At 39.5% G+C, this 72,089-nt stretch overlaps 2 pseudogenes; both read left to right on the forward strand.

Annotated features, from left to right (window-relative positions):
- The first annotated feature begins 21,858 nt into the window (after positions 1 to 21,858).
- LOC149259495 ((1S)-1,7-diacetoxy-luvungin A aldo-keto reductase-like) lies at positions 21,859 to 22,998 on the forward strand (annotated as a pseudogene).
- A 14,802-nt stretch (positions 22,999 to 37,800) lies between these two features.
- On the forward strand, positions 37,801 to 39,057 carry LOC149259496 (non-functional NADPH-dependent codeinone reductase 2-like; annotated as a pseudogene).
- The last annotated feature ends 33,032 nt before the right edge of the window (positions 39,058 to 72,089 follow it).

Consider the following 72,089-nt stretch of genomic DNA (forward strand, 5'->3'; position numbering starts at 1 on the left):
CCGCCTCGGTGGTCTCTAAAAAATTTTGGTGCAAGCCAAATTACACTTCACGGGATTCAAACCAAGAACCTCATACCAACTAATCTTCGCTCTTACCAATACACTATGTGTAGGCCTTGTTAAAAGGACCCACATAATATTTAATTAAACTAAAGTTTTTGGTGGAGGTTTGGTAAGGGGCCAAGGGCTAACCCAAGCCCTGGTCAACGCGCCCAAAAGGACCAGTGGCGGAACCAGGGGCCAGGGCTTAGCACCAACGGCACCCCCCCCCCACCCCAACCTTATTTTAAATGCCATGCGACCATAAGCCAGGACCAAGGGCGGATTCAGAGGGAGATAGATTGTGAGGGCCTGCCCCACGTCACATGGAAATCCATGTGACCAAGAGGCATGAACAGGAGTTAATGGAAAATTTAATCATCCCACAAATTGCGCCAATTTGTTGCTCCGTTAGTGAAAAATGAGGTGAAATTGTAGGATTGTTAGCTGGACTTGGCGAATTTGTAGGTCGACTAGCAACAAAACTTGGGGAGCTCATAACTTCTTCAGTTTTGATCCAATTGAGGAGCAGGAAGAGGCTAGACAAGCATTTTTGGGTCTTCTGAAGCCAATGGAATAGGTTTTAGAGCCATTGGAGCAAACTTGAAGAGACTTTTTGCAAGTTTAAGTCTATGGGTGCTAGGATCAACCAGGGGGTTGAATCAGTTTTTGAAGGCTTTTGAGAATGGAGAGGACCTTGTAGGGGTTTTCTAGCCTTCATATGTTTTCTGCAACAACTGAGACATCTATGGTGTAGCTCATGTTTCTCTTTTCTCATTATGTCTTTGAGGAAAGTTCTCTTTTAGTACTTCAAGTGAATTGTTGTACTTGTTATGCTCATTGTCAAATGGAGTATGGGATCTTTATTTGAGAACTCTTTTTTTGCTAATTGTTTCATGACTAACTGTAGGTTGTCATGTTTTTAGAGTGAGATTTCTTTGCATAAGAATGTTTCCTTGAAGGGGAAACTAGTCACTCTTTTGGTTAGCACACTTTATGTACTCTTTATCACTGAAGTATTTTGAGCATAATGAGATTGGGTCAAGCCATTGCGAGTTGGACCAAGGAGACGTAGCCTAGGAGGGGTGAACTCCTTTATCAATTGCTGAGTGTATTATTGTTATGTTTTTGTTCAGTGTTATTTCATGTTTTAAGCTCATGAATTACATATAAAGACATAAAAACTCATGAAAAACTTGCAATTTACCTCATAATCCTCAAGCACTTTGTTTACTATTTTGAATTGGAATTTAGCACAGCAAACACTAACTTTCCCATTTAGATCAAGTTGGTATCAAAGCTATTGGTTTTCTTTGTGCAAGGAGGACTTAACTGTTTGTAAGTGAATGTGAAGCTTACAAGTTTGAAGCTCAAGAGAGGAGAAGGTTTGGGCAGGAGAGCAAGATTGCCACAATCTCCACCACCAGTTCTACCTCAAATTGCAGTTGAAGCTTCAGTAAGCATGGGCATGAGTTCAAAGCATGATAGTCTCCAAGATTCGGAGGACATTATTGCATTTCTCCAACAAGAGAACATGGAGCTCAAAAGACTACTTGAAGTTGCTGAGGAAGAGAAGCAAAAGATGCACCTCATGTTGCAGAATGTTGTGGAGGAACAGATTGATGAATGTTGTTCTACCAAAGCAGCAAAGAGTCCCTCCAATACTAAGCAAGCTTGTGGACATGGCAAGAATGCAACCTATGGCTCTTGTCAAATGGAGGACGCCTCCTATGTACCAGGGACACAAGGAGGTTTCCTTGAAGCATCCTCCACCACTTCATCTAGGGCAGAGAAGAAGGAGGAGTTGTTGGATGAGTACCCACAAGAGGCTAGTGCAAGAAGGCCCTTAGAGAAGGAAGATGGCCAAGTCTGCACCTTTTGTCTGCATGATGATGAGGACGAGGTTCTATCAGCGCCAAAGTTTAGGGAGATGAATTAAGAAAGGCCAAGAGTCCAAGAAGACACCTCAAGAATTAGGAAAGAGTTTAAGAGTATATTTGTCCCTCAGTCGAAAGATGAGGAAAATGGTAAGCATTTACATGCAGTTTCTTTACATGAAAATGTTGATTTAAGCTCTTTTGCAGCCTTTGAGAAGCATAGCAAAGGCATATGAACAAAGCTCTTGTCCAAGATGGGTTACAAGGGAGGAGGCCTTGGAGTGAAAAATCAGGGCATTATCCATCCAATTGAGGCAAAGGAGAGACCTCGATATGAAGGTTTGGGCTATGTTGAAAAGGGAGAATGGTCTTCCAGCGATAACTCTTGGGTATCTTGTTCTTTTTGTCATAAGAGAGGACACGACGAGGCAAATTGTTGGGATTTTCATCCAAAATTGGTACCAGCTTAGTTTCTAAATAAAAAAGAAGACATGAAATGCAAGACCTCTCCAAAGAGAGATGAGAAAGTTGAAGAAGAGACTAAGATAAGTTCTTCTCGCCATTCAAGTTCCTCACGTAAGAAGCATGGTTCAAAGGATAACAAGGGAAGGTATAAGCCTCACTCAAATAGTTTCTTTGATTTTGAGCCACATGATCAATTGAATAAAATTTTATGGAATATGGTTTCATGCACTTTCTGTCATTCACCTAACCATAGTGTGAAGAAGTGTCAGCAAAGGAAAGAGTTGCTTGAATGTGGGAATGAAACAGGGAAGAAAGACTCTCTTCTAAGTTTGAAGACAATGTCATCAAGCAACAAGCACAAAAATTTATGCACCCATTGTAATATCAGTGGGCATTGGGTCAAGAAGTGCTGGAAATTGCATCCGCAACTTCATCCTAAGAAGGGAAAGCAAGACATGCAAGCACCTGAAGAGGAAGCGACAAAGGAAAAAGTGGTGCAAGTTGCGACCATCCATGAAGCGACTCAAGAAGAAGAACAAGTTCAAGTAGAGGGTTCATTCACCTGGTTGGGTAAGAAATGGATGGACTACTTGTCCAGTTGAATATTATAAATATCTTTGTAAAGCACATGTCATTTTCCCCACAGTTGGGCATTTTGTAAAGTGATGCATGTATAAATCACTATTTTGCGACATAGTGTTTCTTTTGACTGTAGATAAGTCAAATAAAGTTTGGGTAATTTCTGTAATGAGTCTGAATTCTGTCTATAAGACTTTTGGAGACCAAAATTCCTTTTTGTGGGGAGGCATGATCCAAATGGATCCTAAAAGGCTCAAAATTTTATTGTCTCAAAATTCATTTTTGATAGCACCATTGCATAGTGCTTGTCACCACAATTCCAACGGCGCAAATGGCGTGTCAAACAGACATCGTATGAAAAATTTATTGCATTCTGATCGTTTCGGGAAACAGGCAAAATTTTGTACACGTGGCATGCTGACTGGGCCTGTTGATTTGGAAAAATAAATGTTCTTCAAAAAGGGCCAATCATATCTTGCCACTTGTTAGAATCTGATAGGTTGTGAGTTGGCATTTTCTAATTGGTTGATGGGGTATGGTTACCTGGACCATCCGAAGGCTGCCACGTGGCCCAGCAAAAGGCTGCCACGTGGCCCAGCGAAAAGTTGCCATGTGGCCTAGCGAGAGGCTGCCACGTGGCATCTCGGTGGCCACTAAATTTTTTGATGCAAGCCGAATTACACTCCACAAGAATTGAACCAAGAACCTCATACCAACTAATCTTCGCTCTCACTAATACGCTATGCGTAGGCCTTGTTAAAAGGACCCACATAATATTTATTTAAACTAAAGTTTTGGGCGGAGGTTTGGTAAGGGACCCAGGGCTAGCCCCAGCCCTAGTCACCATGCCCAAAAGGACCAGGGGCAGGACTACGGGATAGGGCTTAGCCCCCGCCCCCCCAACCTTAGTTTAAATGACATCCGACCATAAGCCAGGACCAAGGGTGGATTCAGAAGGAGCTAGACTGCGGGGGCCAGCCCCAGGTCATGTGGGAATCCATGTGACCAGGAGGGCGCGTATACGAGTTAGTGGAAAGTTTAATCATCCCACAAATTGCACCAGAATTGCACCAAGTCATTGCTCCATTAGCAAAAAATGGGGCAAAATTGTAGGACCATTAACCAGACTTGGCGAATTTGTAGGTCGACTAGCAGCAAAACTTGGGGAGCTCATAACTTCTTCAGTTTTGATCCAATTGAGGAGCAGGAAGAGGCTAGACAAACATTTTTGGGTCTTATGAAGTCAATGGAATAGTTTTTAGAGCCATCGTAGCACACTTGAAGAGACTTTTTGTAGTTTTAAGTCTATGGGTGCTAGGATCAACCAGGAGGTTGAATCAGCTTTTGAAGGCTTTTGAGAATGGAGAGGACCTTGTAGGGGTTTTCTAGCCTTCATATGTTTTCTACAGCAACTGAGACATCTATGGTGTATCTCATGTTTCTCTTTTCTCATTATGTCTTTGAGGAAAGTTCTCTTTTAGTACTTCAAGTGAATTGTTGTACTTGTTATGCTCATTGTCAAATGTAGTATGGGATCTTTATTTGAGAACTCTTTTCTTGTTGATTGTTTCATGACTAACTATAGTTTGTCGTGTTTTTAGAGTGAGAGTTATTTTCAGAAGAATGTTTCCTTGAAGGGGAAACTAGCCACTCTTTTGTTTAGCACACTTTATGTACTCTTTATCACTGAAGTATTTTGAGCATAATGAGATTGGCTCAAGCCATTGGAAGTTGCATTGGTCACGTGCTCAAGTTTATGCTCAAAAATAAAAGTGTCAGAATTTTGTCAGACTCAGTTTCATGTCGAAGAGCTCGTCATTCTGAATCCAATGGTGTGAACGACACTCAAATTTGAGCTCATATGCAGAAGTTAGGGCAAGTCAAAGTTCAGGTTTGACTTGGTCACGTGGCAGGATTGGATGACATGGCAAAGGTCCCAGTGAATGGGGAAGCACCAAGTGGCAAGTTGCCACTGGGTCCTGCATGTCGCATATCAGGGAAAAACAAAGGACACAGTTTAAGAATCAGCCTCGGCGCAGACAGGTTGTGATGAGATCTTATTGCAATCACATATCACAGGTGGAAGGTATTACGGAAATCGGCCCCCCGTAGGTTGGGTTATGATTTGCGATAATCGCAGTTGCATATCGCACCAAAACCCTGCTAATATTTATGTCACCCCCGGTAATCCGCCAATTGCTAGAGGTCCCCGGACACGATATTTTATGGACTAGGTTTGATAATCCTGGTGGGTCCATAAAGGTATGGAATTTGATATCCGCCAATGGAAAGTGTCGATTGCGATTTGCAATTGGGTTCCTGGATGCGATAATTTATATGTTAAGTTTAATACTCCTGGTGGATCCACCTTATCGCAATCGCATATCACTTGCCTAGTTCACAGTCCATAAGACCACGAGACTCCACCGATTGCGATTTGCAATATGGCCCGCGGCGCAGCCAAATTCTCACTCAGTTAGTGGATTTTGGAGCGAATTTGTGGGATTATGTCGGTTTTGGAGCAATTTGTGGAACAAATAGTGGGAGAACTAGGAGAAGTCATAACTTCTTCAGTTCTTATCCAAATTGGATGAAAAAAGAGGCTAGATAGCCATTTTTGAGTATTTTGAACTCATGGAGACAGGTTTCAGAGGCATCTGAGCATTGTAAACACATTTTTGTTGTAATTTGAGCATAATAAAGAGGCCCAAGCCATTGGAAGCTAGACCAAGGAGACGTAGCCCAGGAGGGGTGAACTCCTTTATCATGTGCTTGTTGTGTGTTGTATTTTGATGTTCTTTGATGTTATTTTGTTGTTGTTCAGCATATGTTTTATGTTAAATTATTTCTAACATTTACATAAGAAACTCTCATGGGAATCAGTTAATTAAGCCAAAAAATTGAATCCTTAAGCACTTGATAAGAAAATGATAGAATTTTGGGTTTTATTCTGAATGGGGAATTAGCATAACATTACTAATCTGCTCTATTTTAGATCAAGTTGGTATCGGAGCACTGGTTTTTGCTTACTAGATTTGCTTTGTGAAAGAAGGATTTAATTGTTTGCAATTTTGTGTCATGCTAACAAGGTTAAAACTCAAAAGAGGAGAAGGAAAGCTGGTTGGAAGCCTTGAAGTTTGGTCAAGTGGAAGAAGAGCAAGGTTGCCAAAGTCTTCTACACTAGTACATCTTCAAGTTGCAAAAGTTGTAGTTGATTCTTCAGATACCATGTCTCATAAAGGAGAACCTATCATGACATAAGATGAGAAGACCTTCGGAAAGGCTTTCTTTGATATGACAGAGATGGTGAAGGTCCTCTATGAAGAGAGGAATAACATATTCCAAGGAGAAAGTTCCAAACCTCCCAAAGGAGAAGGCTCTTCAGGAGGAGGTAATGGAAAAGGAGGTAATGGGAATGGAGACAAGCCTCCACCCTCTCCACCATCTTCTTCATATTCTACTTCATAAGCATTTTCATAATCATCATCATTCTGCAAAAGGAACTGGGAAATCACCTTTTCTAAAGCTTGATGTTAAATTCAAGTTGCCTATGTACAATGGAGAATTTAATGCAGAAAAGATGGATAATTGGATTCGTCAGTTGGAGGTGTATTGTAGAATTTAGAACCTTCAAGAGGATGATATCAAAATTCAGTTGCCTTCGTTGAGAATGGAGGGTGCAACACTTGTATGGTAGGAATCAAGGGCTCAAGACGAGATCAAAAAACATGGTAAGATATTTATTACTTGGTATGATTTCATTCCTGTTATAAAAAGACAATTCTACCCTTTAGCCCATATGCAAAAAGTTATAATGAATTGGAAAAAATTTAGACATTTAAAAGGTCAAAATGTGCAAGAGTATACTCAAGAGTTTAGGAGAAGAGCTCTTATGCTATGAGTAGACTTATAGTCACAAGATACTTTGCTAAAATATATAGGAGGTTTGCATAGCTATCTTCGACATGCCATTCTTATGTTTAATCCCATGAATCTTGATGAGGTTTGTGTTCAAGCTACACACCTCGAAGCAAGAGGGAAAAATGTACAAGAAGAAGGTAAGAAGAAGCCATTCCAAAGTGGTGCAAAAGGAAATACTTTCAAAGGAAAGTAGAATAAAAATGCATATGTTAAGAAAGAAGGGGAGAAACCTGTGTGCAAGAATTGTTCCAAAGAGGGCCATGATGAAGCGCATTACTGGATGCTTCATTCAGATTTAAGACCGAAGAAATCAACAATAAGGGCAAACAGAAGACAAACATTGTTGTACAACAAGACTTGGGTTCTGACTCAGGTGATGAATCAAAGATTGCAGCCACAGTGACTAAGGGAAAAGTCATGTCAAAATCAAGTAAAGGGGAAGTTGTGGCAAGTACCAGTGCAACAAATAACTCCAATAACTCTTCAAATGAGGAAAACATAATTGAGTTGTTCCATATCCGAGTTATTTCCAAACACACCAAGATTGATACGTTGTTTGACAGTGGATCTCAGGCAAATTTAATTTCTACAGATTTGGTCAAGAAATTGAATCTGGAAATTGTGCCTCATCATAAACTGTATCTATTGGGTTGGATAACCAAGGATGCAAATCTTTAGGTCACAAGAAAATGTGTTTTCAGGTTTTTTATTACTGCCAATTTCGTTGATGAAGTCGAATTAGATGTAGTGTCGCTGGATATTTCTGGAATTGTGTTGGGAAGCCCGTATATGTATGACAGGAAAGCTGTTTTCCATAGATTTGAGAACAAATATCATTTGTTCAAAGACAAAGTGGAGTATATTGTGAGAGCCCATCATAGGAAGCTTAATATGTCTTTGGCAAGGCAATGAAACGACTGGTCAATTCCAACAAGAGTCTCGTGCTCCTTATGATCAAGCAGAAGAATGACACGGAGCATGAATCCTTTGCAGGCTGTGACGTGAAGCTGAAAGCTGAATTGGTTGATGTGGTCAATCAATATGGAGATATGTTTCAAGAACCAAAGGGATTGCCACCAAAAAGGGGAATTCAGCATGAAATTCAGCTACAGCAAGACTTTCCACTCCCAAACATTGGTATGTATCGAATGTCAATTCTGGAAAGTTTAGAAATTATGAAACAAGTCTAGGAATTGTTAGGTAAAGGTGTAAATCGTCCCTCTACTTCGCCATGTTGTTCACCAATTGTTTTGGTACCCAAGAAAGATGAAACCTGGTGCATGTGTGTAGATTATCGAGCTTTGAATAAAATTACCATAAAGAATTGATACGCACTGCCCAGAATGGATGATTTTCTAGATGAGTTGAAGAATGCAAAATATTTCACTAAATTGGACTTGAGAAGCGGATATCATCAAGTTAGAATAGTTGAGGATGATATTTGGAAGACTTCTTTTAAAACCAAACAGGGATTGTTTGAGTGGCTGGTTATGCCTTTCGGTCTTTGCAACGTTCCAGCTACATTCATGAGAGTTATGAATGATGTTTTAAGATCCTTTCTTGATGATTTTGTAATTGTCTATTTAGATGATTTTTTGATATTTAGCAAATCACGAGAAGAGCATGTCAAGAATGTGAGGAAAGTGTTGGATGTCTTGAGAAAAGAACAGTTATTTCTGAAGATGTCTAAATGTGAATTCGAGAAAAATTCCTTAGTGTATTTGGGCCACATAGTTGGAGGAGGTGAGCTGAAGATTGACCCCTCTAAAGTTTCGATCATTGTGAATTGGCCAATACCCAAATCAATCACAAAAGTAAGGAGTTTTCTGGGAGCAGCACAGTACTGGAGGAAGTTCATTACCAATTTCTCTTCCATCGCAGCTCCACTGCATGCTTTGACTATCATGAAGGTTGTCTTCGAGTGGGGAGGCAAACAACAAAAAGCATTTGATGTTTTTAAACAAAATATCAATTCAGCCCCAGTTTTAGCATTGCCAGATTTGAAACAACCATTTGAAATACAAACAGATGCAAGTGACTACGCCATGGGTGCGGTTATTTTACAACATGGTAAGCCCATTTCATTTCATTCTAAGGTTTTTAATGGTGTTTTTATTAACTATCCTACATATGATAAAGAGCTTTACGCATTGGTGTAAAGTGTGAAGAAATGGAAGCATTACTTGATGGGTAAAGAAACCATTATTCACACCGATCATCAACCTTTGCAATATCTGCAATCTCAAACAAAATTGCAGCAATCAAGGCACTTTTGTTGGATGGGATTTTTACAGCAATTCCACTTGGTAATTAGGTATAAGAAAGGTATTTATAACAGAGTTGTTGATATGCTTTCTAGACCGGTTGTTAATGTAGCAATTTTACTCAAGAATAATTATGTTTTTCCTGAAAGTTATGTTGAAAAATACGCACATGATGCTGACTTTCAAGAGGTATATTCAAACTTGAGTCAAGGCCACCAAGTTGATTAATTAGACTACCATGTACATGATAATTTGTTGTATCATTTGGGAAAACTTTGTGTTCCACGAGGAGAGAGAGTAAATGTCACAAAGTGATCCGAATCGGATCCACAAAAGACTGTTAAGAACCTTGACTGTATTGAGTTGAACAAATCCTTGAAAATTCCAAAATAGCAATCGAAAACACCCTGAACCAGTGGCCATGGCAGCCGGCATGGAACGACGAGGACCTCGGTCAAAGCGCGCTAACCGAGGCCCATGGAGACTGCGCGGGATGCCAAAATAGCCCCTGGGAGCCCTGGATCGGGAAAAGGAGCTGATTTTCGATGTGCGATTAGCGCTAATTGCGCATCGCTGGGCGAATAGGGCCAAAATGGGAAAGCCTGAGCACCCGGTCGCATGGGGGGGACTAGAGGACCACGGGCGGAGAAACAAAAAGTGCCAACGTACGAAGGTGGGACCCACGACCTGGAAACCAGCGGTTTTGATCGGGGCGCCCTTGAACGGTAAGAGGTTTTGGAAGAGAGCGGAGCGATCCCACTCAGCGATCGATGCGATGCAGCGGAGGTGAGAGAAAAATCGCCATGATCGCGCGCTATCAGTCGAGCAAGTCAACCACGCTCGACGTGTGTATGACGTCGGATCTTGAGGAGCCCAGATCGGATGGCTGAGATTGCGCCCGATAGAAAGAAGTGGAATCAACAGGGAATTAAGTCGCGATTTAAGGGGATTTGGAATCCGTTTGACCGCCACGGTGGAGAAAGAACGTATCCATAACATAATCGAAGAAACGAATCGACGAGCAGGCTGGCGTTGTTCCGATGGGGACGCGTGGCTACTTCCTGAGCATTCATGCTGACGCCGAACAGGGAACTCCAAGCACACAGGCGGTAGGCGAATCGACATAGGCGGGAGAGGAACCGAATAGGCATAGGGATCGAATGACTAAAGCCATGAACAGAGACAGTCGAATGGAGATTCAGAGAGAGGAGGAATAGAGAGGAGTCTAAGCGACCAAGAGAGACAGTGAACAGTGAACCCTGAGAGGAGGACTGAACACAGAGAACAGTAAAGCCAAGCAGAGGAGACAGAGGGCCAAGCTGACCACAGGCAGCGTCGAGCACTAGAGAGCTTGAAGATTCAAGCCTTTCCCTAGAGGAATCTATTTGGACTGAGCATCACATTTGGCTCTTTCCACTGTAGACCAAGGGTCACAGAGCCGGTAGGAAGAAAAAGAGTCTGTGAACTCCGAGTGGCTTGGGGAATCCAAGAACCACCTACCAAGCAAAATCTGCTTCAGAAGAACTCACATTGAGTCCGTGTATTGTAATTTATCTGCTGTAAGACACAATAAAACAAGGCCACCACTAAAGCTGGACCAGAGACGTAGCCCTGGAGAATAGGGTGAACTCCTTATTAAAAACTGTTTGTGTCTTTGTGTTGCTTACTGTATTTCTCTGCTGTCTTTCCACTTATTTTCTATGTATTTGCAATTTGATCGATCAGTTGCTTAAATAACACGGAACACACACCATCACATGAGTCTGTAATACCTTTTGTTTAATAAATCTTTAACTGAGGTCACTCATAGGGTGATTATCAGATCAAGTGGTATCAGAGCTCTAGGCTGCAAGGTTAGACAAGCTTGTGCTGGTTTAGCTATGAATGCTCACTAGATCAAAGCTCAAATTAGGAGAAGGAGAGTTGGTGGAAACTAATCCTGAAATTGGGAGAGTCTATTCTCGGAAGACAATGTCAGAGGAAGGTTCTATAGGGCCAGACCCTCAATTCATAGAAAGTTTCCTAGCTATAAAGTATATGGTAGAGGAAATGTATAGAGACTTTAGAAAGCATAGGGATGAAAATTCATCAGGTTCTAAACAAGATAAAGAAGAAGATGAGTCTCATTCCCATGACCACTCCAAAGGAAAGGGGAAAGAGGAAAGCTTTCTCACACCTCCTAATAGCCCTGTGCATAATAAGAAAGCATCTTTGATTAAGTTAGATGTTAAATTTGATTTGCCTATATATGATGGAGAGCTAAATGCTGAAAAGTTGGAAAATTGGATAAGACAAATTGATGTGTATTGCAGGGTACAAAACATAGACTCAGAGAAGAGTAAGATTCATCTGGCAAGCCTACGCCTAGGAGGCACTGCCTTGGTTTGGTGGGAAGGTAGAACCCAAGCTGATATGAAGAAGCATGGTAAGACCATCTCTAACTGGAGTGAATTTGTTGCTGCAATCAAAAAGCAGTTCTATCCATTGGCCTACATGCAACAAGCCATGATGAGTTGGCAAACTCTTTGGTAGTTGAAAGGGCAAAGTGTACAAGGGTATACTCAAGAATTCAGAAAGAGAGCATTGATGTTGGGTATCTCATTAGACTCACCAAAGACTCTTTTGAAGTACATTGGTGGTCTACACAGCTACATGAGGCATACCATCCTCACGTTTAATTCCACTAGTATAGATGAGGTATCTGTACAAGCTACTCATCTAGAAGCTAGAGGAAAAAATGGAAATCCAGAAGTTGGGGGACCATCCCAACCCACTGTAAGCAAGAGCAAGGAGAAAAGGAAGTAGAAGTGGAAAGTAAGGAAGGCTAACACTGCACAAAAAGGCAAAGCTTCATGCACTCACTGTAAAAAGGAGGGGCATGATGATGAGCACTGTTGGATTTTGCATCCAGAGCTAAGACCTAAGAAGTCTGAGGGCAAGAAGAAGAATACTGCTGCAGCTATTCAAAAAGATTTGGGTCAGACTCAGGAGATGAAACAATCATTGCAGCCACATGTATAAAAGGTAAGAATTCTGAAGCATCTACTAGTAATTCTGTTCAATCTGTTATTGATGAAGAACATGAGAGAAAAAGACATGAGCTTTTCCATATTCGAGTTGTTTCCAAAAATCAAAAGATTGATACTTTGTTTGATAGTGGCTCACAAGTAAATCTGATTTCTGAAGCAATTATAAAGAAATTGGGATTAGAAACTACACCTCATAAGAAGCCATACCCATTAGGATGGTTGAATGATAAAACACAACTACAAGTGACTAGACAGTGCAAACTCAAGTTTTCTTTTGGGTCAGCATTTGTAGATGAGGTTGAGTTAGATGTAATTCCTTTAGATATATGTGGAATTGTTTTAGGAAGTCCTTACTTGTATGATAGAAAGGCTATTTTCTATAGAGCTGAGAACAAGTATCTACTTGTTAAAGATGGAATCAAATACTTTGTAAGGGCTCATAAGCTCAAGAATAATTATACTCTCATAAACTCAGGACAGATGACAAGAATGATAAATTCATGCAAAAAACTCTTACTAATGGTCGTAAAGGGAAAGAAATCTGATAAAACCAATGTATTTGGGGGTTGTAATGCTGATCAGCAAGCTGATATAGGAAAGATTGTTTCAGAGTATGATGTCTTGTTTCAAGAACCACAAGGTCTACCACCCAAAAAGGGAATAGTACATGATATTATTTTGCAGCAAGATGTTCCTTTGCCTAACATTGGGATGTACAAGTTGTCTACTTTAGAGAATGTTGAAATCAAGAAGCAGGTGCAGGAGTTGCTCGAGAAAGGGTTCATTGGGCCTAGCACATCATCATGTGGGTCACCAATCGTCTTGGTGAGTGTTATCTCAAAATCAAGCCCTGGAAGGCTGCAACCCAGGAAGACTTCAAGTAACTATTTCACACTAATCTTTTGACTAAGGCTTAGCCTCCTTAGCCTAAGAGGGCTCTCTCAAAGGATTATTGATTTTGACTATTAATAAGATGGCTAACTCTTGTGGAATAACATTAACAAATATGAAGGCTGGACAAACATTACATAAGTTTCCATTGGGCCTATGGAGTCAAACATACTACAGCAAACAATGATGATGCCTTACATAGAAGTCAGGGCATTTAGCATTTGGATGTTCAGAATACCACTTATATAAAACCACAGTTTACAAAGGCATACAGGAAGTCAGAGCATGATCAATGAATTCTGAGTGATTATGCATTTGTACAAATGTAAAAGAACACTAAAGAAAATATACCATCACACATTCTGAACAAGAAAATCCCTTATGAATCCTGAGAAGTAAAACAGTCATTTATATTACTGAACTCTGTTTTTACATAAGCCAAAACAATCCTCTGTTTTATAAAATATCCAACCCTTTGTACATCAGATGTTCTTCTATATATAGAGCTCTTTACATTCTTGGATTCCTTCCTCCATCATGAGGGGAATTCGAATTTACCATCAGTGACACCTATTCTAACCATAAAACAAGACTTTAAATGCATTTGACACCTAACTAGCAGTCCTAGAGACCTAATACAACTAGGAGTGTAACTCCTTATTATGATTACAACAAACTTATCTAAACATTTAAAACATTATTTGACACCTAACACTCCATGAAGTCGAATTTGATGAAGCCTCCCACGTGGTCACCCAACTGCTGATGACAAACCCTAGACAAACCCTAGAAATTAGGGAACATGTTTCCCTGTTTTTAGGATTAGATACTTGAAAACTGGCACGTGGGACAGAGCCTTTATCTCTTCATCCATGACACATTTTACGAAACTGAAGGAGGTTTTTGTAGCCCATGTTGTCCAGAACAAAAACCTCTCCTGTTTTTTTAAAACATTTCTCCAGCTGTCCAGAAACTGTCCTTGAAAAACACGTGTCAAACAGGAAACTGTCCCTTGCTCTGTTCTGGCTGAAAAATAGGTCTTGGGACAGAGGTCATAACTTCTCGTAAAAAATGTATTTGGAAAAACTGAAGGAGGTTTTTGTGAACCAATCCGTGCTTAACAAAAACCTCTCTTGGTTTTTTGAAACATATTTTCTACCGCCCAGAATGAGTCTTTGAAAAATAGGTGTAAAACAGGAGATGAAAAATTGCACCTACAGCAGTTTCGTAGCGCAACTTTGGTCCTTCATTTCTCCCAGATCATAATTGATTTGAAGAAAGTGTAAGAGGTTTTTGTACTTTAGTATCTTAGGAATAAAAACCTCTTTCAATTTTCAGAGATGAGTTTTCAACTGCTCAGAAAAGCTTCTGGAAGTTAACTAGTAAAACAGTTTTTTCTGCTGAAACAGGCTGCTACAGGGGTTTCGTAGCGCTATGAAAACACTGATTTCATAGCGCAAAACAGGATTTTTACACTGTCTGCGCTACGAAAACGTGGATTCATAGCTAGTTTCAAAATTTCTCTAAAATTATGTGAGATATGTCTTCTAAACACATGGTGAGGCTTCTAGGACATGGAATGAGGCTATCAAACTTTATTTGAAGATGGACATGAGACTCTAACCCTATGACTTAGACTCTAAAACATAAAAATGACTTCACCATGACTTGACCATGACTGATACAAGAATTGAGAAACCATGTAAGTTGTCCAAATTTTTAAGGAAGTTTTACAGTGATAACAGTGGCTCCACTAGGGATAGTGTGCCCTTGTGGTACATTAAGAACCTGTAGCTCCAGTGCCGCTATCCATCCTCTAGAAGAAAACTTTGAACTTCTGCCCAATTTGCTCCTCAAGCCTTGAATGATTTTTTGTAAGAAGAATTCAAACTGTACCTACTGAAATAGATGCTCAGTCAACCTACCCTGAGCTTATTTGCACATTCCTACCTACCCTATCAGCTGCAAGCTCCACTTGTAGCTCAAGCAACATGATATTTCCAATAAAGCCAATCAATTGTCCTTTCTGATATGGGAGGCTCTTGACTGCATTCAACCTCAAAATAACCATGATAGTGAGATGACCAAATCAACTTATAATGTACCTGATCTTCATAATGCAAATGAAAATGAAATACTGGTGTGCAAAGCTTTGCCATGTATTCACTTGTAGGGTCAAAGAAGACATGGTTATTTTGATGATCATAAGAACACTCTACATCTTTAGACAACTGATTCTCAACCACACAAAATTCCTTTGATGTGCTATCCAACTGCCTTTCTGCATGATTCTCATAAACAACGTAATTTTCCTCACTATTGTTATCATTCTTTGAAGTAAGCTGCTGCAAGGAATTACAAAATTGAACAACCTTTTCTTCTGCGTGAGGATTATAAGAAATTTCTTCCAGTATTTCTTCTTGGTGTTTGCAATCAATTTCATATTCTTTATGATCAAAAGACTGACAAATCTGCTGCATCTTTTCATTCATATCAAAGGATGAAACATGGTTTTCACAAATAAACCCCTGTTGATCTTCATGCTGCGTTTCATGAGATGTTATACTTTCTTCTTGGCGCTGAAATGCATTGTTTTGAAGAGCCTCTAAAATTTCTTCATCCATAAATTCATCATCATCATAACAATCCTCCAAGTACTGAATAAGACTTAAAGAATGTCTACAACAATCTTTGAGCAGCAATAAGGAAGGATAACATTCTTTATACATCTCATAGAATTCATCATGAAAACTAGCAAGCGAATATATTGAACCATTTTCCAAATTTTTATACCAAGACCATGCTTTTCCTTCTAAAGTGGTCATAAACATCTTCATGAGACAATCTTCAGGGAAATGAACCTTAAGACTGCGTACATGCATATGAAACCTAACCAAATGAAGAGCAGCATTGTCCTTCTTTTCATCTTTGAATATTGGAAGATCATCTAACCAATCAACCTTTGGCATAGGATTTGGAAAACCAGGGATATGAGACCGATTCATAGGAGCATACCTGGCATTCATTCTTGCAGTGGAACTCATCTTGAAACTTCATCAAGCTACTGATCTTCTAGCAGTGGAGTCACCTTCTAATTTCTTATTCGATGTGTGGAGTCGCCAAGGTAGTTTTGCAGCCTCAAAAAGATGTCTGAGCTCCTGCTACCTTCAGAAGTTCAACCATTGATTTCGGGAATGAATAATCTTCAGACTCCCGGCAGACGCACCAAAATGTTATCTCAAAATCAAGCCCTGGAAGGCTGCAACCCAGGAAGACTTCAAGTAACTATTTCACACCAATCTTTTGACTAAGGCTTAGCCTCCTTAGCCTGAGAGGGCTCTCTCAAAGGATTATTGATTTTGACTATTAATAAGATGGCTAACTCTTGTGGAATAACATTAACAAATATGAAGGCTGGACAAACATTACATAAGTTTCCATTGGGCCTATGGAGTCAAACATACTACAGCAAACAATGATGATGCCTTACATAGAAGTCAAGGCATTTAGCATTTGGATGTTCAGAATACCACTTATATAAAACCAAAGTTTACAAAGACATACAGGAAGTCAGAGCATGATCAATGAATTCTGAGTGATTATGCATTTGTACAACTGTAAAAGAACACTAAAGAAAATATACCATCACACATTCTGAACAAGAAAATCCCTTATGAATCCTGAGAAGTAAAACAGTCATTTATATTACTGAACTCTGTTTTTACATAAGCCAAAACAGTCCTCTGTTTTATAAAATATCCAACCCTTTGTACATCAGATGTTCTTCTATATATAGAGCTCTTTACATGCTTGGATTCCTTCCTCCATCATGAGGGGAATTCGAATTTACCATCAGTGACACCTATTCTAACCATAAAACAAGACTTTAAATGCATTTGACACCTAACTAGCAGTCCTAGAGACCTAATACAACTAGGAGTGTAACTCCTTATTATGATTACAACAAACTTATCTAAACATTTAAAACATTATTTGACACCTAACACTCCATGAAGTCGAATTTGATGAAGCCTCCCACGTGGTCACCCAACTGCTGATGACAAACCCTAGACAAACCCTAGAAATTAGGGAACATGTTTCCCTGTTTTTAGGATTAGATACTTGAAAACTGGCACGTGGGACAGAGCCTTTATCTCTTCATCCATGACACATTTTACGAAACTGAAAGAGGTTTTTGTAGCCCATGTTGTCCAGAATAAAAACCTCTCCTGGTTTTTTAAAAAATTTCTCCAGCTGTCCAGAAACTGTCCTTGAAAAACACGTGTCAAACAGGAAACTGTCCCTTGCTCTGTTCTGGCTGAAAAATAGGTCTTGGGACAGAGGTCATAAATTCTCGTAAAAAATGTATTTGGAAAAACTGAAGGAGGTTTTTGTGAACCAATCCGTGCTTAACAAAAACCTCTCTTGGTTTTTTGAAACATCTTTTCTACCACCCAGAATGAGTCTTTGAAAAACAGGTGTAAAACAGGAGATGAAAAACTGCACCTACAGCAGTTTCGTAGCGCAACTTTGGTCCTTCATTTCTCCCAGATCATAATGGATTTGAAGAAAGTGGAAGAGTTTTTTGTACTTTAGTATCTTAGGAATAAAAACCTCTTTCAATTTTCAGAGATGAGTTTTCAACTGCTCAGAAAAGCTTCTGGAAGTTAACTAGTAAAACAGTTTTTTCTGCTGAAACAGGCTGCTACAGGGGTTTCGTAGCGCTATGAAAACACTGATTTCGTAGCGCAAAACAGGATTTTTACACTGTCTGCGCTACGAAAACGTGGATTCGTAGCTAGTTTCAAAATTTCTCCGAAATTATGTGAGATATGTCTTCTAAACACATGGTGAGGCTTCTAGGACATGGAATGAGGCTATCAAACTTTATTTGAAGATGGACATGAGACTCTAACCCTATGACTTAGACTCTAAAACATAAAAATGACTTCACCATGACTTGACCATGACTGATACAAGAATTGAGAAACCATGTAAGTTGTCCAAATTTTTAAGGAAGTTTTACAGTGATAACAGTGAGAAAGAAAGATGGCTCATGGAGAATGTGCATTCACTACCGAACACTAAATAAGATAACAATCAAAAATCGTTATCCCCTTCCTCGCATAGATGATCTTTAGATCAATTGAAGGAAGCTGTTTATTTCACCAAGCTGGATTTGCACAGTGGATACCATCAGGTCAGAGTTGCAGATCAAGATGCATGGAAGACTGCTTTCAAAACAAAGCAGGGATTGTATGAATGGTTGGTTATGCCTTTTGGCTTGACCAATGCCCCTGCTACTTTCATGAGATTAATGAATGATGTACTCAGACCTTTTCTTGATGATTTTGTTATTGTGTATCTGGATGACATTCTGATTTTTAGTAAAACGTAGGAAGAACATTTAAAGCATGTTAAGCAGACATTAGATGTTTTGAAAAGAGAAAAAATTTATGTTAAACTCTCCAAATGTGAATTTGGCAAAACCTCTCTAAATTATTTGGGTCATATAGTAGGGGGAGGTGAATTGAAAATAGATCCCTCTAAAGTGGCAGTCATCATAAACTGGCCTAAACCCAAGTCTACTACAGAAGTGATAAGCTTCTTAGGAGCAGCACAGTATTGGAGGAAGTTCATTTCAAAATTTTCCTCAATTTCAGCTCCCTTATATGCTTTGACAGGATTGAACAAGGTGTTTCAGTGGGGAGGCAAAGAGCAGAAAGCCTTCGACACCTTGAAAGAAAAGATTAGTACAACACTTGTACTAGCACTACCAGATCTACAAAGACCATTTGATATCCAAACTGATGCCAGTGACTATGTCATGGGAGCAGTGTTGACACAGCACGATAAACCCATATGTTATCATTCTGAGACTTTTAATCCTGCAGTATTCAACTATCCTACATATGATAAGGAATTGTATGCATTAGCTCAGAGTGTGAAAAAGTGGAAACATTACTTAATGGGCAAAGAAACAGTAATACATACTGATCATCAGCCACTTCAATATCTACACTCCCAAACTAAGTTGCAACAATCAAGACATTATAGATGGATGGGTTTTCTACAACAGTTTCATGTAGTCATCAGATATAAAAAGGGCATACATAACAAGGTTGCAGACATGTTATATAGACCCATTATAAATGCATCTACCATACATAACAAGGTTGCAGACATGAAAGCTACATAGAACAGTATGCTCAGGATATGGACTTTAAGGATGTATATGCAACTTTGAGTCAAGGTAAAAGAGTAGAAGAATTGGACTATCATGTGAAGGACAGACTCTTATATCATTGTGGGAAACTCTGCATTCCACAAACTGAGAGAGTAAAGATAATTAGGGAAGCACATACTTCTCTGATATCAGGTCACTTTGGGGTAAGTAAAATAGTTGCACAGCTGCAAAGGTTCTGCTATTGGCCGAAAATGAATGAGACGGCTTCTAGATATGTAAAGGGATGTGCTATGCGTGCTAAAAGCAAGCCCAGTAACAGAAAACTAGGCTTATACACTCCATTACCAGTTCCTTCTCACCCTTGGGAAAGCATTTTCATGGATTTTGTTGGAGGACTGCCTAAATCTAGGAAAGGTCATGATTATCTGTATGTTTTTGTGGATAGGTCCAGAAAAATGTGTATCTTGATACCCTGTAGTAAACAGATTACAGCTGAACAAACTGCAAAATTATTCTTTGAACATGTATGGGTTCTGTTAGACTCAGTCTTATCAGTCCTCTGTTAGATTCAAATTCACCAAGGTTCATTTCTTGTCATTTGCAGTCATCAAATGCCATTTTGGTCAAAAAGAGTCATTTTAATTCTTGAGTCCAGGGTTTTGTCTCCAGAAGTGTGAAATAACGCTTGCGGGCTAGAAGGAGTTTCAGTGAGTTTTTATTTCAGGAATGTCACCGTCAATAGTGCGAGATTGATTCTTCTTCAAAACCCCGTTTTGAAGAAGAAATCATCAAATGTGTTTTTTGTAATAAATTTGTCAAAATGTTTCGAAATTGTACAGCTCTTCAATGGCAGCAGCTTTAGCTGCTCCTATCCCTGCAAAAGCACAAACAGAAAGAACATCATCAGCACAAAGAGACAAAGCAAAATCAAACAAAACAGAGTTTGCATTCAAATGCCAGAATGCCAAAATTATACAACTTGGTGGGCCGAATATCAGAAGATGAGGTCAAGAAGGTTATTGTGTTGAGTGCTTCTGCAAACAGACTGGCAAAGTTGAAGGAGAATTCTGCGGAATATGCTGGTCTCATCATGGAGGAGCTTGATCCAGATCATTTAGGATACATTGAGATATGGAAACTTGAAACCCTGCTACAGGGCATGGTGAACACTTATGGGAACGAGGGTGTGATCAGCAGCACGAGACAACTTTTGAGCAGACATCTCATCATTCGTACTTGCTGAAGTTTCAAGGATCCAAATCTGTTATTCACAACATGACAAGATTGCCAGCGACAGAGAAGAAATCTAGAAGCAAAGCAAGAAGAGCTTCGCTATCTGCCCCAACATTAAAGGGAAAGGACAAGACACCAGGGAAAGTTAAACCTTATTTTATGTCTGCTGGTAAAATTAGACAAAAGCAGTGTTTGGAGAATGAGAACCCAAATTCAATGCCAGCAAATAACATTGCAGACCTAGCTTTGAGAATGAAAATATTCCAGGGACTGGTGCACAGACATTGGATTTGGAATAGAACAAGGTCAAAATATCTACAGAGAATAATTCTGCTGAAAACTTGGGTTAGATATTTGTCTGAAAAGAGTAATCTTGAAGAAAATTTTCAGACATTTCAAATAAATGTGACCGTTCCAATTAAAGGTGAGGAACAGCAAGACAGTAAATTGGTCACGGAAGATGTCGAAATCTGTGGTTTTGATGTGTTAGGAAATGGCCTAGAGAAGAATAGAGACAGCAGCTTCTACATAAAAGATATTTCGGAGGTAGGAGGATTAATGAAAGATCCAATGTCAATCAATCATGAACAGACTGAAAGTGTAGGAACAAAAAATAATCTTATAGAAACTGAGGAGTGTGAATCTGGAGTGGAAGATCAGGTTGCTATTTGTGACCAGCATTGGAGATCAAGAGTGAATCAGACAAACAAAAATAAAGAAGCTAAGAGTTCCAATATAGATAAGCCCATTTTTGAGCAAGATGAAACAGTTATGCCAAATGATATCTTTGAGACGTTACAACAATGCTTTGAGTCTTTGCTTAAAGAGGGAAAACTGGTGATTTTTCAGACTAAAACTGTGTTTATGAGTCTGCGCGGCACATAGGAAGAAGGCGCGGCGCACATGGGCCGTGCGGTGCATGGGGTGCTCCTCCGCAGTGTAAAATTAACACTGGCGCGACGCACTCACCAAGCGCGGCGCACTGGGAGTGCGCGCAACGCACAGAGCCCCAAGGCCGAATTTTATCATCGATTCATAAAAAATTCAATTTGTTGCAGCTCAATTCTTCTCCGAATTTGGCTCCGTGAAAATGCTATATTGCTAATTACAAATCCAGATATGTTTCATATGTCAATATTGCCATTGCACAAACAGTTTGAGCATATTTTTTCTAATCTCAGAATTGTGCAGTGTATGGAATTAATCCAACTTTCATTATAAGTAGTGCAATGTTGGCGAATCCACGTGAACATGCCATGGAACTTGCTAATTTGCGAGAAGTAGAAGTGGTGTTAGAGGATGGAAGTCCTTGTGGCTCAAAGATTTTCCTCCTCTAGAATCCTTCAATCCGTTTGGACCATCAAAAAACAGCAATGCAGAAGCCAAAGACACGAAAACATGTCAAAATGCACGATACAGTTACTACAAATACAACTTTGAAACGTGCCAGTCATATTATAGAGGCTTCTCACATCTTTGCGGAATTGTTCCAGCATGGCTTGCGCTCCATAGCCTACTGCAACACTCATAAACTCAGCGAGCTCGTCCTCAATTATACGCGCGAGATTCTAAACGAAATGACACCACATCTTGTCAATTTAATATGTGTGTATCGAGCCGGCTATACTGCTCAGGAGAGGAGAAAGATTGAGAGTGGTCTCTTTGGGGGAAATCTTCTTGGTGTTGCTGCAACCAATGCTTTAGAGCTTGGAATTGATGTGGGGAACCTTGATGCAACTTTGCACCTTGGCTTTCCAGGTAGTGTTGCAAGTTTGTGGCAGCAAGCTGGAAGAGCAGGGAGGAGAGAAAAGGCCTCACTATCAGTTTATGTAGCATTTGAAGGACCTCTTGATCAACACTTCATGAAACACCCTCCTAAGCTTTTCTCAAGACCAATTGAACATTCTCAAGTTGATGCTCATAACCCACAGGTGGTAAAACAACATTTGGACTTGTAGCTGATCCACTGGCCTATAAATTTGAGAAAAGGAGCTTCGCATCCAATTCACAAAGAGGAAGACTTTTTGCCATTAGATATCAAGTCTGTATGGAGGGGATTAGAGCAATGTGTGGAGTTGGGTCTTACCAAATCTATTGGCGTGAGCGATTTCTCATGCAAAAAGATTGAAGATTTGTTGACATATGCCAACATTCCTCCTACTGTCAATCAAGTCGAGATGCATCTCCTCTAGGATCATCTGGTACCTACTATGGGACCAATCCCGCTATGGAAAATACTGTCATTCGGGAAATTGCCAAAAGGTGCGGAAAGACTGTGGCTCAGGTTTTGTTGAGATGGGGATTGGAACAAGGAGTCAGCGTGCTGCGTAAAAGCTACAACAAGGGTAGAATAGCTGATAATTATCAAATTTTTGACTGGTCATTAACCAGAAATGATCATGAGAATATTAGAGAACTTGAACAAAAGAAGATTGCGAGGAGAGACGAACTCATTAAACTCAACCACCAGCCCGTATAAAACCATTGAAGATTTATGGGATGGAGAAATCTAATTAACTCTTGAATGTGCATCTCTTTTCTTTTTAACTGGGAAGCCTAATGTAGTTGACAGTTTCTCAATAATATTGATACATCACTTGCTTCCTTCCCTCAACCAATAACACTGGAGTCTTCAGATGAAACCGCAAATGATCATCGGGGCAATGGCATCAGCAAATCGCAGGTAGAGCTAGATTTCAAGAATTGGCTGCAAACGGTAAAGCAAAAGACCGTCCCTACCAATGGTGGCGATTTGACTAGCTTCCTGAAACGAAATTGCAACTACATATGAAAAGCATCGAAGTTATGGGAGATGGGGCTTAAAATGCAAGATGTCATCATACTAGCAAATGACATTGATGTAATTTCCGAATGATGAATGTAAAACGATCCATCTGCGTATTCATAATCCAAAATTTAATGAAAGTGGCGTTATGTCTTAGGTGGCAGTCATTGCATACTTTGGCATTCGATCCAAAGAACATATGTGGCGGATTTATCCCATATTTTTGCGTTAAAATATTGGATACCTTTCCCCTTCTGTAAAGTGGCAAACGCATCTCCAGAAATTTGAGGGCGGTTGTGCAGGAATGTGCCAAGTGGCATTCCAGAAAGAGAATTTTTAGGCCTTAAATCAACAAACTACTCATCTTCAGATAATGCTCAGAAAGCTGAAGAGATTTTTAAGAAAATGAAGGCGGAAGGTTTTCCTCTAAATGCTTTTGAGTATAACCAGCTGCTGGTGCTTTACAAGTGTTTGGACAAGAGGAAAAATTCAAGATGTATTAAAAATAATGAAAGATGAAGACGTAAAACCTAATATATTCACATACGAGATTCTCATAGATGCAAAAGGGTTTTCTGGCGACATTGGTGGAATGGAGCAGTATTGTTGAGAACATGAAATCCGAAGACAGGTCACCTGGAAATATAGGAAAAGAAAGCGTGTCAATTCTCTTGCGGGGACAGCATGCTTCCATATCTGACACCTGGTGTAAAAAGCACAAAGATCCAAGGCAATCATAGGAAGACGTTCGCACCCAAAATTGCTCCCCTGAAAAGAAAACAAAAGCAGAGGCAGGCAATAATGAAAAAGGGCAATGCCTAGTGTGGTTTTGCAACTGTACTTCCATTTAAGAGACAATCAAAGAGTGTCGGTTCATATTTCAGTGTCTAGAAATGTGGTATTTTAAGATACTTCAAAGTTATGATGTTCAGAATACTGTTGGTATAAAGATGAAACCAAAATATAGCGCGTGGATCACATGCAGTATTTGTCACATTTATTTCAGTCAACAATTGGAGCATGGATTCCTCGCATAATAAGAAAGATGATACAATATCATTGAAGGAGGAACTTGTTGTAAATTATATACAAAGAGCTTTAGAGGCATATCCACGCCTGACTCCTTTTGAAGGCCTAAGTTCGGGAGTGCAGGCCTTGGTACGGTACCTTCCTGCAGGAAATCCAGCTATAGTTTTTTGCATAAGTAGCTTAGTGCAAAAGAGTCATGGTCTACATAATGCCAATTCCACATCTAATATTGGCCATGATGCTGAAGTTGAGGGAGAAACAGAGCCTGCCAAAAATTTGCAAGGGCTTCTTCTACATCTTATTTTTTGGGTCGATATACAGGTTTGGATGATGCTGTAAGGAAGCCCATTTTGGTTCCATGGTTGCAATCTTTATCACTAATATGTTCTCAGCTCAATTCAGGTACTAGTAAGAGTGAAGAAACTAAAGAAAGGTCAACTACCATCAAAGATATAGATGTGCAATTAAAATCTGACAGGGATAAATCTGGTGGTTTGATTTTGAACCCAACTCGTCAGAAGCGTTTGGTGTGGCTTTCCAGAATATAGGATTCAGACCTTACAGATGCCTATATATTTATACTCACACATCATCTTTTCATGAAGACTTTGATCTTGATGGAAGATTGACATTGGCTTTGGTGCCTACTCCGCGATGCAAAGAGTGCTGCAAGTATATTTGTTGTTCTTGTGAAATTGGCCTGGTCACATGGCATTTGGCATTTTAATATGTAGCTTCAGCCTCGGTAGCAAGAGGAGCAGCTGTACATGTGATTACCAAAAGACTGATTTCTGGCAGTTCTGTAGGTTTTCACAGGAAATTCAATAATGAGCAATTTCATCTTGGTGCTTCATATATTTATTCAAATACTAATAATTACTGAGTGAGAAGAACATCTGGCAGGGTTGTTTTCTTGTATTTGGTTTGCTGAATTTTCCCACAAATTTGACATATATATGAGAAAAGAGGAATTACTGTGGTTTTTTAAAAGATATTTCTATAGTATGTCAGACTAATTGTAAGTACAGTGTTCATTCTAATAGTTGTTCAAAGGTGGAGAATGCATAAATCACAAGGGTGCAAGCCTAATTTGTTTGGATGTTTTTAAAAGGCATCTTCTGACCGTGTATATGAGAATCTGCCTTGGATTTGCCTGCCTGCTGCAAGGTAGCTTTGATCAAACTGCCTCTCAATTCCAGGCCTTTTTTGAAATGTAATGGGCATGCAATGGCATGTTTCAGGCACCGTTCACTTATAAAGGTTGTATCTTCTGCCCATGCAAAGAAGATGACATATTTTAACAAATGGAAAAGGTCTCTCTGGAATAGAATCAAAAGGTGAAAAGGTCGAAAACCAAGCGGTGAAAAAGGCACAGGGAAGGCAAAAAGTCAGAAACCGAAAAGCCAAAATTTAAATCAGAGACATCTACCAGGGCAGAGAAACAGGATTCAATTTCCTATTTTTCACTTCAATTGTGATATGCAGCTACAGTTGTCATCTTTTTATTGATCATCAAAAAGTTTCAAATGGAATAATGTAACACTGCTCTGTCCCCCGCACAGATGGACAACTCTTTCCCTATCTTCGTCGATTGGTTTTCAGCTCCCTACTTTTCATCGATTTGTTTTCCCTCAGATGAAATCTATTTATTGTATGAAAATTATGTGTAAATGGTTCTGAGTTCTGGAAAACAGTGGGAGAGCTGTGAAGGCAAAATTCACTGTACAGTTTTTTAACAGGGATTTAATGAAAAGATACAGCTCTGACTCGTGAGATTCTAGTGGTGTGAATTCAGCGTTTGTTTTTTCCTTTGTTTCATATGTAGCTTGTTATGTTTCCATTTCATTTCATAATCATTTCTAAATGAATACTTTTAAGTGAGAAAGGCAGAATCCAAGTTGTTGCTCTGCCTTGGGAAGGTATTCATGTTTTGTGTTTTCTTCTGTTGGATAAGGATTCATCTATTGCCCTTATCAACCTCTCAGTGTTCTTTTCATTCCATATAATGTCAAAATTGAATGCTAAATTTATTGCCTGTCTTGCCTCCTGAGATAATCTGTGTCTCGGATTTAATTTCCCTGCTCATGCTATTCTTGATCCCACGCTGCCCAGAAAACCCAGTCATTTATCAAATTACCCCTTTCCTATCCATTTACTAGCCTAAAATCAGTTCCCATTTTTAGTCATCTCGCACCTGATTGCTCATTTTATCGAGATTGACTGGAGAGAGCCCTCTCCTGCCCTCGTAGGGCTAGCTACGAGGCTGATCTTGGTTTGATGTTGCCTCAAGTTTTTCCTTCTTCAGCCTGAGGCAGATTCGAGCGCTAACATAGTGGCGACCATACTGGGGATGAAAATGGTTTGCTTGAAGATTGTTTTGCCCCAATACATATCTCAAGTTCAGAGCTGATTGTTGATGGTGAACAACGATCAGACATAGGAAGACGACTGAAATCGTTCACCTGGCGACTCCTTTCACTGAAGAATCAAGCAACTGGTGCTTCATGGTGACTCCACTGCAGAGAGATCAGCAGCTTTGACATTTTCAAGATGGATCGGATTGCAAGAAGATACGCTCCCATGAGCCGAGATCACATCCCAGGTTTTCCAAATAAAATTCCCAAGGTAGATTGGTCAAAGAATTTGCCTGTGTTCAGAAATGTGGAAGGTAATGACGTTTCTCTTCATCTGGTGAAATTTCACATTCATGTGCGTAGATTAAAGATCAATTTTCCTGAAGACTGTGTTAGACTCCGTCTCATGTCAGAGATTGATTCTTCTTCAAAACCCTGTTTTGAAGAAGAAATCACTAATGTGTGGTTTTAGATTATGTAATTCATGCTCCAGGTCTTCAAAAGGCAGTGATTTCAAGCTCCTATCCCTGCAAAAGCACAAACAAAAGAAAACAAAACATCATCAGCAATCCTTGCATTTGATCATTTCTGGTAAACTGAGTTGTTGCTAATGTGACCTTGGCAAGGTGGCTCTGCTTGCCTCTACACCAAGTAGAGGAAGGACAACGCACAAACCAAATAAATGAGGCATTTCTCCAGTTGTGTACTATCTCAAGGGATATGAATATGAAAGTAAGAAGTGAAGCTCTTTATGCTCTCGGAAGAATAGGTCCCTTATCTGAAAGTGTGTTGCTTCAAGCTTTGAGTAAGAAGATTTTGGGACAAGCAGCAAAGAGGGTATTAAATAACTTCTCTAGTGGAACTCCTGAGGGTGATAGAGACCTAGCATGCCATGGCAGAGGATTAGATCTTCTCACTCTTAGCGCTGCTGGAGCTTTTCTTCATGGAGTTGAAGATGAATTCTCAGAGGAAAAAACACATGCATATGTTTCTTGGTATGTTCGATGACATCAACTCTGATATACGTTCCGCAGCAAGGAAACTTCTTGGTCGAATAAAGCTACCCAACATATCTATGTTTAAAATGACAATTGAAGCCCTTATGACTAATCTGGACAAGCATCCCCAGGATGAGCAAGATATTATCTCTGTTATGTATTGCATGGGCAAAAGCCATGGCACATATATCTTGTGCTCTGCGAATGAATTTGTACAACAGATAACAGCATATTCAAATGAAGATTTAGGTTTGGATCAACCTCAAGTAGCAGTGTTATTGATCATGATGTTGGCAGCAGAAGCCTCAAATGTAGGAATCCGCTTTCAAATCCCAAAAGAGGTGGTTTCATAGGCGAAATATTTCCATGGAAAGTTCATTAGTGGCTCTGGGATCAACTGTAACTGTAAAAATGCAGAGTCCACCTTCAGACGAATAGCGGAAGAGTTCAGAAAACAACAATTATGAAAACTTGATTGCGTCAAGCTCTATAGTTCCATATCAGGACAAGGGAAAGGAGATTTGCCAAAGTTCTCAAGTATAGTTTGTGAAAAGTCAGAAAATCAAATGACGGCACCCTTTTTCAGAACAATTTTAAGGAACTCCTCAATCTTTTGAGGCTGGTAAGGCCTAATATTTAGATTTGAACTCTTTTCAAGCATTCTTCGGTTGGCTGATCAGTATTATTACTACAACGGAAAAATATCCGAAATTAATGTACCGAGGGCATGTTCAAGATATGGTGGAGAGAATCTTCTCTGAAGTACTGGGTTATGCTCTACAAAGTAGCACTGAGGTGATCTCCAAAAACTAACATTATTATTTGTCCATAATAAAGGAGATGTACTCGAAGATTTGCCTGGACTTGTTGATTTCACTGTAATGTTGAATCTACATGATAAACAGAGAGGTAGCATTGTGCATGGCAAAGTTGCTCGGTGGGCGTTTAACTGCCAACCATAATATCTTTCCGTAACAATCTCTGTTTTGAATTTTTCAATCACTGGAAAGAGCGTCTGCTGAGAAATGAATTGGGGTTTTAATGTGAAGGTTGCGGGTAGGCTACTTCGTTCAAATCTCAACACCTAGTCACTTAGCACCCGGCATTTGTGAAACTCGGATTGCTGGTAAGGCGACAAATGGTTGAGCGAATTGACATATGGCTTTCACAATGCCAAGATCCAGATCACAGTGCGATCTTTTGGAGATTTTGTGGGAATTGCGGGGGATTGTTGGGACTCTTAGTTCAGTTGTCACCATAAGCTGAATCGGTGGAAAATTAGTTTTATTAAAATGGCCAACGCATTTCCAGATTTTGGGGCGCAGTTTGCAAAGTGGCATTCATAGGTTCGTTTGCGTGTCAACAACTGGAATTCGAATCAGGGTAACATGCTTATTCTCTAGGAGAGCTGCACTGATGTATGTATAGTGGCCATGAATGTCGTTCTCAACGGTGGTGATCCCAACTGCGTGGCTCCTTTACCATCGGATTTTGTGGCACACAGTTGAGTTTGGGTAGCAATGTCATTAATGACACAATCTCCAGTGGCTCGTTGTTGACTGTGGCTTTCCAGATTTTAATCAACTCTGTGCGCTATCTTTAGGATCGGTTGCAACTGTCAATAGCCTCATATCCTGTACAGTTGACCAAATTAAGACGGCTCTGAACTGTGAAAACGCTGGGTTGAACAAGGCGCCTCTTGTTTCTTGTTTCCATCTGCTCTATTTTTATGGTTTTAGTTAAAACAGCGCCCCTGTTTTGGGCAGCATCTTTATTTATTGTATTAAAAATTCGTTTTGAAAAAGGAGAGTTAGAAGATTTTTCTGAGAGCTGCTGAAGCGTAGCAGAGCTTTCTTGTACAATCTTTGACAGAGTTTTTAATGAAATTACACAGCTCTGATTTCTGAGATCCCTGTGGCATGATGATTTAGCATAAGTTTTTCTTGTGTTTCATATGTAAACTGTTATGTTTCATTTCATTTCATGATCATTTCTGAGTGAACAAATGAAGTGTTTAGGTAGAATTCATAGTATTATATGCTCTGCCTATAAGTTTGTTCATGTTCAATGTTTTCTTCTGTATGACAAGGATTCAAAGTTATTGTTTGCCCTTGTCAGCTCCTCACCAGTCTTGCCATCCCATTTAGTCTCAATTTGATGCTAAATTTCTTGCCTACCTTGCCTCAATCGTCAACCTGTGTTGTTCATTATATTTCTCTGTTTGAAGCTGTGATTTTGCCCATGCAGCCCAGAAAAACCCTGTCTTTTAATTAAAAACCCCTAAATCAACCCCCCTTATCAGTTTACTAGCCTAATATCAGTGTTCCTAATTAGGTCAGCTCATCCTATTGAAAGATCTACCGAGTTTAACCGGAGAGAGCCTTCTCATACCCCGTAGGGCTAGCTACGAGGTGAAATGGTTTGATGTTGCCTTGAAGGTTTACCTTCCTCAGCCTAGGGTGAAATCTCAAGCGCTAACATAGTGGCGACCATACTGGGGAGAACAAACTTGTTTGTGGGTTGATGTGTTTGTTTCACAAGTCTTAGACGGAGCCTGAAGATACGCCAGGTAGCCTTCAAAAATGCTCTTGTTTTACATCAGCGCAAGTAGATAAACGCTGCTTCAGTCCATCTCCGTGAGCTTGTGAATACAACACTTCATTTGCATTTCACCCCAGTACATGTAATCAAGGTGCAGATCTGATGCTGATGGTGGACAACAGTCAGACACTTATGCAGGCTGAACCATTCACCTGGCGACTCCAACTCGATCCAGACATTCCAACGCATGCTGATCTGTTCATGCAATGGTAGGGTATGTGGCAAACCCTGCACTTTGTGAAGCTCTAGACGGCGTTAGAGAGTGGTTAGTGGATATTGAAACTAATGAAGAATTTTTCAGTGACTTCTTTCAAAGTTTGAAATCTCCGGAGTTCTCTCCTGAAGCTAAAGTTGCTACCTGTGAGTTAATTGTTGAAAAACTTGAAAAGGAGATTCAAGATTTAGATGAGCAGATCCAGTCTTATGATTTCCAAGACCCTAAAAAGTTCTTGGAAATCCTCCTTCCTTCGAAACAAGAAATCATAGACTTGCCTATAGAGGTTTACATTGACACTGTGCAGCTGGAAGTATGTATTGCAGAGTTGGGGCAGCCAACAGAGTCCGGCTTCCGTGATCCTATTGCGGCATACATGGACACATTTTTCAGTTTGATTGATATATCAGGGTGTATTTTCCATGACCAGGCTCAGTACGTGCATGAAGGGCTGCCAACAACTGCATCTATGTCCTGGTGGCAGCATTCTCAAGCGGCTTCATTTTCAGGTTTACTTGAATGGTTAATTTGGCATTTTAGTATTACCTGATCTAGTGTTTGTACAGCAGATTAGAGTAGGTTGTGTAAATAAATAAGCAGCCATAAGGGCAGCATCTGGTTTTAGTTTGCTTGAAGATTGTTTCAGTTCAGTTTCAGTGTGAAAATTAAGTCAAGAGTTGTGTTGATGATGACTCCATTGCCCAATGGGTAGAGGCACTGTCTGCTCTCCCAAAGTTCTGCGGTTCTTGGCACCTCCACAGAGCGGCAGCTGCCATCCCAAGTGGAGCCGATGTTAGACTCCGTCTCATGTCAGAGATTGATTCTTCTTCAAAACCCTGTTTTGAAGAAGAAATCACTAATGTGTGGTTTTAGATTATGTAATTCATGCTCCAGCTCTTCAAAAGGCAGTGATTTCAAGCTCCTATCCCTGCAAAAGCACAAACAAAAGAAAACAAAACATCATCAGCAATCCCTGCATTTGATCATTTCTGGTAAACTGAGTTGTTGCTAATGTGACCTTGGCAAGGTGGCTCTGCTTGCCTCTACACCAAGTAGAGGAAGGACAACGCACAAACCAAATAAATGAGGCATTTCTCCAGTTGTGTACTATCTCAAGGGATATGAATATGAAAGTAAGAAGTGAAGCTCTTTATGCTCTCGGAAGAATAGGTCCCTTATCTGAAAGTGTGTTGCTTCAAGCTTTGAGTAAGAAGATTTTGGGACAAGCAGCAAAGAGGGTATTAAATAACTTCTCTAGTGGAACTCCTGAGGGTGATAGAGACCTAGCATGCCATGGCAGAGGATTAGATCTTCTCACTCTTAGCGCTGCTGGAGCTTTTCTTCATGGATTTGAAGATGAATTCTCAGAGGAAAAAACACATGCATATGTTTCTTGGTATGTTCGATGACATCAACTCTGATATACGTTCCGCAGCAAGGAAACTTCTTGGTCAAATAAAGCTACCCAACATATCTATGTTTAAAATGACAATTGAAGCCCTTATGACTAATCTGGACAAGCATCCCCAGGATGAGAAAGATATTATCTCTGTTATGTATTGCATGGGCAAAAGCCATGGCACATATATCTTGTGCTCTACGAATGAATTTGTACAACAGATAACAGCATATTCAAATGAAGATTTAGGTTTGGATCAACCTCAAGTAGCAGCGTTATTGATCATGATGTTGGCAGCAGAAGTCTCAAATGTAGGAATCCGCTTTCAAATCCCAAAAGAGGTGGTTTCATAGGCGAAATATTTCCATGGAAAGTTCATTAGTGGCTCTGGGATCAACTGTAACTGTAAAAATGCAGAGTCCACCTTCAGACGATTGGCGGAAGAGTTCAGAAAACAACAATTATGAAAACTTGATTGCGTCAAGCTCTATAGTTCCATATCAGGACGAGGGAAAGGAGATTTGCCAAAGTTCTCAAGTATAGTTTGTGAAAAGTCAGAAAATCAAATGACGGCACCCTTTTTCAGAACAATTTTAAGGAACTCCTCAATCTTTTGAGGCTGGTAAGGCCTAACATTTAGATTTGAACTCTTTTCAAGCATTCTTCGGTTGGTTGATCAGTATTATTACTACAACGGAAAAATATCCGAAATTAATGTACCGAGGGCATGTTCAAGATACGGTGGAGAGAATCTTCTCTGAAGTACTGGGTTATGCTCTACAAAGTAGCACTGAGGTGATCTCCAAAAACTAACATTATTATTTGTCCATAATAAAGGAGATGTACTCGAAGATTTTCCTGGACTTGTTGATTTCACTGTAATGTTGAATCTACATGATAAACAGAGAGGTAGCATTGCGCATGGAAAAGTTGCTCGGTGGGCGTTTAACTGCCAGCCATAATATCTTTCCGTAACAATCTCTATTTTGAATTTTTCAATCACTGGAAAGAGCGTCTGCTGAGAAATGAATTGGGGTTTTAATGTGAAGGTTGCGGGTAGGCTACTTCGTTCAAATCTCAACACCTAGTCACTTAGCACCCGGCATTTGTGAAACCCGGATTGCTGGTAAGGCGACAAATGGTTGAGTGAATTGACATATGGCTTTCACAATGCCAAGATCCAGATCACGGTGCGATCTTTTGGAGATTTTGTGGGAATTGCGGGCGATTGTTGGGACTCTTAGTTCAGTTGTCACCATAAGCTGAATCGGTGGAAAATTAGTTTTATTAAAATGGCCAACGCATTTCCATATTTTGGGGCGCATTTTGCAAAGTGGCATTCATAGGTTCGTTTGCGTGTCAACAACTGGAATTCGAATCAGGGTAACATGCTTATTCTCCAGGAGAGCTGCACTGATGTATGTATAGTGGCCATGAATGTCGTTCTCAACGGTGGTGATCCCAACTGCGTGGCTCCTTTACCATCGGATTTTGTGGCACAAAGTTGAGTTTGGGTAGCAATGTCATTAATGACACAATCTCCAGTGGCTCGTTGTTGACTGTGGCTTTCCAGATTTTAATCAACTTTGTGCGCTATCTTTAGGATCGGTTGCAACTGTCAATAGCCTCATATCCTGTACAGTTGACCAAATTAAGACGGCTCTGAACTGTGAAAACGCTGGGTTGAACAAGGCGCCTCTTGTTTCTTGTTTCCATCTGCTCTATTTTTATGGTTTTAGTTAAAACAGCGCCCCTGTTTTGGGCAGCATCTTTATTTATTGTATTAAAAATTCGTTTTGAAAAAAGGAGAGTTAGAAGATTTTTTTGAGAGCTGCTGAAGCGTAGCAGAGCTTTCTTGTACAGTCTTTGACAGAGTTTTTAATGAAATTACACAGCTCTGATTTCTGAGATCCCTGTGGCATGATGATTTAGCATAAGTTTTTCTTGTGTTTCATATGTAAACTGTTATGTTTCATTTCATTTCATGATCATTTCTGAGTGAACAAATGAAGTGTTTAGGTAGAATTCATAGTATTATATGCTCTGCCTATAAGTTTGTTCATGTTCAATGTTTTCTTCTGTTTGACAAGGATTCAAAGTTATTGTTTGCCCTTGTCAGCTCCTCACCAGTCTTGCCATCCCATTTAGTCTCAATTTGATGCTAAATTTCTTGCCTACCTTGCCTCAGTCGTCAACCTGTGTTGTTCATTATATTTCTCTGTTTGAAGCTGTGATTTTGCCCATGCAGCCCAGAAAAACCCTGTCTTTTAATTAAAAACCCCTAAATCAACCTTCCCTTATCAGTTTACTAGCCTAATATCAGTGTTCCTAATTGGGTCAGCTCATCCTATTGAAAGATCTACCGAGTTTGACCGGAGAGAGCCTTCTCATACCCCGTAGGGCTAGCTACGAGGTGAAATGGTTTGATGTTTCCTTGAAGGTTTACCTTCCTCAGCCTAGGGTGAAATCTCAAGCGCTAACAGACTGTTTGATGAAAATGTTTATGGCTACTCTGGAAGACGAAGCCCGATCTTGGTATGAAAGTTTGCCACCTGCTTCCATCTATTGTCTAAAGGATTTTCATTCAATATTCTTTGAGAAGTATAAAGAATCTTATCCATCATTAAATTTAGTTCAGGATTGTTGCAAGCATGCTTATGGTTTTATTGAGAGCCTTGAAAAATACTATGAGGATGATAATTTTATGGACGAAGAAATCATGGAAGCATTGTATGAAAATCTGTTTCAGCAGTCTACAGAACTCTTAGAGGAAACTTTGCAGCAGGATCAAAATCAGCAGGTTAAAGATTTCCACATGACTGAAAATGATGAAAAAGGAAGTCCTATTTCAGATCTGGTTGAAATAAAAGAGGATACGCAAGAAAATGATGTTCCAATCTCAGAAAATGATGATGATAAACCAGATCGAGAGACGGATTGTGATGAGGAAAAATATGTTGTTCCGGATCTCATAGAAGAGAATTGCATTATTGAGGCTGCCTCAAATGAAAAAGACAGAGTTACAGGCCTAACTGCCCTCATCTCATCAGAACACAGCCTTCCTACCAAGGTAATCCAGCCAATTCATGAACAGCAAGAGGATATCTTTGTTCAAGTAGGTGAAAAAGTTCCTTTGGATGAATCTTTAGTAGATGGTAGAAATGTCATTTGTGCGCTTCAAGAATCATATGAAGTTTCTCTTCTTATGATTAATGAATGTAATAAGGAACATGAAAACTTGGCTGTCATATCATATGAAAATGACCTACAGTACATTCACACCACAGAAGATCAAAACATTCAGGATTTCCACTCAGATTCTTCTTCATATGTTTCATGTGTTGAAATGTTTTTCCAAGAAGATATCTGCTCATCTACCTGTTCAGAGTTTTTTAAAGCCCAGGAGCATACTTTCACTGAAGTACATGATGAAGGAAGATCAGAATTTGAAGCAAAGGACACCTTGTTTCTTCAGCAGGAGGTGGCAATAGCAAATCTTCATGTTTTTCATGATCCAATGGCAAATCTGTTGCAGCCAGCAGTGAAGGTGATTGTTGCAGTATTCGGTGAGGAAGGAGATCATGGTCAATTAGCTTTTGGGATGCCCAGTTACAAGTATCTACTGTTGACCTGGAGATCTGATCAGGAGAATCAAGCAAGAAGGCATCTGCTTGATTGGTTACATTGGCATTTTGATATAGTTTGATCGCATATTGCCTTGTAAGAAACACGGGTGGCCAGGTACTGCCACCCAGCTTTAAGTTTTAAGTTCAGGTCTTAGTGTTTTTAAGTACAGTTTGTCGAGTCAGTTTTTCAGTCATTTCAGATTTACAATTGAGTCGGTTTGAGTCCAGTTTCAGTCAATAAATGAGTCAGAGTCTTGTGTGGTTTGTCGAAATAATGACTCCATAGCTCAATGGACGAAGGCATTTTCTGCTCACCCAAAGATCTGCAGTTCTTGGCACCTCCAAGGAGCTGGAGCTGCCATCCCAATTGGAGCCAATGTTAGACTCAGTCTTGTCAGTCCTCTGTCAGAGTCAAATTCACCAAGGTTCATTTCTCGTCATTTGCTGTCATCAAATGCCATTTTGGTCAAAAAGAGTCATTTTAATTCTTGAGTCCAGGGTTTTGTCTCCAGAAGTGTGAAATAACGCTTGCAGGCTAGAAGGAGGTTCAATGAGTCTTTATTTCAGGAATGTCACTGTCAATAGTGCGAGATTGATTCTTCTTCAAAACCCCGTTTTGAAGAAGAAATCATCAAATGTGTTTTTTGTAATAAATTTGTCAAAATGTTTCGAAATTGTACAGCTCTTCAATGGCAGTAGCTTTAGCTACTCCTATCCCTGCAAAAGCACAAACAGAAAGAACATCATCAGCACAAAGAGACAAAGCAAAATCAAACGAAACAGAGTTTGCATTCAAATGCCAGAATGCCAAAATTATACAACTTGGTGGGCCGAATATCAGAAGATGAGGTTAAGAAGGTTATTGTGCTGAGTGCTTCTGCAAACAGACTGGAAAAGTTGAAGGAGAATGCTGCGGAATATGCTGGTCTCATCATGGAGGAGCTTGATCCAGATCATTTAGGATACATTGAGATATGGCAGCTTGAAACCCTGCTACAGGGCATGGTGAACACTTATGGGAACGAGGATGTGATCAGCAGCACGAGACAACTTTTGAGCAGACATCTCATCATTCGTACTTGCTGAAGTTTCAAGGATCCAAATCTGTTATTCACAACATGACAAGATTGCTAGTGACAGAGAAGAAATCTAGAAGCAAAGCAAGAAGAGCTTTGCTATCTGCCCCAATATTAAAGGTAAAGGACAAGACACTGGGGAAAGTTAAACCTTATTTTATGTGTGCTGGTAAAATTAGACAAAAGCAGTGTTTGGAGAATGAGAACCCAAATTCAATGCCAGCAAATAACATTGCAGACCTAGCTTCGAGAATGAAAATATTCCAGGGACTGGTGCACAGACATTGGATTTGGAACAGAACAAGGTCAAAATATCTACAGAGAATAATTCTGCTGAAAACTTGGGTTAGATATTTGTCTGAAAAGAGTAATCTTGAAGAAAATTTTCAGACATTTCAAATAAATGTGTCCATTCCAATTAAAGGTGAGGAACAGCAAGACAGTAAATTGGTCATGGAAGATGTCGAAATCTGTGGTTTTGATGTGTTAGGAAATGGCCTAGAGAAGAACAGAGACAACAACTTCTACATAAAAGATATTTCTGAGGTAGGAGGATTAATGAAAGATCCAATGTCAATCAATCATGAACAGACTGAAAGTGTAGGAACAAAAAATAATCTTATAGAAACTGAGGAGTGTGAATCTGGAGTGGAAGATCAGGTTGCTATTTGTGACCAGCATTGGAGATCAAGAGTGAATCAGACAAACAAAAATAAAGAAGCTAAGAGTTCCAATATAGATAAGCCCATTTTTGAGCAAGATGAAACAGTTATGCCAAATGATATCTTTGAGATGTTATAGCAATGCTTTGAGTCTTTGCTTAAAGAGGGCAAAACTGGTTATTTTTCAGACTAAAATTGTGTTTATGAGTCTGCGCAGCGCATAGGAAGAAGGCGCAGCGCATGGGGCACTCCTCCGCAGTGTAAAATTAACACTGGCGCGACGCACTCACAAAGTGCGGCGCACTGCGAGTGCGCGCGGCGCACAGAGCCCCAAGGCCGAATTTTATCATCGATTCATCAAAAATTCAATTTGTTGCGGCTCAATTCTTCTCCAAATTTGGCTCCGTGAAAATGCTAGATTGCTAATTACAAATCCATATATGTTGCATATGTCAATATTGCCATCGCACAAACAGTTTGAGTTTTCTAATCTCAGAATTATGCAGTGTATGGAAGTAATCCAACTTTCATTATAAGTAGTGAAACGTTGGCGAATCCACGTGAACATGCCATGGAACTTGCTAATCTGCGAGAAGTAGAAGTGGTGTTAGAGGATGGAAGTCCTTGTGGCTCAAAGCTTTTCCTCCTCTGGAATCCTTTAGTCTGTTTGGACCATCAACAACCAGCAATGCAGAAGCCAAAGACACGAAAACATGTCAAAATGTAGGATACAGTTACTACAAATACAAATTTGAAACGTGCCAGTCCTATTGTAGAGGCTTCTCACATCTTTGCGGAATTGTTCCAGCATGGCTTGTGCTCCATAGCCTTCTGCAACACTCGTAAACTCAGCGAGCTCGTCCTCAATTATACGCGCGAGATTCTAAACGAGACGGCACCACATCTTGTCAATTTAATATGTGTGTATCGAGCCGGCTATACTGCTCAGGAGAGGAGAAAGATTGAGAGTGGTCTCTTTGGGGGAAATCTTCTTGGTGTTGCTGCAACCAATGCTTTAGAGCTTGGAATTGATGTGGGGAACCTTGATGCAACTTTGCACCTTGGCTTTCCAGGTAGTGTTGCAAGTTTGTGGCAGCAAGCTGGAAGAGCAGGGAGGAGAGAAAAGGCCTCACTGTCAGTTTATGTAGCATTTGAAGGACCTCTTGATCAACACTTCATGAAACACCCTCCTAAGCTTTTCTCAAGACCAATTGAACATTCTCAAGTTGATGCTCATAACCCACAGGTGGTAAAACAACATTTGGACTTGTAGCTGATCCACTGGCCTATAAATTTGAGAAAAGGAGCTTCGCATCCAATTCACAAAGAGGAAGACTTTTTGCCATTAGATATCAAGTCTGTATGGAGGGGATTAGAGCAATGTGTGGAGTTGGGTCTTACCAAATCTATTGGCGTGAGCAATTTCTCATGCAAAAAGATTGAAGATTTGTTGACATATGCCAACATTCCTCCTGCTGTCAATCAGGTCGAGATGCATCTCCTCTAGGATCATCTGGTACCTACTATGGGACCAATGCCGCTATGGAAAATACTGTCATTCAGGAAATTGCCAAAAGGTGCGGAAAGACTGTGGCTCAGGTTTTGTTGAGATGGGGATTGGAACAAGGAGTCAGCGTGCTGCCTAAAAGCTACAACAAGGGTAGAATAGCTGATAATTATCAAATTTTTGACTGGTCATTAACCAGAAATGATCATGAGAAGATTAGCGAACTTGAACAAAAGAAGATTGTGAGGAGAGACGAACTCATTAAACTCAACCACCAGCCCGTATAAAACCATTGAAGATTTATGGGATGGAGAAATCTAATTAACTCTTGAATGTGCATATCTTTACTTTTTAACTGGGAAGCCTAATGCAGTTGATAGTTTCTCAGTAATATTGATACATCACTTGCTTCCTTCCCTCAACCAATAGCACTGGAGTCTTCAGATGAAACTGCAAATGATCATCGAGGCAATGGCATCAGCAAATCGCAGGCAGAGCTAGATTTCAAGAATTGGCTGCAAACGGTAAAGCAAAAGACCGTCCCTACCAATGGTGGCGATTTGACTAGCTTCCTGAAACGAAATTGCAACTACAGATGAAAAGCATCGAAGTTATGAGAGATGGGGCTTAAAATGCAAGATGTCATCATACTAGCAAATGACATTGATGTAATTTCCGAATGATGAATGTAAAACGATCCATCTGCGTATTCATAATCCAAAATTTAATGAAAGTGGCGTTATGTCTTAGGTGGCAGTCATTGCATACTTTGGCATTCGATCCAAAGAACATATGTGGCAGATTTAACCCAGATTTTTGCGTTAAAATATTGGAGACCTTTCCCCTTCTGTAAAGTGGCAAACGCATCTCCAGAAATTTGAGGGCGGTTGTGCAGGAATGTGCCAAGTGGCATTCCAGAAAGAGAATTTTTAGGCCTTAAATCAACAAACTACTCATCTTCAGATAATGCTCAGAAAGCTGAAGAGATTTTTAAGAAAATGAAGGCGGAAGGTTTTCCTCTAAATGCTTTTGAGTATAACCAGCTGCTGGTGCTTTACAAGCGTTTGGACAAGAGGAAAAATTCAAGATGTATTAAAAATAATGAAAGATGAAGACGTAAAACCTAATATATTCACATACGAGATTCTCATAGATGCAAAAGGGTTTTCTAGAGACATTGGTGGAATGGAGCAGTTTGTTGAGAACATGAAATCCGAAGACAGGTCACCTGGAAATATAGGAAAAGAAAGTGTGTCAATTCTCTTGTGGGGACAACATGCTTCCATATCTGACATCTGGTGTAAAAGGCACAAAGATCCAAGGCAATCATAAGAAGAGGTTCACACCCAAAATTGGTCCCCTGAAAAGAAAACAAAAGCAGAGGCAGGCAATAATGAAAAAGGGCAATGCCTAGCGTGGTTTTGCAGCTATACTTCCATTTAGGAGACAATCGAAGAGTGTCGGTTCATATTTCAGGGTCTAGAAATGTGGTATTTTAAGATCCTTCAAAGTTATGTTGTTCGGAATACTGTTGGTATAAAGATGAAACCAAAATATAGCGCGTTGATCACATGCAGTATTTGTCACATTTATTTCAGTCAACAATTTGAGCATGGATTCCTCGCATAATAATAAAGATGATACAATATCATTGAAGTAGGAACTTGTTGTAAATTATATACAAAGAGCTTTAGAGGCATATCCATGCCTGACTCCTTTTGAATGCCTAAGTTCGGGAGTGCAGGCCTTGGTACGGTACCTTCCTACAGGAAGTCCAGCTATAGTTTTTTGCATAAGTAGCTTAGTGCAAAAGAGTCACGGTCTATATAATGCCAATTCCACATCTAATATTGGCCATGATGCTGAAGTTGAGGGAGAAACAGAGCCTACCAAAAATTTGCAAGGGCTTCTTTTGCATCTTATTTTTTGGGTCAATATACAGGTTCGGATGATGCTGTAAGGAAGCCCATTTTGGTTCCATGGTTGCAATATTTATCACTAATATGTTCTCAGCTCAATTCAGGTACTAGTAAGAGTAAAGAAACTAAAGAAAGGTCAACTACCATCAAAGATATAGATGTGCAATTAAAATCTGACAGGGATAAATCTGGTGGTTTGAGTTTGAACCCAACCCATCAGAAGCGTTTGGTGCGGCTTTCCAGACTATAGGATTCAGACCTTGCAGATGCCTATATATTTATACTCACACATCATATTTTCATGAAGACTTTGATCTTGATGGAAGATTGACATTGGCTTTGGTGCCTACTCCGCGATGCAAAGAGTGCTGCAAGTATATTTGTTGTTCTTGTGAAATTGGCCTGGTCACATGGCATTTGGCATTTTAATATGTAGCTTCAACCTCGGTAACAAGAGGAGCAATTGTACATGTGATTACCAAAACACTGATTTATGGCAGTTCTGTAGGTTTTCATAGGAAATTCAATAATGAGCAATTTCATCTTGGTGCTTCATATATTTATTCAAATACTAATAATTACTGAGTGAGAAGAACATCTGGCAGGGCTGTTTTCTTGTATTTGGTTTGCTGAATTTTCCCACAAATTTGACATATATCTGAGAAAAGAGGAATTACTGTGGTTTTTTAAAAGATATTTCTATAGTATGTCAGACTAATTGTAAGTACAGTGTTCATTCTAATAGCTGTTCAAAGGAGGAGAATGCATAAATCACAAGGATGCAAGCCTAATTTGTTTGGATGTTTTTAAAAGGCATCTTCTGACCATGTATATGAGACTCTACCTTGGATTTGCCTGCCTGCTGCAAGGCAGCTTTGATCAAACTGCCTCTCAATTCCAGGCCTTTTTTGAAATGTAATGGGCATGGAATGGCATGTTTCAGGCACCATTCACTTATAAAGGTTGCATCTTCTGCCCATGAAAAGAAAATGACATACTTTAACAAATGGAAAAGGTCTCCCTGGAATAGAATCAAAAGGTGAAAAGGTCGAAAACCAAGCGGTGAAAAAGGCACAGGGAAGGCAAAAAGTCAGAAACCGAAAAGCCAAAATATGAATCAGAGACATCTACCAGGGTAGAGAGATAGGATTCGATTTCCTATTTTTCACTTCAATTATGATATGCAGCTACAATTGTCGTCTTTTTATTGATCATAAAAAAGTTTCAAATGGAATAATGTAACGTTGCTCTGTCCCTCGCACAGATGGAAAACTCTTTCCCTATCTTCGTCGATTGGTTTTCAGCTCCCTACTTTTCATCGATTTGTTTTCCCTCAGATGAAATCTATTTATTGTATGAAAATTATGTGTAAACAGTTCTGAGTTTTGGCAAACAGTGGGAGAGCTGTGAAGGAAAACTTCACTGTACAGTTTTTTAACAGGGATTTAATGAAAAGATACAGCTTTGACTCCTGAGATTCTTGTCGTGTGAATTCAACATTTGTTTTTTCCTTTGTTTCATATGTAGCTTGTTATGTTTCCATTTCATTTCATAATCATTTCTAAATGAATACTTTTAAGTGAGAAAGGCAGAATCCAGTTTGCTGCTCTGCCTTGGGAAGGTATTCATGTTTTGTGTTTTCTTCTATTGGATAGGGATTCATCTATTGCCCTTATCAACCTCTTAGCGTTCTTTTCATTCCATATAATGCCAAAATTGAATGCTAAATTTATTTCCTGTCTTGCCTCCTGAGATAATCTGTGTCTCGGATTTAATTTCCCTACTCATGCCATTCTCGATCCCACGCTACCCAGAAAACCCGGTCATTTATCAAATTACCCCTTTCCTATCCATTTACTAGCCTAAAATCAGTTCCCATTTTTAGTCATCTCGCACCTGATTGCTCATTTTATCGAGATTGACTGGAGAGAGCCCTCTCCTGCCCTCGTAGGGCTAGCTACGAGGCTAAGCTTGGTTTGATGTTGCCTCGAGTTTTGCCTTCTTCAGCCTAAGGCAGATTCAAGTGCTAACAGGTTCATTTCAAATTACCCACTTCTATTGAATCTGATCGAGACACCCGATTTGTGGGGAAGTTTTGGTCCAATCTATGGGAACTAATGGACACCAAGTTAAAGAAAAGCACAGCTTTTCATCCCCAAACAGATGGCCAGACAAAAGTATTTAACAGGACAATGATCCAATTACTGAGAGGATATTGCAGCAAACACCCTAAGCTTTGGGATGAACACTTGTGTTATGTGCAACATGCTTACAATAGAGCCAAACACTCTTCTACCCAGAGATCTCCTTTTGAGACCTGCTTTGGTTTCATACCAAGGTCTCCCTTGGATTTTGTCTTCGGTAAAGATACCATGGTTGATAGACACAGTGATGTGGACAGGGCAACTAGGTTCATTGAACAGATCCAGGAGATCCACAAGGCAGTACAAGAACCGCTAGAAAAGAGCAAGGCCAAGTACAAGGCTAGGCATGATAAGCATCGGATGAAGCATAGTTTTCAAGTTGGAGACCAAGTTTGGCTATATAGCAGCAAGGACAGGATGCAAGGTGAAGGTAAAAAGCTAAAACCTATCAGGTATGGACCCTTCAGGATACTTGAGAGGATTGGTGAAAATGCTTTTCGCCTTGATCTACCAGCTTACATGCACATCTACTTAGTCGTGAACGCAGATTGCTTGAGGTTGTTTGAACCTTCAATGATTGAGGACCCTGATTGTGATGAGGAAAAATATGTTGTTCCGGATCTCATAGAAGAGAATTGCATTATTGAGGCTGCCTCAAATGAAAAAGACAGAGTTATAGGCCTAACTGCCCTCATCTCATCAGAACACAGCCTTCCTACCAAGGTAATCCAGCCAATTCATGAACAGCAAGAGGATATCTTTGTTCAAGTAGGTGAAAAAGTTCCTTTGGATGAATCTTTAGTAGATGGTAGAAATGTCATTTGTGTGCTTCAAGAATCATATGAAGTTTCTCTTCTTATGACTAATGAATGTAATAAGGAACATGAAAATTTGGCTGTCATATCATATGAAAATGACCTACGGTACATTCACACCACAGAAGATCAAAACATTCAGGATTTCCACTCAGATTCTTCTTCATATGTTTCATGTGTTGAAATGTTTTTCCAAGAAGATATCTACTCATCTACCTGTTCAGAGTTTTTTAAAGCCCAGGAGCATACTTTCACTGAAGTACATGATGAAGGAAGATCAGAATTTGAAGCAAAGGACACCTTGTTTCTTCAGCAGGAGGTGGCAATAGCAAATCTTCATGTTTTTCATGATCCAATGGAAAATCTGTTGCAGCCAGCAGTGAAGGTGATTGTTGCAGTATTCGGTGAGGAAGGAGATCATGGTCAATTAGCTTTTGGGATGCCCAGTTACAAGTATCTACTGTTGACCTGGAGATCTGATCAGGAGAATCAAGCAAGAAGGCATCTGCTTGATTGGTTACATTGGCATTTTGATATAGTTTGATCGCATATTGCCTTGTAAGAAACACGGGTGGCCAGGTACTGCCACCCAGCTTTAAGTTTTAAGTTCAGGTCTTAGTGTTTTTAAGTACAGTTTGTCGAGTCAGTTTTTCAGTCATTTCAGATTTACAATTGAGTCGGTTTGAGTCCAGTTTCAGTCAATAAATGAGTCAGAGTCTTGTGTGGTTTGTCGAAATAATGACTCCATAGCTCAATGGACGAAGGCATTTTCTGCTCACCCAAAGATCTGCAGTTCTTGGCACCTCCAAGGAGCTGGAGCTGCCATCCCAATTGGAGCCAATGTTAGACTCAGTCTTGTCAGTCCTCTGTCAGAGTCAAATTCACCAAGGTTCATTTCTCGTCATTTGCTGTCATCAAATGCCATTTTGGTCAAAAAGAGTCATTTTAATTCTTGAGTCCAGGGTTTTGTCTCCAGAAGTGTGAAATAACGCTTGCAAGCTAGAAGGAGGTTCAATGAGTCTTTATTTCAGGAATGTCACTGTCAATAGTGCGAGATTGATTCTTCTTCAAAACCCCGTTTTGAAGAAGAAATCATCAAATGTGTTTTTTGTAATAAATTTGTCAAAATGTTTCGAAATTGTACAGCTCTTCAATGGCAGTAGCTTTAGCTACTCCTATCCCTGCAAAAGCACAAACAGAAAGAACATCATCAGCACAAAGAGACAAATCAAAATCAAACGAAGCAGAGTTTGCATTCAAATTCCAGAATGCCAAAATTATACAGCTTGGTGGGCGGAATATCAGAAGATGAGCTCAAGAAGGTTATTGTGCTGAGTGCTTCTGCAAACAGACTGGAAAAGTTGAAGGAGAATGCTGCGGAATATGCTGGTCTCATCATGGAGGAGCTTGATCCAGATCATTTAGGATACATTGAGATATGGTAGCTTGAAACCCTGCTACAGGGCATGGTGAACACTTATGGGAACGAGGGTGTGATCAGCAGCACGAGACAACTTTTGAGCAGACATCTCATCATTCGTACTTGTTGAAGTTTCAAGGATCCAAATCTGTTATTCACAACATGACAATATTGCTAGTGATAGAGAAGAAATCTAGAAGCAAAGCAAGAAGAGCTTTGCTATCTGCCCCAATATTAAAGGTAAAGGACAAGACACTGGGGAAAGTTAAACCTTATTTTATGTGTGCTGGTAAAATTAGACAAAAGCAGTGTTTGGAGAATGAGAACCCAAATTCAATGCCAGCAAATAACATTGCAGACCTAGCTTCGAGAATGAAAATATTCCAGGAACTGGTGCACAGACATTGGATTTGGAATAGAACAAGGTCAAAATATCTACAGAGAATAATTCTGCTGAAAACTTGGGTTAGATATTTGTCTGAAAAGAGTAATCTTGAAGAAAATTTTCAGACATTTCAAATAAATGTGATCGTTCCAATTAAAGGTTAGGAACAGCAAGACAGTAAATTGGTCATGGAAGATGTCGAAATCTGTGGTTTCGATGTGTTAGGAAATGGCCTAGAGAAGAACAGAGACAACAACTTCTACATAAAAGATATTTCGGAGGTAGGAGGATTAATGAAAGATCCAATGTCAGTCAATCATGAACAGACTAAAAGTGTAGGAACAAAAAATAATCTTATAGAAACTGAGGAGTGTGAATCTGGAGTGGAAGATCAGGTTGCTATTTGTGACCAGCATTGGAGATCAAGAGTGAATCAGATAAAAAAAAATAAAGAAGCTAAGAGTTCCAATATAGATAAGCCCATTTTTGAGCAAGATGAAACAGTAATGCCAAATGATATCTTTGAGATGTTATAGCAATGCTTTGAGTCTTTGCTTAAAGAGGGCAAAACTGGTTATTTTTCAGACTAAAATTGTGTTTATGAGTCTGCGCAGCGCATAGGAAGAAGGCGCAGCGCATGGGGCGCTCCTCCGCAGTGTAAAATTAACACTGGCGCGACGCACTCACCAAGCGCGGCGCACTGGGAGTGCGCGCGGCGCACAGAGCCCCAAGGCCGAATTTTATCATCGATTCATCAAAAATTCAATTTGTTGCGGCTCAATTCTTCTCCAAATTTGGCTCCGTGAAAATGCTAGATTGCTAATTACAAATCCAGATATGTTGCATATGTCAATATTGCCATCGCACAAACAGTTTGAGCGTATTTTTTCTAATCTCAGAATTGTGCAGTGTATGGAAGTAATCCAACTTTCATTATAAGTAGTGCAACGTTGGCGAATCCACGTGAACATGCCATGGAACTTGCTAATCTGCGAGAAGTAGAAGTGGTGTTAGAGGATGGAAGTCCTTGTGGCTCAAAGCTTTTCCTCCTCTGGAATCCTTTAGTCTGTTTGGACCATCAACAACCAGCAATGCAGAAGCCAAAGACACGAAAACATGTCAAAATGCAGGATACAGTTACTACAAATACAAATTTGAAACGTGCCAGTCCTATTGTAGAGGCTTCTCACATCTTTGCGGAATTGTTCCAGCATGGCTTGTGCTCCATAGCCTTCTGCAACACTCGTAAACTCAGCGAGCTCGTCCTCAATTATACGCGCGAGATTCTAAACGAGACGGCACCACATCTTGTCAATTTAATATGTGTGTATCGAGTCGGCTATACTGCTCAGGAGAGGAGAAAGATTGAGAGTGGTCTCTTTGGGGGAAATCTTCTTGGTGTTGCTGCAACCAATGCTTTAGAGCTTGGAATTGATGTGGGGAACCTTGATGCAACTTTGCACCTTGGCTTTCCAGGTAGTGTTGCAAGTTTGTGGCAGCAAGCTGGAAGAGCAGGGAGGAGAGAAAAGGCCTCACTGTCAGTTTATGTAGCATTTGAAGGACCTCTTGATCAACACTTCATGAAACACCCTCCTAAGCTTTTCTCAAGACCAATTGAACATTCTCAAGTTGATGCTCATAACCCACAGGTGGTAAAACAACATTTGGACTTGTAGCTGATCCATTGGCCTATAAATTTGAGAAAAGGAGCTTCGCATCCAATTCACAAAGAGGAAGACTTTTTGCCATTAGATATCAAGTCTGTATGGAGGGGATTAGAGCAATGTGTGGAGTTGGGTCTTACCAAATCTATTGGCGTGAGCAATTTCTCATGCAAAAAGATTGAAGATTTGTTGACATATGCCAACATTCCTCCTGCTGTCAATCAGGTCGAGATGCATCTCCTCTAGGATCATCTGGTACCTACTATGGGACCAATGCCGCTATGGAAAATACTGTCATTCGGGAAATTGCCAAAAGGTGCGGAAAGACTGTGGCTCAGGTTTTGTTGAGATGGGGATTGGAACAAGGAGTCAGCGTGCTGCCTAAAAGCTACAACAAGGGTAGAATAGCTGATAATTATCAAATTTTTGACTGGTCATTAACCAGAAATGATCATGAGAAGATTAGCGAACTTGAACAAAAGAAGATTGTGAGGAGAGACGAACTCATTAAACTCAACCACCAGCCCGTATAAAACCATTGAAGACTTATGGGATGGAGAAATCTAATTAACTCTTGAATGTGCATATCTTTACTTTTTAACTGGGGAGCCTAATGCAGTTGACAGTTTCTCAGTAATATTGATACATCACTTGCTTCCTTCCCTCAACCAATAGCACTGGAGTCTTCAGATGAAACTGCAAATGATCATCGAGGCAATGGCATCAGCAAATCTTCGGCAGAGCTAGATTTCAAGAATTGGCTGCAAACGGTAAAGCAAAAGACCGTCCCTACCAATGGTGGCGATTTGACTAGCTTCCTGAAACGAAATTGCAACTACAGATGAAAAGCATCGAAGTTATGAGAGATGGGGCTTAAAATGCAAGATGTCATCATACTAGCAAATGACATTGATGTAATTTCCGAATGATGAATGTAAAACGATCCATCTGCGTATTCATAATCCAAAATTTAATGAAAGTGGCGTTATGTCTTAGGTGGCAGTCATTGCATACTTTGGCATTCGATCCAAAGAACATATGTGGCAGATTTAACCCAGATTTTTGCGTTAAAATATTGGAGACCTTTCCCCTTCTGTAAAGTGGCAAACGCATCTCCAGAAATTTGAGGGCGGTTGTGCAGGAATGTGCCAAGTGGCATTCCAGAAAGAGAATTTTTAGGCCTTAAATCAACAAACTACTCATCTTCAGATAATGCTCAGAAAGCTGAAGAGATTTTTAAGAAAATGAAGGCGGAAGGTTTTCCTCTAAATGCTTTTGAGTATAACCAGCTGCTGGTGCTTTACAAGCGTTTGGACAAGAGGAAAAATTCAAGATGTATTAAAAATAATGAAAGATGAAGACGTAAAACCTAATATATTCACATACGAGATTCTCATAGATGCAAAAGGGTTTTCTAGAGACATTGGTGGAATGGAGCAGTTTGTTGAGAACATGAAATCCGAAGACAGGTCACCTGGAAATATAGGAAAAGAAAGTGTGTCAATTCTCTTGTGGGGACAACATGCTTCCATATCTGACATCTGGTGTAAAAGGCACAAAGATCCAAGGCAATCATAAGAAGAGGTTCACACCCAAAATTGGTCCCCTGAAAAGAAAACAAAAGCAGAGGCAGGCAATAATGAAAAAGGGCAATGCCTAGCGTGGTTTTGCAGCTATACTTCCATTTAGGAGACAATCGAAGAGTGTCGGTTCATATTTCAGGGTCTAGAAATGTGGTATTTTAAGATCCTTCAAAGTTATGTTGTTCGGAATACTGTTGGTATAAAGATGAAACCAAAATATAGCGCGTTGATCACATGCAGTATTTGTCACATTTATTTCAGTCAACAATTTGAGCATGGATTCCTCGCATAATAATAAAGATGATACAATATCATTGAAGTAGGAACTTGTTGTAAATTATATACAAAGAGCTTTAGAGGCATATCCATGCCTGACTCCTTTTGAATGCCTAAGTTCGGGAGTGCAGGCCTTGGTACGGTACCTTCCTACAGGAAGTCCAGCTATAGTTTTTTGCATAAGTAGCTTAGTGCAAAAGAGTCACGGTCTATATAATGCCAATTCCACATCTAATATTGGCCATGATGCTGAAGTTGAGGGAGAAACAGAGCCTACCAAAAATTTGCAAGGGCTTCTTTTGCATCTTATTTTTTGGGTCAATATACAGGTTCGGATGATGCTGTAAGGAAGCCCATTTTGGTTCCATGGTTGCAATATTTATCACTAATATGTTCTCAGCTCAATTCAGGTACTAGTAAGAGTAAAGAAACTAAAGAAAGGTCAACTACCATCAAAGATATAGATGTGCAATTAAAATCTGACAGGGATAAATCTGGTGGTTTGAGTTTGAACCCAACCCATCAGAAGCGTTTGGTGCGGCTTTCCAGACTATAGGATTCAGACCTTGCAGATGCCTATATATTTATACTCACACATCATATTTTCATGAAGACTTTGATCTTGATGGAAGATTGACATTGGCTTTGGTGCCTACTCCGCGATGCAAAGAGTGCTGCAAGTATATTTGTTGTTCTTGTGAAATTGGCCTGGTCACATGGCATTTGGCATTTTAATATGTAGCTTCAACCTCGGTAACAAGAGGAGCAATTGTACATGTGATTACCAAAACACTGATTTATGGCAGTTCTGTAGGTTTTCATAGGAAATTCAATAATGAGCAATTTCATCTTGGTGCTTCATATATTTATTCAAATACTAATAATTACTGAGTGAGAAGAACATCTGGCAGGGCTGTTTTCTTGTATTTGGTTTGCTGAATTTTCCCACAAATTTGACATATATCTGAGAAAAGAGGAATTACTGTGGTTTTTTAAAAGATATTTCTATAGTATGTCAGACTAATTGTAAGTACAGTGTTCATTCTAATAGCTGTTCAAAGGAGGAGAATGCATAAATCACAAGGATGCAAGCCTAATTTGTTTGGATGTTTTTAAAAGGCATCTTCTGACCATGTATATGAGACTCTACCTTGGATTTGCCTGCCTGCTGCAAGGCAGCTTTGATCAAACTGCCTCTCAATTCCAGGCCTTTTTTGAAATGTAATGGGCATGGAATGGCATGTTTCAGGCACCATTCACTTATAAAGGTTGCATCTTCTGCCCATGAAAAGAAAATGACATACTTTAACAAATGGAAAAGGTCTCCCTGGAATAGAATCAAAAGGTGAAAAGGTTGAAAACCAAGCGGTGAAAAAGGCACAGGGAAGGCAAAAAGTCAGAAACCGAAAAGCCAAAATATGAATCAGAGACATCTACCAGGGTAGAGAGATAGGATTCGATTTCCTATTTTTCACTTCAATTATGATATGCAGCTACAATTGTCGTCTTTTTATTGATCATAAAAAAGTTTCAAATGGAATAATGTAACGTTGCTCTGTCCCTCGCACAGATGGAAAACTCTTTCCCTATCTTCGTCGATTGGTTTTCAGCTCCCTACTTTTCATCGATTTGTTTTCCCTCAGATGAAATCTATTTATTGTATGAAAATTATGTGTAAACAGTTCTGAGTTTTGGCAAACAGTGGGAGAGCTGTGAAGGAAAACTTCACTGTACAGTTTTTTAACAGGGATTTAATGAAAAGATACAGCTTTGACTCCTGAGATTCTTGTCGTGTGAATTCAACATTTGTTTTTTCCTTTGTTTCATATGTAGCTTGTTATGTTTCCATTTCATTTCATAATCATTTCTAAATGAATACTTTTAAGTGAGAAAGGCAGAATCCAGTTTGCTGCTCTGCCTTGGGAAGGTATTCATGTTTTGTGTTTTCTTCTATTGGATAGGGATTCATCTATTGCCCTTATCAACCTCTTAGCGTTCTTTTCATTCCATATAATGCCAAAATTGAATGCTAAATTTATTTCCTGTCTTGCCTCCTGAGATAATCTGTGTCTCGGATTTAATTTCCCTACTCATGCCATTCTCGATCCCACGCTACCCAGAAAACCCGGTCATTTATCAAATTACCCCTTTCCTATCCATTTACTAGCCTAAAATCAGTTCCCATTTTTAGTCATCTCGCACCTGATTGCTCATTTTATCGAGATTGACTGGAGAGAGCCCTCTCCTGCCCTCGTAGGGCTAGCTACGAGGCTAAGCTTGGTTTGATGTTGCCTCGAGTTTTGCCTTCTTCAGCCTAAGGCAGATTCAAGTGCTAACAGGTTCATTTCAAATTACCCACTTCTATTGAATCTGATCGAGACACCCGATTTGTGGGGAAGTTTTGGTCCAATCTATGGGAACTAATGGACACCAAGTTAAAGAAAAGCACAGCTTTTCATCCCCAAACAGATGGCCAGACAAAAGTATTTAACAGGACAATGATCCAATTACTGAGAGGATATTGCAGCAAACACCCTAAGCTTTGGGATGAACACTTGTGTTATGTGCAACATGCTTACAATAGAGCCAAACACTCTTCTACCCAGAGATCTCCTTTTGAGACCTGCTTTGGTTTCATACCAAGGTCTCCCTTGGATTTTGTCTTCGGTAAAGATACCATGGTTGATAGACACAGTGATGTGGACAGGGCAACTAGGTTCATTGAACAGATCCAGGAGATCCACAAGGCAGTACAAGAACCGCTAGAAAAGAGCAAGGCCAAGTACAAGGCTAGGCATGATAAGCATCGGATGAAGCATAGTTTTCAAGTTGGAGACCAAGTTTGGCTATATAGCAGCAAGGACAGGATGCAAGGTGAAGGTAAAAAGCTAAAACCTATCAGGTATGGACCCTTCAGGATACTTGAGAGGATTGGTGAAAATGCTTTTCGCCTTGATCTACCAGCTTACATGCACATCTACTTAGTCGTGAACGCAGATTGCTTGAGGTTGTTTGAACCTTCAATGATTGAGGACCCTGAAGAGCAGAGTCAACTACGTTTTGTTGATGACCTGCTACTTGAATATCTTCATGAGTTGCAGGAAGACACAATGCTAGATAGGAAGGTAAGGACGACGTGTAGTGGACAAGTGGAATACCTCAGGATTGGCCTTAAAGGTTCAAAGCCAAGCAGTGTGAAGTGGATTGAGATTGGACAAGTGAGATAACAGTTTCCTCACTTAGTCGATGCTTGAATAAAACCAACTTTTGGTGGTCCAAAATCTTTTTTAGTAGGGAGGCCATGATCTGAATCGGATCCACAAAAGACTATCAAGAACCTTGACTATATTGAGTTGAAAAAATCCTTGAAAATTCCAAAACAGCAATCGAAAACACCTTGAACCAGTGGCTATGGCAGCCGGCGTGGAACGACGAGGATCTCGATCAAAGCGCGCTAACCGAGGCCCATGGAGACTGCGCGGGATGCCAAAATAGCCCCTGGGAGCCTCGGATCGGGAAAAGGAGCTGATTTTCGATGTGTGATTCATCGCTGGGCGAACAGGGCCAAAATGGGAAAGCCTGAGCACCCGGTCGCGTGGGGGGGACCAGAGGACTGCGGGCGGAGAAACAAAAAGCGCCAATGTATGAAGGTGGGACCCACGACCTGGAAACCAGCAGTTTTGATCGAGGCGCCCTTGAACGGTAAGAGGTTTTGGAAGAGAGTGGAGCGATCCCACTCAGCGATCGACACGTGGCAGTGGAGGTGAGAGAAAAACCGCCGTGATCGCGCGCTATCGGTCGAGCAATTCAACCGTGCTCAACATGCGTATGACGTCGGATCTTGAGGAACCCAGATCGGACGGCTGAGATTGCACCCGATAGAAAGAAGCGGAATCGACAGGGAATTAAGTCGTGATTTAAGGGGATTTGGAATCCGTTTACCACCATAGTGGAGAAAGGATGTATCCATGACATAACCGAAGAAACGAATCGACGAGCAGGCTGGTGCTGTTGCGATGGGGACGAGTGGCTACTTCCCGAGCGTTCGTGCTGATGCCGAATAGGGAACTCCAAGAACGCAGGCAGTAGGCGAATCGACGTAGGCAGGAGAGGAACCAAACAGGCATAGGGATCGAATGACTAAAGCCATGAACAGAGACAGTTGAATGGAGATTCATAGAGAGGAGGAATAGAGAGGAGTCCAAGAGACCAAGAGAGACAGTGAACAGTGAACCCTGAGAGGAGGACTGAACATAGAGAACAGTAAAGCCAAGCAGAGGAGACAGAGAGCTGAGCTGACCACAAGCAGCGTCGAGCACCAGAGATCTTGAAGATTCAAGCCTTTCCCTAGTGGAATATGTTCGGACTGAGCATCACATTTGGCTCTTTCCACTGTAGACCAAGGGTCACAGAGCTAGTAGGAAGAAAAAGAGTCTGTGAACTCTGAGTGGCTTGGGGAATCCAAGAACCACCCTACCAAGCAAAATCTGCTTCAGGAGAACTCACATTGAGTCCCTATATTGTAATTTCTTTGTTGTAAGACACAATAAAACAAGGCCACCACTGAAGCTGGACCGGAGACGTAGCCCTGGAGAATAGGGTGAACTCCTTATTAAAAATTGTTTGTGTCTTTGTGTTGCTTACTGTATTTCTCTGTTGTCTTTCCACTTATTTTCTGTGTATTGGCAATCTGATCGATCCGTTGCTTAAATAACATAGAACACACACCATCACATGAGTCTATAATACCTTTTGTTTAATAAATCTTTAACTGAGGTCACTCATAGGGTGATTATTAGATCACAAAGGAAGCGCACACTTCTCTTATTGTTGTACATTTCAGTGTAAGTAAAACAATGGAAAATCTTCAGAGGTATTTTTATTGGCCTCGTATGCTTGAAAGTGTGTCACGTTTTATCAAAGGTTGTTCATTGTGTGCAGTCAGTAAGCCTAGTAATAGGAAACTAGGATTGTACACACCACTTCCAGTACCTTCACGTCCATGGGAAAGTGTTTCTATGGATTTTGTAGTAGGCCTTCCTTTATCAAGAAAAAGTCATGATTATTTGTATGTAGTTGTGGATAGGTTTAGCAAGATGTGCATGTTAATGCCTTGTAAAAAACAAATTACAGCTGAACAAGCAACTCAACTTTTTTTTCAACATGTATAGGTTCATTTTGGATTACCTACTTCTATTATAAGTGATCGTGATTCCCGATTTGTTGGAAATTTTTGGTCAAGTTTATGGAACTTGATGGACACCCAGTTGAAGAAAAGTATAGCCTTCCATCCGCAAACAGGTGGTCAAACTGAAGTGATTAATAGGACAGTTATTCATTTTCTAAGAGGATATTGCAAAAAACATTCTAAGTTGTGGGATGAACAGTGATGCAGGAGAATCTAACCACCCTTAATCAAAATTGAAATTTTGAGCTGTGAAAGGGGAAACATGGACAATCATTGTAAACCAGGACAAATTCTGTTCAAACAAAGCTAAATTGATGGAATTGATAAGTCTCTAGAAGACTTTATTAGATGTAATTATATGCCATGTATGCGTATAAAGAGATTTAGGGGATTTGATTGAGCGATTGTGGGAGAAACTCATGGATCATAAACGATCCCTCCCTTTGTAATTTCCTATATAAGAGAGTTTTTTTTGTGTGAAATAAGATATAGAGGATACAATGTAACCGTAGAGGTAATTTTTGGTTCGGGCCGTGAGGCCTTAGTCTGTAATCAAATTATGTATATAATGGAAATATACGTGTTATTGTACACCTGCGTGTTATCTGAGTTTTGTGTGTCTGTGTATGGTTTAAGTATTGTTCTTTCCTGTAAAGTTGATGAATGGCGTGTGTGTGTGTGTGCGAGTGTAAAGGATGAAGTTCCTATGAACTTCGCCTTAAACAAGTAAAGCAGAGTTAAATGTGTGTGTGTAATGCGAATTCCATCAATCAGCGACTACATGATAACTGTTGGATTCGAGAAGATCAGAAAAGGAGAGTATTCAGCCGAAACTGGAGTCGATTGAATAAGCAAAATGAGAACCGTCGGATCAACCAGATCAATGGATAATAATGATGGAAGAGGAATGGCGAAGGAAACATCATAGCCGTCTGATGGAAGAAGATCCATGGTGATCAGGCAGAAACTTGTGAGCAAGTTATCTTGGCTAGCGGACCTGAGAAAATCATCCAAAGGAGTTTAAGGTTCCGAAGGATCGGACCGTCCGTTTAAGGGGTGATCAGACACATATCGCGTGCTAATAAGCATCGATGTTAATTTAGAATTCGGACGCGATGAGGGTTTATACAATGGGCTTAAAACCTCGTTGAGTTCCGGCCATCGAGACCGTTCGTTGGTTGAGTGATTGGATGGTAATCGCGCGTGAAAGTGTGCGCAGGTTAACATTTATGGCAGACCCAATATGTTATCAAAGAGGGTTTAACTTTATTTGGGTTCCGGCCATAAAAGTTCACATAAGGACCACCGTTCGATTGGTTCGGTTTTGTTGTGAAGTCCACCTATTAAAAAGCTTATGATATATACGTGGGCCCATAACCCCCAGGTCTACACGGATTTATGTAAAGATACAGCTTCGATGTATCAAAGCAGCTGAGCTGTCATCATTTTGGTATCAGAGAAAAATAAGATTCTGCGTGCAAAAGGAGGTACAGTTATGTTAAAGATTGGAGAGTTTGTGGTCTTATTCTTGTTGTACAGATAGCGACAGAAGAAGGTGAGAAGATTGCAGCAACCTAGAGCAAGGAGTGCTCAATTGGTTCCAAAGAAGAGAGAACCAAAGAGATTCCGAAAGACTAAGCTCAGAGGAGAGAATCTTGGTGAGGCATGTGTAGCAAGAAGAGGACTTGTTACTGCAAAGGTTTTGTTGTAGCTCACAGAAAGATCATAAAGGCAATTCCATAGAGGATGTGGGTAGAATTGCTAAGGGATGGAAAAGCATATGACCAAGAGGTCATAAATTTTTGTACCTTGGGAGTCTGATGCAAGAGCATCTGACCACCCTTAATCAAAATTGAAATTTTGAGCTGTGAAGGGGGAAACGTGGACAATCATTGTAAACCGGGGAAAATTTTGTTCAAACAAAGCTAAATTAATGGAATTGATAAGTCTCTAGAAGACTTGATTAGATGCAACTATTTTCCATGTATGCGTACAGAGAGATTTAGGGGATTTGATTGAGCGATATGGATCGTAAACGATCCCTCCCTTTGTAATTTCCTATATAAGAGAGTTTGTGTTGTGTGAAATAGAAGAATAGAGGATACAATGTAGCCGTAGAGGTAATTTTTGGTTCGGGCCATGAGGCCTTAGTCTGTAATCAAATTATGTATATAATGGAAATATATGTGTTATTGTACACCTACGTGTTATCTGAGTTTTGTGTGTCTGTGTATGGTTTAAGTATTTTTCTTTCCTGTAAAGTTGATGAATGGCGTGTGTGTGCGAGTGTAAAGGACGAAGTTCCTATGAACTTCACCTTAAACAAGTAAAGCAGAGTTAAATGTGTGTGTGTAATGTGAATTCCATCAATCAACGACTACATGATAACCGTTGGATTCAAGAAGATCAACGGAGGAGAGTATTCAATCGAAATTGGAGTCAATTGAATAAACACAACAGGAACTGTTGGATCAACCAGATCGACAAATAATAACGATGGAAGAGGAATGGCAAAGGAAACATCATAGCCATCCAATGGAATCAGATCCACGGTGATTGCGCGAAAACTTGTGAGCAAGTTATCTCGACTAGCGGACCCAAGAAAATCATCCAAAGGAGTTTAAGGTTCCGAAGGATCGGACCGTTCGTTTAAGGGGTGATCGGACGCATATCGCGTGCTAATAAGCGCGGACGTTAATTTAGAATTCGAACGCAATGAGGGTTTATACAATGAGCTTAAAACCTCGTTGAGTTCTGGCCATCGAGACCGTTCGTTGGTTGAGTGATCGGATGGTAATCGCGCGTGAAAGTGCGTGCAGGTTAACATTTTTTGTGGACCTGATATGTTATTAAAGAGGGTTTAACTTTATTTTAGTTCTGGCCATAAATGTTCACATAAGGACCATCGTTCGATTGGTCGGGTTCTGTTGTGAAGTCCGCCTATTAAAAAGCTTCTGATATATACGTGGGCCCATAACCCACAGGTCCACGCGGATTTATGTAAAGATGCAGCTTTGCTGCACTAAAGCAGTTTAGCTGTCATCAAACAGTTGCATTATATTCAACATGCTTACAACTGAGCAAAACACTCTTCTACTCTAAGTTTGCCCTTTGAGGCATGTCTTGGTTATTTTCCTAAATTGCCTTTGGATTTCATCTTTGAGAAAGATGTAGTTGTAGATGGACATAGCGACATAGACAGAGAAAAGAAATTCATTGAGCAAATTCAGTTGATTCACCAAACAGTTCAAGAACAACTAGAAAAGAGTCAAGGAAAGTATAAGGCAAGACATGATAAGCATCGTGTGGATCATCAGTTTCAAGTAGGTGATGAAGTTTGGCTTTACATTAGAAAGGAAAGGCTTCAAGGTGAAGGTAAAAAGTTGAAACCAATCCATTATGGTCCATTTAAAATTCTGGAAAAGATTGGTAATAATGCTTTCAATCTTGATTTTCCTTCATATATGCAAATTTATTCCATTGTTAATGTTGAAAATTTGAGATTGTATGAGCCTCCTTTGATTGAAGATCAAGGAGAAAGTGTACAGATTCCATCAATTGAATATTTTTCTCCAGAATTTCTTGATGAGCTTTAGCAAGACACCATACTTGGCAGAAGAACGAGGTCATCAAAAAGGGGAAATGTTGATTATCTTCGAGTGGGTCTCAAAGGTACAAATCCATCAAAGGCCAAATGGATTGAAGAGGGAAAGGTGAGGGAATAGTACCCTCATCTGTTCAATAACTGAATATAATCTTTTGGGTTCCAAAAGGCTTCCACTGGGGAGGAGTGATCAAGTGCTCAAAAATCAAAGTGTCAGAATTTTGTCAAACTCGGCTTCAAATCGAAGATCTCATCATTTTGAATCTAGCGGTGGGAACGACACTCAAATCCAAGCACATATGCAGAAATTAGGGAAAGTCAAAGTTCAGGTTTGACTTGGACAAGTGGCAAGATTGTATGACATGGCAAAGGTCCCAGCGAATGGGGAAGTGCCAAGTGGTAGGTTGCCATTGGGTCCTGCATGTCGCATATCAGAGAAAAATAAAGGACACAAGTTAAGAATCAGCCCCGACATAGACAGGTTGTGATGCGATCTTTTTGCAATTGCATATTGCAGGTGGAAGGTATTACAGAAATCGGCCCCCGACAGGTTGGGTTGTGATTTTCGATAATCGCAATCGCATATCGCACCAAATCCCCGTTGATATTTATGTTACCCCCAGTACTCCACCAATTGTGAAAGGTCCCCAGACGTGATATTTATGGACTAGGATTGATAATCCTGGTGGGTCTGCAGAGGTATGGACTTTGATATATGTCGATGGAAAGTGGCGATTGCAATTTGCGATTGGGTTCCCGAATGCGATAATTTGTATGTTAAGTTTAATACTCCCGACGGGTCCACCGTATCGCAATCGCATATCGCCCGCCTAGTTCACAGTCCATAAGAACGTGGGACTCCACCGATTGTGATTTGCGATATGGCCGATAGGTTATGGCCTGCACCGCAACCAAATTCTCGCTCAGTTAGCGAATTTGTGGGATTATGTCGGTTTTGGAGCAATTTGTGGAACAAATAGTGGGAGAACTAGGAGAAGTCATAACTTCTTCAGTTCTTATCCAAATTGGATGAAAAAAGAGGCTAGATCGCCATGTTTGAGCATTATGAACTCATGGAGATAGGGTTCAGAGGCATATGAGCATTGTAAACACACTTTTGTTGTAATTTGAGCATTATAGAGAGGCCCAAGCCATTGGAAGTTGGACCAAGGAGACGTAGCCCAGGAGGGGTGAACTCCTTTATCATGTGCTTGTTGTGTGTTGTATTTTGATGTTCTTTGCTGTTATTTTGTTATTGTTCATCATATGTTTTATGTTAAATTATTTCTAACATTTACATAAGAAACTCTCATGGGAATCAATTAATTAAGCAAAAATATTGAATCCTTAAGCACTTGATAAGAAAATGATAAGCATCTTGGGTTTTATTTTGAATGGGGAATTAGCACAGCATTACTAATCTACTCCATTTCAGATCATGGACCAAGGAGACGTAGCCCAGGAGGGGTGAACTCCTTTATCAATTGCTGAGTGTATTATTGTTATGTTGTTGTTCAATGTTTTATAAATTCATGTTTTAAGCTCATGAATTACATATAAAGACATAAAAACTCATGAAAAACTTGCAATTTACCTCATAATCCTCAAGCACTTTGTTTACTATTCTGAATTGGAATTTAGCACAGCAAACACTAACTTTCCAATTCATATCAACAAACAACATTAGAGGCAACATGAATATGCATAAGCTTTAGCTAGAAAAATGAGTCAGAGTCCTTAAGCTTGAGAGCATCTTCTCCATGTTATCATGTCTTTCTACTAACACCATCCCTAGTGTAGGGCATTATGTGGATAATGGAGCATGCATATAGATGACTCTACAAGAAGGTTTTTAAAAGACTTCAAGAATAAAAGGTCGATATACAAATGGGTTAGACAATGATGCCACATATCTAGGTAAAGGAATGGGCCATATTGTTAGGATATGTAGACTCTTAGTTAAGATCAACTTGGTCTAATGTTCCTTTAGGTAAATAGTGCTTTTGTGACGAACTAATTCGACTATTGCAATTATGTTCTAGACATGAAGTGATTTGATAGTTCATATTCTCCTTAATACTAATTTCATTTGACTAGTCCATGATTTCTACTTAAAGAGCATGGAGGGTCGTTTGCTAATGATCAATTATTGAGAGATGTTTGTATATATAAAAAATCATTAATATATCACCTCAAGTCGTTGTCTTGGCTAAATCTTTGGACCATTTCCCTTTCTTAGGGTTTTTCCCACATAAATACTTGTGTGCTAATCTTTTGTTTTTGTGTGTAAGTGGTTGCCTTAAGATGTTGTACTTGTGTGGACATACCTTGCTTTTCGAAATTCTATCTCATTTTGCATGCCTTTAAAGGATGTTTTGATAAGAGGAAATGTGGATGGTAATTAATTAAGCATTTATTACCTTAACTTCTAGTTAGCCATTTAGCTACTCTATATGATTATTCAACATTAATTAATATTCATTCGTTTGATAGTAGTTGACATTGTCAACTTTGGTCTTTGTTGGAATAGTTTTTGATAAGTGTGTAAACGAATACACAAGACATGGGTGTTTTTCCACCAAAAGTGTGTGAACATTAATGCTCTTGTTTTTGTTGATAGTCCCTAGTTCTTTTATTTTTGGATAAGGGTAAAGGAAAATAATAATTACTTAAACATGTATTACCTTAATTGTTAGTTAGCCATTTAAGTACTCCATGTGATTAATTAGCATTCATAAATTTGATAGTATTTAGCATTCTCCACTTTGATCTTTGATTGTAATATTTATTTGTAGGTACATAGACAAATACATAGGACATGGGTTTTTTTAACCAAAATTTGTGTGCATGTTAATTTTTTTGTTTGCATGATACTCTAGTCAATGTGGCATATCATATGGTATTTAAGCCTCTGATCAAGGCTTAATTTGTAGCATAATTTTAGTTTTTCTTGATCCACCCACCCACCCACACATAATTCTTTCTTCTTCAACGATTGTGTTTCTTATTTGAGGATTGCACCTCAACCCTAGGTGCATTTCCTTTATGTTTCGGTTACTTTGCCTTGAATTCCCACCTATAATCCTCTTTATTTTCAACTTTGGGTTCCTTTTTAGGTCCCTGCTTTCACCTGAAAGTCACATAAGGATATGATCCCTCAACAACAATTTACATTCACTAATAGGAGTACAATGTGATTCTAGTGCTTGTCTTCTTATCCCACCTAGGGTTACCCTTCCTCTAGTTTGAGTTCCTTTTGAGATCCTCACCTCCACCTTAGAGTCACCAAGGAATATGTTCAATGGTAGCATCTCCTTCAAGTGTAGACTACTATTGTCATTTTCTCTCCCTTATTAAGGTTGAAGGCATTATAGATATTTCATCATCATTATGGCTCATCAAGTGTTCTTGTTGCTCAACAAATTCCCTTAGTAGATTGATGTAGTTTCTAGCCTCATGCTAAGGTTTTTGATAAATATTTTAACCTCAAACAACACCAATGCCTCACCTTCTCAATAAATCAAGGTTTCAGCCCATCTTGGTTCCTAGTGGAAAAAATTGAGCACATCGCTTTCTAGGTGAAGGATGAATATATTCAAGGCACTCCCTCTCTCCATGTAATAATCTTTGGGGTTCATCTTCCCATATTTGTTTCACCTTCTTTGTTGAGCCAAGTTTTTGAGGGAAACCCCCCCACTCCCTTGCCCCTTCAACCATATCCATCTTCCTTTACTCTCTCACTAGACATAGTGCTCTCACATTGACCCAGAGTGGATCATTATATTGTTTGGCATCCCTCTCGATGTTTTAAAAGTGGAAAAATTGGAGGAATCAACTCATGGCACCATTTTTATTAGCGGAACCCAGTTTGGCAAATTGGGGTCTAAAACCTTTTGGGAGATTTTGAGGCATCAAATGGTGTTCTTTTGGGGTAAAAATTACCCTCTTTATTTTTGCACCTTTTATCCTATTCTACACGTAGATACTTTCCCAACGATGCAAGAATCACATCAGTCGAAGTTTGTATGCAAAAGTTATGCCATTTTGAAGTTGACCTTCCTGTTTTGGCCACCATGATTTGATAGGATTCCACATCAACCCCCATTACTCCAGGAAATTGGGGCTAGCCATGTGATAATGATGAATAAGGCTCTAAAATATTTCATATTGTAACTCTGATTAAGAGTTAACAGAGTCAAACCTAACCACTACTAGGTTATCAAGTTGTGTTATAACCGGACCACTAGGGGGAAAAGGGGTTACACTCTTTTCAAATGCATTTGTTCCATAGACAAGAAAAGTAGTTGAGAGGGAAAGGGAGAGAGCACAGAAGGAAGATTTGCACACTATAGTAGCCCATGGACCACAAGCATTATTTTCTTTGTACTCGTAGTTAGTTTCTATTCAGAGAAAGAGAGTAAAGTGGCCTCACTTTCCAACTGGGTTTCCTCCCGAAAGGGTTTCTCAAGTTATATATTGTGTCAAATCATGGTTTGTGAGTTTTAATTTCATTGTTCTCTATTTTTTGCATGATAATAATTTGCATGCATACAAAATAAATAGTAATTTACAGATCCAAAAATCTAAAGAGAAATAAACCCTCGTAGTGTAGATTTCAAACTTTTAGGTATAATTTATCAGATCTATTGTGTCAAATTGTCCAATGGAATGTTCATGGAATATAATTTATGGATCATATTGGTATTAGAACAGGTTTCTTTGGTTATATTGTGGATATTTGTGGGGAATCTATATCGGCTAAGCCAAAAGTCATAAAACCCTAGTCATGGCTGATGAATTTGTGAATAACCCTCATGATCCAACAGGGGAGAGGTTTTTGTGATTGGAAGAACAAGTTGCAAATATAAGTCGTAATGTGAATCTCCACATGTCATCCCTAAGCAATAAGCTTTGGATATTCAGAGAAGATGGAGGTTATGTTGATGCTACAATCAACACCCTCCAAAATTTTTCCTACACTTGAATTTTGGAGCCTACTGAGGATCTTATGAATTTTCATTCCTTGATTTCTCTTGGTCGCTTCATGGTTGGTTAATGTTTTTTAAAGTATTTGAGCCTACTTCTTATGAGATTCTAAGTGTCAAAGTCACTTGATTACACATACTCAGTCCTTGATGATTTCATAAGTGCACTTCCTTTATGCAAGCTTGAACAGACATAGCATAGTCCATTAAGATAGTACATATGTAATATTCAACTCATGTCGATAGTCAATGCATACTTTATTTGATAGTATCCCTCACTTTAGTTTCAATTGTACTTCTATTTCGGTGAGTGTTCTCAATTGTCGCTTTTGCGCACTCTTTCTTTCACAAGTGTCGCTTTCACTTTCCTAACTTTCACTTTTGCTTTCTTTCACTTTAGCAAGTGTCATTTTCATGTTACCTTTGCTCTGGCATGTGTCACTTTCAATGTCATTTGCATTTTCAAGTGGTTTTTCAATGTTTTCTTACTGTTGAAGGTGTCACCTTTTGTTTCTTTCACTCCTACATGTGTCACACCTTTGCGCATTACTAGATTTAGTTCTAGCGCACTCTTTTTCATTAAATGGTCTTATATATCATAAGAATATGTGCCAAACACATTTTTATAACTTAGCACACTTTTTTATCGCAGTCAACACCTGTGTCGCAACTTGTGTTCTAAGTGTCACAATGTGTCATTTCAATTATCACACTTAGAAATAAGTGTCGCTTTGTTTTCATTTCAAGGTGATTGTTATTCATGATTCTTGTGTATCTTCCTGAGTTGTACTGATGGATTTCATGTGTGTGATCCAAGTTTGGGTCATGTCCAGATATATTTCTCCCTCTTACTATGTTGGTCCCACACTTAGTCATTTTGGAGCTCTTCTTAGTCCTCCTACCCAATGCAATTTTTGAAGGCATTAACCCTCTTATCAGGTTATGAGCTTAGCCTATTCATGAGCCTTAATGATGTAACCTTTCTCACCAAGACTTGTTCACTAAGTTCTTCTCAAGGCCACCTCAAATCAATTCACCTTAAGAGCCTTCCAAGGGAAGTCACCTAACCTTTGTTGTTCATACTGACTCACAACATTAAGTTTTGATCATTTCTACCTTGCATGTCACATAGAAAACTCCTAGCTGACAGCAAGGACCCCTTCCATCCCCTTGTAGAAGAAAACTAAGCAATGCAAAGGCCCTCTTATCCTCACAGTGCAGTGAAAACCATCCTAAGAAAAGTGACTTCCCTTATGTGGCTTCCCTCAATGACAAACACATTCCAAATGAACACTTAGTTATTGTTGGAGATAATTTCACCCTCCCAAGCCTGAGCGCACTCCAAACTCACAGTGAGCGCACTCCAAACTCACAATGTGTGCACTTGAAACACACGATGAAAAGTGCACTTCGAAAAAACTAGGACCATTTGGGCGCACTTCAGGAAAACAAGGACCCTCTATCCTTCTTAAAGCGCACTTCGAGAGAACAAGGACCTTGCCTCCCTTCAAATGTGCACTTCGAGAAAACAAGGACTGTTTGGGCACACTTTGGGAAAACAAGGACCCTCTATCCCTTTAAAAGTGCACTTTGGAAGAACAAGGGACTTCTCTTCTTTTAAAAGCTTACTTCAAAAAAACAAGGGTCCTTTGTCTCTTTAAAAGTGCATGGCACACTCAAGTAACAGTGAGGCATCCTTGTCCATTTTCTTTGTGCCATATTCTCTCATTGAGCCTCTCTGGCACATGGTGCACTATCAAGCAACAATGGTTCCTCCTTGTCCCTTGTAACTGCACCCTGCGCCCATGTAGACTCTTTCTCTCCCTGAGTGCATGGCACGCTTTTAGTAAACAGTGATTCATCCCTTGCTCACTCTCTGGCTCAACTACATTTTCATTGTCTCCTACACCTTTGAGCCTAGTGCATGGCGCAGTTTTAGTCAACAAGTTCATCACAGTGTCCCTTGCACTTGCCCACTGTGTTAGACCTTGAAGAACCCCTCCTCATAGTGTATGGCGTAGTATTAGTGAATAGTGGTGCCTTCCTGAGCCACATTTAAGTTCAATTGTGCTCTTCTCATCAAGCCCTTTATGATCTAGTACCTTCACATGCCTTCACAATTAGCTTTTTCCATGAGAAAGTTAGAGATAATATAACTAATTTCAAGACTGGTTTTGCCTTGTCATGAGTGATCATTATTATCAGATGTACCTTCTAAACATAACAAGGTAACACTCAAGGAAGATGTCAAGTGACTTAATGTTCTATTGTTAGAGCTAGTGGATCACCATTGTAACTGTGTACTTGGAACTTTCACTTAATATTGAAGCTTGTTGAGCCAACATACTTTCATGCATGTATCGCAGATATTTTGAGACTATTCTTTGGATGTTTGTGGTATATGTTATATTCATATGTACTAAGGAAATTGAACTACTTCATTGGATTTTTTTACTTCTCATGTTGAATGCATGTTGTATTTTTTTCCATGAATCTTTTTTATCTTGTGAACTACTTTGTAGGTTAATCAACGAATCTTTCCTTGCTCTCGTGTGCATATTCTTGGATAGTACCATTACTTCCTTCCAGAGACTCACTCTTGTCTCCCTCTTGTGAAGCTCTCATTTTACCCATTGTGATTGGTGCTACACAATGTCAACTTACTTGCTTGTTCAAGGGTTATATGTATAATCTCTTATGTTATTCATTGAAACCAAGGCAAACTTTGTGTTATGGTGGTCAGGACGATACTTCGGATGGGGCTCCTACTCCAAATGATGTGAGGTCTAATTGGGACTTCACATCAGAGAGACCCCATGTATGTTGGCGGTATCCAAAACCGTCAACATTCTGGTGCTAGAAGGAGGGCTAGATGACAAGTTATTTCCATTGAGTTTGTTTTGAATCTCTTATCTTAAATGGCTCATTCCCAAATTATAATCCCGTAATGTTTTTCTAACCTATTCCCTTGTAAACTTTTAATATTTGTGGAACAAATTTATTACTTGTCTCAATTGAATTTTAATGGTGAGGGTGATATATCCACACTCAAGAATTTCTTTCATTTTTTCAATTTTTTTGAATCTCATGAAACGGAAGATGAAGATATTGATTGTGTGCTTTTCCTCCTCACCCTTGAAGGTTGAGTTAACCGATGGTGTCATACCCTACCATCTACTTCCATCCATTCATTTGATCAATTCCTTAAGGATCTTCATAAATATTTTGATAGGTATGATTACTAAGATGTTATTAGAAGGATTAATCAACTAAGAATTCACCCTAATGAATCAATTGAGGATTTTTCTAATCTATTCCTTCAATTATGTTATGAGTTTCCTAGAGAAGATACGGATTGGGATTTCCTTAAAAGGAAGTTTGAAATTTTGGTTCAAATCTCTTTACACGATGAGTCTAAACCCCTGGATGATCTTGTTATCCCAACTTTTGTAAATCATGAGACACCTATAATTTCATAGGAGGAACCTACTATTTATTTTGTTCCTTGTCCTCCTTTTCCAATACCAATTGGGGTGCCTCTACATATTAATGATCAAGTTGGGAAATCTGCAAATCAAATTCCTAATCCATCTTCTCAACCTTCATCCACTTCCCATGATCTTGATCTAACTGGGGATAATTTGGAATGGTTCATGGAGCCTAAGGTGAAGGCTAATCCAGTGATCTGTCAATTTGATGTTAATACTCATAACTCCATTCTTGAACCTGATTTGGATTCTTGTCATTCTCTATCATTCCTTTCTCATGATCCCTTACCCCTTGATTTGCTTGATCAATCTTTTCCAAATCCAAAAAGTGATTAGGTGCAAGGTAGTCTCATTTCATAGGTAGAGGAGCAGGAAGTGAAGATTATTTTTATATTTCTTCTCATTTTCAAAGTCCTTTGTGTCAAGGTAATGTTTCTTCATTCTTGGTTTATTTAGAAATTACTAATCTCAATATTAGATCGAATCAAACTAATTTGTTTAATCAATCTAAAGTCTTGGGTAGCCATCATTTTGATAATGTTGATTCCATTGATGTATATGATGGTGAATGTCCAATTTCATCTATTGATCTTTCAGATTCTCAAGAAGACTTTGATTTGAAAGATCTAGAATCTCATTCAACCGAAGAAGATTGTCTTACGGAAACTTCCTTTTCACGTCACTATCCCTTGTGGTCTACTTTTTGTAATGCATTAACTTCTGAAGAAGATACTCCGTGTTCTTCAAGTTCATGATATAATGAGTTGAGATTTGAATTGACACAAGGTAGTGAGGTTATCCATGACAAAGAAGGAAGCAATCATATCGTTGAGTATCCATTCCATCCCTTATCATTTCAAGTCTTGCATGAAGGATTGTTTTTTGTTCAGGTTACTCATAATATTTATTCTATCTATCCATCCTTGGATGTTCACTTACAAGAATATTTTGACTTGAGTAATCTGTTTGTTGAGTTTGAAAAATTATGATCAAATTAGTGACATAGATAATTTCCATCTAAATAGTAATCATCTCATTGAAATTACTGGTATTAGCTATCCATACCCCATGCATGATCTGATCCAATCTTCACAATGCAATTATGAAATCCTTGAAAGTTTCGGGACTTGTCAGGAAGTTGAGGCACTTCAACTTTAATTGATGGTTATGTTAGGTTCTCGCAACTCTGGTAAGATCCTTGAACTTGTTAATTTTATCAGTGCTCTATGTTGTTTCAATTACTTTAGCCCAATACACTTCTTTTATTAGAAATATTGCATTAACCAATAGTATTTGGAATCAATAGTAATTGAAGTTAGAACAATAAATACAAATGAAAATAGGAGACAATCAACACATCAACAAGAGACGCTAGATTTGGTCAAAGAATAGGGGAAAACCCACTATGGGGAAAATCCCTTGAAATTATTCTTCTATTAGATTGTCATAAAATATTCAATAGAGATTACAATGAGCCCATACAAAAGTATCCAATAATATCAACCAAACAATATTAGAAATATGATCTTAGCAACAATTATGATCAAAGATAGCTTTCCCAATCTACGATCAACTGTCAAACTGAAAATCTAGATCCCAACTACATGGAGAAAGAGTTGTCTGTGAGGTTGATATGCTCCAACCGCATGGATGATCCTTCATGCTTGTGGTTATGACCGAAAATTTCTTGTGTCAACCCTGTGGTTGGAAACCAAAAACCCTAATCACACGTGTGAGCTTCGAACCCTGCAATTTCAAACATGTACGAACAAATCCAATGAAGAGAGAGAAGAATAAGATGCTTGATGATGATGTCCAAATGAGCTTGAGGTCGCTTGTATTTATAGGCTTCCAATGGTGTCCAATTTTCTGTTAAGTTCAACTTGTTCTTTTGTGACATCGTGGGCTTCAATTCAAAAATACACTTTCCCTTGTCCAAATTGAGTGCTTCACAAGTCAAAAATGGTCCTCTCAAAAAGAGGAATCTAGTCCCATGATTGGAATTTGTCACTAAGCTTCAAAATTAACACTCCCTCTTAGCTAGGGAGAAATTCCAGCTGCATCATGTGATCATCATAAGTATCCTGTCATCATATCATGTCTCATCTCTGCTCAACTCTATCTATTGAATCATTCTTGAATATAATGAAGAAGAATCATTAGGTAGCATCAGCTACCACCCTCTCAGGACAAAGAGGAAGGTCATATGGGGCACTCTCACCTCATACCATCTCATAGTGGAGCATATGTCTTCCACCCTATGTCAAGTAATAGGTGTGATACAATATCTCATCCATCTTATTACTTTCTCATCTTCCCAACAATGACCCTCAAGAGTCATGTGGTAGAACACCTTGAATCATAATCTTGGGTGAGATATCTTACTTACCAAAGGTAACGATCACACACCCCCAAGCCCTCTCAACTCATTGGCTAGATGGGAAGCTATAATTCCAACAAGCCCAGCTTGTGGTTATGATGAAAACTGCGGTAAACTCTGCTATACCAAGATAGGGAAGCAACATCTTCCACCCTATGGGTGAAAGATAGGGATCATACCCTATTTTCCATAGATCCCTCAACCCTAGGATCCCCACATCTCAATTCCTCACCTTGAGAGCTCAAATAGGGTGAAAGAGTCAGCTCAATGTCTTCAATTGGTGATGCCCCTTATCAGGAGGGGTCACATCCATCAATCCAAGTTGATCTTTGAAGACCAAGAACTTTCCTTTCAGAAAATCCTTGGTGATAATATATGCAATATTCTCATTTATCAATATGTGATGGAGTCTAATAGCTCCTCTCTATACCATGTCTCGAACATAATGATATCGGATCACTTTGTGCTTGGAATTGTCATGAAACATGGGATTCTCTGCCAGATAGATCCCACTATTGTTGTCGCAATATATCATTGTAGTGTCTAGGACCTACTCAAACAACTTTCCAAAGAGCTTTCTCAACCAAACTGCTTAGCGGCTAGCCATGCTAGCGGCTATATATTTTGCCTCTACAGTAATCAATACTACAGACTTATGTTTCCTACTCATGCAAGATATTATGGCAGATCCAAGGCTAAAACAACATCCAAAAGTACTCTTCTTGTCTACAACATTACCTACCTATTTAGCATCGGCATATCCATGTAGTCAAACATCTTTGGTAGAATATCTCAAACCAAGGGTGATCGTCCCATGCAAGTATCTCAAAATGTGTTTGGTAGCAATCCAATATGCATGGTGAGGCTCGATCATGAATTGACTCAACGTGTTCACCACATAGCATATGTCCGGATGAGTGTTCACTAAGAATATTAGAGCCCCAATCAACTGTCTATGCTCGAATGGATTTTCCAAGTTGGGTCCTGTAGGTTCTCCAAATAGCTTCTTGAAATTCATTTCCATCGGTGTGGCTAAGGACTTGCATTTTGTCATTCCAAATCTCTCCAACATCTTCACGACATATTTTCCTTATGAAAGGAAAATCTCACTAGGCCTTTACCACACCTCAAGGCCTAAGAAGTAGTGCATGAATCCAAGGTCCTTCATCTCGAATGTCAAGGCTAGCTCCCTCATATACTAGATCATGAGGAGCTCACTACCTGTCATAAATAAATTGTCAACTTATAGAACCAAAATTAATGGCATCCCTTGGACCAGTTTGAAGAAGAGGTTGGCATCAGCATTGCTTCTTGTGAATCCAAGCTTCATTAGCTAAATATCTATGTGGGTGTACCATGCTCTATGGGCTTGCTTCAAACCATACAATTCTTCTTCAACCTGCAAACATGTGTCTTTCAATCCTCTACTTCAAATACTTGTAGTTGCTCAAAGTACACTTATTCTTGCAACATACCATGAAGGAATGTTGTCTTCACATCCATTTGATGAAGGGTCCATCCTTGAATTGCAGTAAGTGAAATTATCAAATGAATAGTGGTGTATCGAGCCACAAGATAAAATATATCATTGTAATATTCTCCCTCTTTCTGGGATAATACTCGGGGCACAAAACTTTGCTTATATTTCTTAATACTTCCATCGATTCCATGCTTCATCTTTAATAGCCATTATGAAGTCACAACATATTTCCCCTTTGGTCTTGCACAACATCCCATACGTCATTATTCATAATTGATTCATATTCTTTGGACATAACATCCTTCCAAACTTGTTCTTTAATGACTTCTTCAAAGGTGTGAGGCTCATCTTGAATCATATTTCTCATAGCTATAACATATCCCCGGTACCTGCACGGCTTCTCATTTTCTCTAAATGATCTTTGGCAGGAATGTGTCTCTCAGCATCCTGTAATGTATCACGAAGCCAAAGTGGCCTCTTCCTAGAAGGTGGATCCCATGAAGGAGGATCCAAGGGGTCCATTGGCTCCATGGGATCATCAACAATGTCTCTATCTGATTTAGGCACGAAAGGACCATCTAAAATATCCATATCATCATTCTTCTTCTCAAGTGAAGAGGTGGAGGAATGTCCCTTGCTTTCCCAAGGGTGGCATTTTCATCAAACGTTACATCCCTGCTAATTCCAACCTTCCTTTGACCAAGAATATATATTTTAAATGATTTATAATCTTCGCAATATTGAACAAATCTACCTTTTCTTCCTGTGGCTTGGAGCTTGTTCCTTTTTTTATTTAGCACATGAAAATATATAGGGTAGTCAAATATACAGAGGTGACTAACATCAGGCTTGACCTGTAGATACTTCTTCAGGAGTTTTTTTGTCCAATGCTTGATGAGGCACCCTATTTTGAACATATACAACTACATTAGTTGCTCCCCCACAAAGGAACTTTGAAAACTTTGGATCATGGAGCATGTCACGGGAAGCTTCTACAATAGACTTGTTCTTCCTTTCGACTACTATGTTTTGTTCGAGATTATAGGGCATAATCTTATCTTTCTTGATGCCTTCCTTCTTGCAAAAATATATGAATTCATTGGAAATGTACTTTCCACCATTGTCATACCTAAAGAACTTAATTTTCTTCCCAGTTTAATTTTCAACCAAATCCTTGAAATTCTTGAACAAATCGAAGGCCTCATCCTTGTTCTTTAATTAATATATCCATGTCTTCCTTGAAAAATCATTAATGAAGGTAATGTAGTATAGATGGCCACTAAGAGAGTGTACAAGAATCGGACCACATATGTTGGAATGAATGAGTTGGAGGATGTTATTTGTCTTATTTTTACTAGTGGGGAATGGTCCCCTCATCTTATTTCCACTGGCACATCTAGGACATACTCCATCGTGTTGGGCTTGAACATCGGGAATTCAAGAGACCAATTTCTTTAATTTCGGAAGGACTTCATAGCGTATATGGGCCAATATTTAGTGCCATAGCTCACTTTGATTATTTGTATAATGGAACAATGCTAGAAGAGGTCTTCCATTGACTCTATAGACGCCTTCAAATCTAGATCCCAATTTGAATGCATCCCTCATAGGGGTTCCCACCATCCAAGTGAGTATTTTTCCCTTGATTAAGGAAACCCTCGTCCCTTTGTCTTCCAAAGAAGATATAGATACCAAATTCTTCTTCAATCCTGGCACATAAATCACATCAAAAAGTAAGACAGAAGCAAAACCTTTCACGGGATGAGTGGAGTTGTCTAGAAGAATCATTTTCAAACTTGACTCCCTCTCCACCAAATTATAGAGAACTTCTTCATATCCAGAGAAATTATGAGAGGCCCCACTATAGACCAACCAACTATCCCAACTATCTGAGGAGAGGAACTAGAAAGTGAATAAATAAGAATATATTCAAATTGATTTGCAGCATTACTTTCATATCTAGTATTTCTTGACTTCTTTTGAGGATGGTGGTCATCTTCATGATCACTTGGAGCATCTATT

Source organism: Pinus tabuliformis, chromosome 6, assembly GCF_031772625.1.
Source record: "Pinus tabuliformis cultivar Carrire ecotype Pingquan chromosome 6, CPIR1, whole genome shotgun sequence".
NCBI lineage: Eukaryota > Viridiplantae > Streptophyta > Pinopsida > Pinales > Pinaceae > Pinus > Pinus tabuliformis.